Raw genomic sequence first — 72,089 nt, forward strand, 5'->3', positions numbered from 1 at the left:
ACAAAAAGCAACTCATTTTTAAAAACCAACAATTACACCTTATACATTACGGGGAAGCATAATTATCTCGAAGGTACTCCCATATCATTTCTCTCACCTCAGGTGTTGAACATGTCGAACGTACTGGGAATTAAGTAGTGAAGGTTGTTTAGCATGCTCTAACATGAGATGTGCAGTGTCTTTCCACCAAGAAATCTCTCTTTCCTTTTCACGAAGCTCTTTCTTTGCCCTTTCCAAAGCATCTTCTAGCTCTTTTATCTGTTGTTCCTGTCTTGTTTCCAGCAATTCATGCAACTTCCTCTGCAGTTCATACGGAGGAACCCCACAATGCGAATCACGACGGTCTTCTTCCTCAACATCATCCATTGCTTCCCCATGGCTTAGACTGCAGCTTTTACATTCCTACAGTTGCAAACAACACAATTTAACATCTTTGGGTTTTCAATTTCAGGCATAAATGTTCCACATAAACTGCTAAAATGACCATCATCTGAACCTGTTTTTTTTTGTCTTTATTTGAATCAAAATTAGACATGGGAAATTAAGGATTTCCAAGTTTTATTTGTACCTCGATGGTCTCTTCGGGTGGGTTGGTGGGGAATTTTCCAGAATCCAAAAGGAGTTGTAAACGTTCCAACTCGACTTCAAGCTCTGCTTCGAGTCTGTCCATTCCCTCTAAATCTCCTTTTGGCGCATCCTCACGTTTCAAAGACTGGTCAAGCAATGCTTTGTTTGATATAAGATTACTGTTAAAGCCCAAACTTTCCTTGACCCCATCCCCTTCATTTGATTCCATAGCCAATAAATCTTTATTCAGCACCCCCTCTTTGACAGTTTGAAGAACACTCTCCATTTGGATCCTCAATCCCGTCAGCTTTTGGAGTTCGTTCTTACTTTCAGCAATCAGATGGAGCAAACAGCACCCTATTCCCACATTAAATTTAGATTCACACCCACATATTTCTGCTTTGAAAACTAATAAACAACATTAAGATGTGAAGTTTCAAAAGCCGGTATATAATATATAAACAGGAAAATGATGTTCTTAATCTTACCCGGTGATAAAACAGGACCGAGGGTTACATGACCAGGCGACGCAACATCATCGTCTCCTTTCTTTTGGTCACCGTGAATCTTATTCTTCAGCTTCCCGCGGGCAAAGCAAAAGAACAAGCGAGCAGCGATACGGCGGGGCTTGGAGCAGTTGGATGATCCTGTGCAACCATCAGCGTGGAGGAGGCGATCTTCTTCATGGTCTTGGAGTAAAAGTACGTCGGCGATGCGCAAAGGAGGTGGAGATTTGGATTTAGAGAAGGGAGATAGAAGTAGGGGCTTGAACTTCAAAACTATTCTCATCGGCATGGAGTTTGACCCAATATTTTTCTGCGTGACAGAGAAGAAGCAGGGCAAAGTACAATGAGTGAACAGTGAAGCGTTTTCAATTGTAGACACACTTGGAGGGAACGGAATTTTTTATATTTAAAACTTATTTTATGTGATTTTTGCATTTTAAAAGCTGTATTTTTCTAATAAAAGATATTTAAACCTTATATTAAAAAAACTTTATATTTAATTACTTTTATATATTTATTGTAATAATTAGGGCTGTAAATGAGACGAGACAGATCGCGAGCTATTCGATATCGACTCGATCAAGGCTCGATAAATACTCGGATCGAATGGACTCGACTTGAGCTCGAGCTCGACTCGAGTTCTTAACGAGCTGAAACGAATTACTCGATATTCTACTCGAAAACCTCGTGAGCAGCTCGAAAATATAATATATTAAGATTTTATTTAAAAAAATAAATTAATAATAATATTAATATTTATGTATTGATTTTTTTAAAATACAGTAAGATTTCATATATTTAAAGTTTATGTTCGAGTTTGAGTTTGAGGCTTTGATCGAGTTAAGTTTAAGAATATTTTTTTCATTTCGAGCCTTTTCGAGCTGCTCACGAGCTTCAGTTCAGGATTTCGAGTTCGAGTTGAGCTTGAAAATTTTAAACTCGTAAATTTTCGAGTCGAGTCGAGTTCCATTTCAGAGTTTTTGAATCGAGTCGAGTTCAACAATAATCGAACTCGACTCGGCTCGTTTACACCCCTAATAATAATCCCCAATTCAGTGGATTTCGAGGTATTTAGTAAATTCTGATATTGCTAATGACGTTGTTTGTTTGCGTCTATTTTTAATAGGGTTTGGGCTAGACGTTAGGTTAGAGTTGAAGCTATTACAGGTTTCCTTAAAAGCAAACGTAAATTAAGGGTGTATTATTAGTATTTATTTGTGATGCTTGAGTCAATATAAATATATAGTAATTGAGGTCAGCAGTGATGTTTTAACAAAGCATTAGTATGATGTTAGAAAAAATATTCAATTTTTATTAGATACTATGTATTTTTTGTTATCAAATGTATTTTATTATTTATCAAATTAATAATTATCATAAAAAATAATATTATATAAGATAATACATTACACTAATTTAATATATTACTTTGAAAATATAACAAAATTTAACATAAAAATTACAAATTATGTGAGAGGATATCAAATTAAAGAACTTTAAAGTGTTTACGGGAACAATAGTAAATTATCACATTTTAAGTATTAGTTATAAGGGTTAAAATAAATTTGAGAAAACTCTCAGGAGGTGTTTGGTTCAAGGATTGTGGGACATTCCCATGTTTGGTTGGTCGGGAATCTCATTCCCGATAATGTTTTATTACCAATAGTAGATTTTTTTGTGTATATTACTGGGAATGTCATTACCTCCCTTCACTTATGTATTGTAACATTACCGGCGTTTTGGACTAAAATGCCCTTAAATTATTATTTTTTTCAAAAATATCCTTCTTCTGTCATTGAATAATAAAAATTCTACGAAGATTAAATTATAAATTTATCCTTAAATTATTTTAGATTTACAAAAAAAATCTATAATTAAAATTTTATATGAAGTTAAGGGGTTAAAAAAAATTTTACCCTTTCATTAAACCTTTTTTATATTTTTAATTTTGTAAAAAAATTATATAAATATTATGAATTTAATTTTTTAAAGAAAATATATAAATATTTTACAATTTGTAATATTATACAAATATATAATAAGGACAATTTGGTCAAATATACATTCTAATAATCTTTTATTCCTTTAATCAAACACGGTAATCTTACATTCCTGCTAAACTAACCAAACACAAAATACAACATTCTCAGTAATCCTATTCCCTGGTAATCTTTTATTCCCACTGGTAATCTTACATTCCGTGAACCAAACGCACCCTCAGGGAATTAAGGTAGTTTTCACCAAGTTTAAGGGGTAGGAATTCTACCAATTCTCACCAAGATTCGACCATAGGCAGGAACGAACGTAAGATTTTATGTTATGGGTGAATATAAATTTATAAAATTTTAAGGATTGAACTTGAACTCATAAAATTTTAGGAGATAAAATTAAATTTTTAATAAAAAAATAATATTTAAGGAGATGAGTACCCATCCCTGACCATATGTGATATGCTATTCCCAATTGATAGCCCATGCCACGGTGGATGTAATTGGAGACGGATGCGTAAAAAATGGTCAAAGGGTAGCATGTAAAATTGTAAGATACACCTGAGAAACCCACACTTTAATCTGAATCCACGTGGGACTTTCCTTGTGCCACAACGCCAAAATCATTTTCATGATTCTTAGTCGTTTCTATCGAAAAATCACCTTATAGTCAATAATTACTTATAAGATATTATATTTCCTAATATTATCGATTTAACACACTTTCTGACATGTGATAATAAAGTGCAGACGTCAGTCGCATCTTCGCGGAGTTTAGTCTGAGCTAACGCCATATAAGGAAAGGCGCGTATGGTTGAACGTCTGACACGTATGGAAGGCGCGGATCATGATCTGCTATGCACATTAAATTATTGGGTACTCCACTATTACCCAAACCTGAAAACTCAGTTTTTAACGATCTATCCCCCTATAAATAACATCTCTGAATGCAAATATAATCACACCAAAATTACTTGTTTATTCTCAGTTCTATCAATTCCTTCTATCAAACTAAGTAGATTTTGTTATTGTTTTTATAAGGTAAAACTATTTTTTATTATATTATATTATATTTATTTTATATTTACTTATTTGAACAATTTTTATTGTACTAATTATTTTGTATTATTTTTTACGGTTGTAAAATTGGATGGCGGGATAATATCTCGAGACATTTTATCGATACAGTAACAATATGAAATTGTGTCATTTAAATTATTGTGAAAATTTTAAAATTTTGTGGATTAGTTTATATTTTAATTCATATATTATTTATTTAATTAGACGTATTTCAACTATTGTTTTTGCAGATATAAGACTCTCAATCTTTCAAACACTCAAAATAACGCTTATTTCAGATATTGTTTACTATGATAGAGAAATTCGGGAAGATGAAATTGACGTTCTTTTCGTATCAAATCATTCTGTTAGAATATCCTTCAAGAAAAACATCACTCTTGAGGAGTTGATCACTAAAATTTCAAGGAATATTTATATTGGAAATACTAGAAGATTGTCCTAACTTTAGTATAGATTTCTAACCACAATATTTCCGTTAACTTATACAGTGTTTGAACTCTCTAACGATGATGATGTTGCTATGATGGTTGATTATCAAAATCAAATTCAGACGCCGATACACATATGTATCTGATATTTGTTGAAGTGTATGTGGTTTGTGGTATGCCATTATGCTCCCACTATGGGTTGGCTCAACAAGTTGATCAAGTTGACAGTTTAACTTAAGTAATGTGTAATGATTTTAACTCGTTAATGTGAAATCCACATCATGGTGTCATCCCATCAAGTTCAATGGGGAGACATTCATTAGCAACTTGTTACTATCTGTACGAGGTGGCTTCACAAACAATTTGTATGGCAATATCGCTTTCAAATCAAGGGGAAGACATTCATCTACCAATTTCTTTAACTTGAATATGGAGATACACTCGATGCAACAATATGTACAGTATCCATTTGACACGATGCCTTCAAGTTCTAAGGGGAGGTATTCAACTGCGAGCTTCTTCGACTTCAATGTTGAGATGCCTTTAAGTTCAAGGGGAAGATATTTAACTACCAGGTTATTCGACCTAAATGTCAGCATCGTGGATGAACCCTTATCTCCACCAATAGAACCTCTTCGTGAGCCAGGTGCGAATGGTGCTGAGATTGGATTATTCGTTCAGTCAGAATCACTACAGTTCAACATTGACTCCGATGATGATGATGATGATATAGATGAAGTTCCCACAAATACGGTACACACCGAACCTCTAGCACACATGTATGAAGTTGAATATGGTGTAATTTACATACCAGAATTTGCAGATATGCCTAATGTTGGTGACTACGGATTTAACTCATTAGTCAACGATGATGAGTTATATAAAGAAATGAAGTTTCCATCCAAAGAAGAAGCGATGATGGCAATTAAGAATTACAACATTCGTAATTATATTCAGTCCAGAGTCGACCGTTCCATCACCGATAAGTATGATTGTCACTATGTCCAACGTGATAATAGATGCAATTGGATGGTTCATGTATCAAAGAGGAAGAGGAAAAATAATAGATGGAAACTAACAGTATACAACAGTCCTCATACATGTTGTGTTGAAGAGATCAACCAGGATCATCCCAATTTGGACTCCAATATTATCTGCCAAGCCATCATGTTCATGGTCAAAGAAAACTCCTATATAGTTATTGCGGTATTGATTTTAGCTATGCAGTCACAATATGTGTACACTATCTCATACAAGAAAACATGGAAGACAAAGCATAATGCCAATAAAAAACTTCACGGCAAGTGTGATGCATCTTATAACGAACTACCAAGTTGGTTTAGGGTAGTGCGCATATTGAATCCTAGGACAATTTTCGACTTCAAAACTTACCATACATACCACAATGATCGAGTGTTTCGCGATCGATGCCTATTCTACTGGGCATTAATGTTGTGAAATGAAAGTGTTAAGATTTTTAAAGGAAAACCCGATTGTCAATCCAAGTTTGCAGATAATTAAGAATTATATCCGAAGATATTAAGTGATTTTCAATTCTCACAATATGAATTGGATCATCGCTAAGCCATCAGCTAAATGAGAAAATTAGCTAAGCATGATAGAAATCATACTTAGCTTATTTTTAAGGAAATTTAAGTAAAAACTTAAGGTAAAAACGAAAAGTGAAAAAAATAAAACTTTATAAAAAAAACAAAGAAAACAAATTAAAATTCAAGTTCATCTCAAGTTTTACCATAACAGAGAATTTATAGCTATCAAATAACCTAAATAAAATAAAATAAAATAAGTAAGGATAATCCTAAAAACATTCAATAAATAAAATCCTAAATAACAAAATGATAATTCCCAAATATATGTTTTGAATACAAATGTAAACTTAAATCCTAAGAAATTCATGTCAGTCCGTCCTTCTAGAGATTACTGACTGGATCGTCATCTAGAAGGTACTACTGACTGGACCGCCAAAATCTACCATGTCGGGGATCGTCATGCCGTAAGTAATACCCATGAGCCCAATCTTGATTCCAGAAAATAAAAAAACTACATAACTTGTTCTTTAAATAATGTTTCTTGAAAATTTAAGTTCTACACAAAATCAAATAAAATAACTCAAATCAACAATATGGAATAATCAACAAAGATTAATTAACGATAAAATAATAACAAAATAAATCACTCATTGAATTTCCCTTCACTTATCTCATGCTTGTCCTCAAGTATGCTTCAATCAAACAAGTTTAAAACTCCATTTACTTTTCTTCGTCTCGTCTCATATCCTAAGAAACCATGCAAATCAAGTTCACAACAATCATCCAAATCAAGATATCAATCAATTGGAAAGCACAACTAGGATCAAAACAAGTAAAATCATAACATCTATTCATCCATCAATCTCAATGCCACCTAACTCAACACATCACAAAGATTCACTCAATGTGTTTTGGGTGTAAAAACTCTCAAAGTCAGAACCGAACATGATATTATTATAAGCCTGTAAGAAAATCAAATTTCCACTACTGATTAGAACAATATGTAATAATCAAAGGGAATTGAATAGGTTGTAACAGGCTTAGGTAAAGGTGGGGAGAAAAACAAAAATATGGCTAAAGATCAAGACAAGAGACTCACAAATAATTAGATCAAATTTCCAAAAAATAGACAAAATAAATAAAAGGGATTCAAAAATATGAAACAAAACATCAAACAACCATTTCTTTTTCTATTTTATTTCTTTTTTTTTTGCTTTTTTTTTCTTGTTTTTTTTCTTCGTGTGGACCATGATCACACATCGACTAACTCATTCTCTTGTTATGACAAGGGTAGAAAAGAGAGAGAAACAAAAAGGCTCGAGTTTTAAAATATGGTAAAAACAAAGAAGGCGAATAGGCTTAAACATGGTTAACTATGGGAAATTGATGAGCAGACAATTTTTTAGGGATAAAAAGTGGATGAAGCCTAAGTGCCCTAATCACCTTAAAGCATCATGTTCATATGTAATATTGATATGTATTTAAGTACATGTTTTAGAATATCTATGTTAAGTTAGACATACTAAATCAAACAAGAATAAGAGCATGAATGTAAAGAATATGCTCGCAAAGGCTCAAATCTTACCTAAGTTTGTACATGCATTGAGTTAAGCACTTTTCAACTAACAAATTCATGGAATATCACAAAAAAGTTTAACTAAATCTCTACTCATGTTATCTGCTATCATGTATATCCAAATTCAAACAATAGTGTGTTCTCAAGCAAGCATGGCATACCAAAACATTCAACAAAAATGAAGGATTTCGTCATAAATTTCTACAAATTCAACCGAGGCATACTAGAGTCAAAGTATAAAGATAAGCAAGTGAAAATTCAATAAATATTGTCAGCTTTATTGATCAACTGAATAGCCAATTGGGGGTGAATTGGCCTTTAAAAAATTTTGTAATGGAAGCAACTGAAAAATAAACTTTTGCACAAAGAATTTAAAGTGGTTCGAATTTCTAAACCAAAGTTACATTCACTAAGTTAACATCCACTCTAAGGATTTCTCAAATCTAATAGATTTGCTAACCTTTGAGGACAAGGTGTAATCTTACAATAACATACAAGGTTTATACCCCAAAACCTTACTTACACTCTCTCAATAAGAGGGAATACAAATTTAGCAAATAAAAGAAAACCTCATAAAGGTAAATGTATTTTTAGGTAATTATGCACACACCCAAATTACACTTGAGTAAAGAATAAACAATAAGCTCACAAATATATTACAAAGAAATATGACAATTTAGCTCTGAAACTCTTTTAATTTTGCAATTGACTTTCTTGTTGTTCTCCATTTGAATCTTGGTCCCTTTAATGTTTTCTAACATCAATCTAGCCGTTTGGAGTCGTTGGGGGATTGAATAGAGCCTTGGATTCATTAATTTTGAGCATTTAATGCTCACTTGCACATTTGGTATCGATAATAAGTAATGAGTATTGAGATCGAGCATTCCAATGGTAAAAAAATATAGCCGTTGAATCCTTGGTATCGATACTGTTTAAATGAGTATTCATACTCACCCATCATTATCAATACCAACACCATGGTCGAGACCAAATTGCCCATTGAAATATTGATATCGAGACTAGAATGTTGGTCTCGAGACTGACAAGGGTTTTTGGCTTTGAGCTTTAAAACAATATTTGTAAAATATAAAATCACTCAATAACACTTGTGATTATATTTCACACTTAAAAACGTTTTCAAATAGTTTATGACAAATTATTTGTAAAATCGTAAAATACAAATTTTAACAACTTAAAACATTTAAAAAATCATGTTATATCAAAAATCAAATGTTGGTTCAATAAATACTGTCACACCCCAAATTAGGGGATAGATTTTATTAATTTAAAGTATCGAATTAAAGTCGTAACAAGGGAAACGTTGAGGACCAAATTGTAAAGTTTTAAAAGTTATAGCTCAATTTTAGAACTTATGGGAAGTTCAGGGACTTAGCATTAAATCTTCCCAATTTATCCTGGTAAATTAAAACTCGGGTAAATCCTAAATTTCCCCCCAAAATTATCCTTAATTTTTCACAACCCCAAACCCTAACCCCATCAACCCTTTATTTCTCGATTGTCCACTGTCCGACCATCGTCTTCACCTCCACCGCCTCCGTTCGGATCATTATCGACCAACGATCAAAACCCAATCCTTCCCGTACCGAACAACACCGCGAATCGTCGTGAATCGCTGTTTGAAGCATAATCGGGAAAGATAAACCTCGTCGTTATTTTCTATCAAATTCGGCCAATCCGGTGTCCGTCTCACCTCACCGTCGTCACCAGCGTGTTCCCCGACCTGTTCCGCTCAAAACTCGACCTGTAGGTCGCCATATCATCATCATTTCCTCGGCAGACCGTCATTGGGTAAGTTCAATCTTATTTCTGATTATTTTGGTATGGTTGATGGTTTTTTTTGTGATATGTTGGTTGCAAATGATGTGTAGATGCTCCCGGAAGAATCGGTCGACCGAATCACCCCTTACCGGTGTTTCAAGTACTGCACGCATCCTCGGGTGCGCGTGAGGCTTGTCCCTAGCTCTGCTTTCTTTTAGAACGGGTCCAGCCAGTCTGGACTGGTCCAAACCTACCCAACCCAACACGTTGACTTTGACCTGACCCTTTGATCGGTCTGATTGTTTACTTTGATCGGTCTGACCGTTGACTTTGATCGGTTTGACTGTTGACCGTTGACTTTGAATTTGACCAAAAAAGTTAAAATTCCCAAAAAAAATCTTTTTTTTTTTCGATGTCCTGAATCCAAATCCGAAGTCCGATTTGCCAATTCACACCCGGTAAGTCGTTTTCAGTGTTTTATCTTCGGATTCAATTTGGTTTATCGATTAAGCTCAGTTTATGACGTAAAATCGTTTCCTATGTATACGAGAAATTATTGGACATTGAATTCAAGTTTGATGGTGATCGAATGGAGTTTAAATGTTCAATCGATGGAGCACAAAAATCGAGATAATACTCTACTACCTTTTGTATGCGTTCCGAAACACATTGATAATTGGTAAATGCATGAATGAAAATAATTGTTTCATGAGGTGTATTTAATTATCATTGGACTTAAACTGAATATGGAATAATGGGAACACTGTAGAAGACTCAGACTGCACGCAAAAGAAATTGGTAGACTGATCAGAAATAATTTTAAGCCCATGAATTATGTAATAATAAATTGATCTCAGAATCTAAAATTCTGATTTATTTCTTTAAAGGTTAAATGTGGGGAATACGTTATTAAGAAATTACAAAAATACCATTGTAATATATGTTCGTCTTCCTAAGATCCATTCAACGATAATTCTGAACATGATCAGTTTGACAAGAGTTGTTAATATTAAAGTGTGAATACCCCTGGAGTGCAACGATTTAATCGGTTGATATGTATCACAGTGTTATTATTTGTTCAGTTTGAGTTAACTCGATATCCTGATAAATCGACACGAATATTAAATACCATGAATTCTCCAAGAACCTAATGTCCAAAATGCCCTTGATTTTCTTAATAATGGAATCACTCTTGTCATATCTGAAATCACAAGTAACTCTGATGCAAATGATTTTGAATATCTTTTTGATTACGTAGTGCCTCCAAAAAAATACCCGAATACTTTATGATCTTGATAAATCATATCTCTAATAACTGATGAATTCGTCAGCTATCAAACCCTTTTATAGAGATCTTATTTATGAATTGAATTAGTTTACTGAAGTTTCATGGCTCCTTACCTGATAAATACCAGTACCTTCAGAAAATAACTAGATCCTATAATGTGTTCCCTATGTGTTATATGATTGTTTTATCTGTTCTGAAATGCATTTTACCTAGATTTATGAGTTACTAAAGTTTTAAGTCTTTGTGTTTGATTAATGATCTCTGGATACCGTTTCTACTGAATTATATGTTTGAACTCTAATTTCCTGCTACCATTGGTTATTGTCTGAAAAATGTTTTTCTTCAGGGTACTCTGGGATCTGGTATGAAGTCTCTTCAAGTTCAGTTCGATTAAACTGGTAACTCCTTATATAGGTTCAGACCGATCGAACTGACAATTCCTTACGATAGGTTTAGCTCGATCAAACTGGTAATTCCTTATATAGGTTCAGACCGATCAAACTGATAATTCTTTATGGATCTAAAGTGACCATTAGGTGGGCTCCTAGGCCTAATGGGCCTAGTGGTAAGACCTTATGGACCCTAAAGAACTCCCTTAGGTAGGCTCTTAGGCCTAATAGGCCTAGTGGTAAGACCTTATGGACCCTAAGGAACTCCCTTAGGGTGGCACCTCTGTTATGTGCTTTGGGAAAGTCCTTATGGACCTGAGGGTACTCCCCTCAAGTGGGCACTTAAGCTTCTACTAAGGTAAGACCTTATGGACCCAAGGTGTTCCCTCAGATTGACACTTAAATCTATGGGCCTAGGGTAAGTCCTTATGAATGTAGTTCTAGGGAACTATATATTGGTGTTCGGTTAGAGGGTTTTGCCATGGTTTTAAAAATATGCTTTAAATTGTTACTGTTTTAAAAAGATATGTACATTTTCACTAGTTTTGTGGGAACATACTAGACACCCTATTTTGATCTCCTAAACCTGGTTCTCTGAATGTTCTCTCTGAACTGTAAGCTTCATGTCTTTTACTACCTGAAATATCAATGAGACCTCAGCTTATCAAAAAAATATGTAATGTCTAATCAATAAGTAAAATTATGCTTGTCTATTATCTGCATGCCCTTAAGCATCACTTGGTAGTTTTGTATTAATGAGCTTCCCAAAGCTCACTCTGTTACTCATTATTTCAGGTTAAAATAACTGATCTAGTGCAACTATCGACATCAATTGGAGTTCCGACGTTTTTGTGGAGTACGGTGCATGTGTTTAGGGACATGTAGGTTGTATTCTATTTTTTTATTTGATTCTGAAATATGTATGATTTTAACTTCTGTTTGTAGTATATGAATGGTTTTTCTAAACTTGTTTTTTAATTATAATTTATTTTATGATTTTACATGTTTTAACAAAAATTTAAATTTTTGGGGATTTTTACTGTGGGTCGCTCCAGTGGCCCTAATGTGACACTTCGGATCGGATTGAGTCACCCACATCAGCCTGTGGGTGTTACAAATACCCTACCTAAAAAAAATCATGTTATATCAAAATTAAATGTCAGTTCAACAAATACCCTACCCCTCACTTAAAGCGTATTATCCCGATACATAAAATTAAAGTACAAGAGAATGATTAGGAATATTCCCTATATTTTAATGTCAACCCCAACCACGACCAATATTAAATGATAACGATGAGGGTAGTTTGGTAAAGAAATTGATGGAGTACGGATCAATGTCGAAGTTTCTTTCAGAGCCAAAGGGAAATACCATTAGTAATGGAGTAATAAAACTAAGCTCGTTATTTACCTCAAAATTTTTTGATTCGACAATGGGCATCGGATATGACAGATAACGATGTTCGCGGTTAACTGGAGGAACCGAATCACTGGCTCCTTGGTTTATTATGTGAACCATGTTATTGACTTGCGAAAGTGAAGCGCGAAGAAGAGAGGAGTGGCGACATGGGATCGATCGACGCACAACAAGGATGAGCAACAACACTAGTTTGGAAAAACAAAAGAAAAGAAATAGAAGAAGGGGAAGAAATGATGTCGAATGGTTGAAAGGTACAAAGAAAAAGGTTCTAGTTTTTATTTATTAATGGTTGTGGGGGTTAAGATTAAAATAGAAAAAGAATTTTAATTAATATGAGATTTGTTTGGTTGAAAGAAAATAGAGTGGGGCCCAAAAAATTGAAAAGGAAAAAATATGATGATGATGGATTTAAGGAGAAAAAATGGGTATTGGTTTAAATTAATGGGCGTGGGGTCCAAAATGAAAAAAAAGTGGAGTGTGTGAATAGGAGTAGAATTGTTGTGATAAGAAAATGTAGGGATCAAAGATTTAAAATTTAAAAGAATGAGTGAAAAATTGGCTAAAATGGTGGACGACAAACACAATAGAGTTGGTTGCGGGCTTTTTAAACATACATGGGTTGAGGATGAGGTTTGGTAACGCACATTGTTTCATTAAATGATGCATATGGTAAAGGGGCTTAATTTTTGCAGTTTTTCTCTACATACTCTGCTCTAGGACGAAAAGATTTACATTACTCAACTAAAAAATATTTGATCCGACCCCATTTAATTTTGATAAAAATATCGAGGTACTTGAAAATTTCAAAAATAAAAATAAAAATAAAATAAATACTCGACAAAAAAAACAAAAATCAAAGTAAATTAAAGAAACGAAATTAAAAAATAAGTTGCCTCTCAATAAAGCATTTTGTTTAACATCGTTAAGCTCGACGATCTAATTCATACTATAGGTTCCACGAGAGACATTTACACCTCATTCGCTTTTTCCAACTAAGAAATTCCTTATGATAAATTATACAATTAGAATTTTTTCTTTTCAACCTTGTAGATATTCTCATAGGCTTTTCTTTGGATCTTTTTTAGATTGGGAAGCTTGTCTGAAATAGTGACTGATAATTCACCATCTTCGTAAAAAATGAGTTCTTCAAACGTTTTGAAAACGGTTTCAACTCTAATTTTGGTCCCTTCAAAATGGAAGGTAACAATTTAGTTTTTGAAGGAGTTAAGTGCAAATCTAAATGAACAAACGGAATATTTTTCAACTTTCTGGATTCGTTGTCTTTATCCTCCAATTTCCTACACAAATCATCGGATAATTTAGTTTCCACAAATTCATCTACTAAAGGCTCATAAATATCGATGAAACTAATATTAGCAACGGTATCTAGACACTTCATCAGTCATCACCTTGTAAACTTCAAATTTAACAACCTTACCATCGAATAACATAGTAAGAATTCCACTATTCGCATCAATTTTGGTATGCGCCATGCTTAGAAAGGGACGGCCAAGAAAAAATTCAGAGGAAGTATTGATTTAGTCATTTTCCATGTCGATCACCTAGACATTCACCAAAAAGATTAAACCATTCACCTTAATTAGTACGTTCTCAAGGAGTCATTCGAGATAAATAATAAATCTATTGGTGACTTGGATTGTTACTCTTGTTTCCTTCAAAGGCTTGACAATAAGTAAGTTGTAAATAGAAAGCAACATAAAATTTATAGAAGCACCAAGGTCACACATAGTACACATAATTCTTACCTTAATGATAGTACGAGGTATCACGAACATATCTAGATCCTTATGCTTAGGTGGAAATTTACGTTGAAAAAAGATGAGATGTTTTCACATAAGTTAACTATAACACCCTCAACCCATACCCGACCCGGATACGAGTCCAGGATGTCACATTAACTAAACAAAACAATACTCTAAAAAAACCGATAAAACATTTGAACTTATATTATTAAAATACAATAATATACATATGTTAATACAAGTTTATCAAAATAATCAGAGCATACACCACTTGACACTTTGATTACATGCCAACATTCATTTACATAGCAAAAGGACCTACTGCTCAAGTTCCCTCTGATCTGGTAGTTACAGGAGTAATGTTGTCCAGCTGCTTAACCCTAATCGTCTACTATATCGGATCCTACGTGTGAAACACTCACACGCTAAGTCATCGACTTAGCGAGGTAATATAATAATAATAATAACAAAGAAATGTAATGAAAATGCCATAATTAAATGGAATGAGATGAAAATCAAATGCTTAACCATGCAGTTTATATCACCATGTTCTTTACCTGTCAACATAATATATTGACATTCATGAATTCATATTAATAAGATTATTGGCCCATGATACCATACTGAGAACCTAAGGTAAGTGAGTACTGTGAGGTTGTGCACTATGTTGTCACCACAGCTCGTATAAACGCACCGAAGTGCCACGTAGAATTGCACCGAAGTGCCGCGTAGAATTGCACCGTAGTGCCATATAAGATTGTCCCTTAGGATCACGTAGATAATTCCTTAAGAATCATATACATATGCCAAGTATCAAGTATGTGTCTTAAAACACCTCACACATGTTCCAAAGAATACATATATGTCCCGAAGGACAGCGTAGACCCTCTACTCTTAGCATGCCAACTATACCTATAGTTCTCATCTACATAACATGAGCTTCCACCATTTCCATAATTTATATTGTATAGACATATAATTTCCATATTTTTATCACATAAATATATCATGTTCCATCACCTTATCACATAGCTTATATAACATTTCCTGCATATTCATGTCACTTAATGCATATAATATGAATTTATATTATGTATCATAATATGAAATGCGATCATGTATCAAAATATTGAATCTAGACTTATCACAAGTCTAGAACTGAATAAAATACATATTCATGCTATGCATATGCACTCACCTATATTTCCTTGCTTTTTCCTCGATCGATCTTATGATGCAATTGTTCTGGAACTTGTTTAGGCTCGGTATCTACAGAGTAATTCATTGATGCTAATCAGTATACTAATGAATGTATTCTAACTATCATTTCTTGGGCTAAAAGAAAAGCCATTTTCATCTTTTAATGAAGGTATGCATCGATGCACCACACCATGCATCGATGCATAAATCCTATTCGATGTTTATGATGCACTCCTTATGCATCGATGGCATTCGATGTTTGTATTTAAAAAAGAGTGCATCAATGCACTTCATGTGCATCGATACACCTTGAACAATTTCTGGGATTTATCCTTGATGCATCGGTGCACATTGAATGTGCACATTGAATGTGCATCGATGCACATAGCCCAGAAATGTCATTTTAAGCACGAAAATCTCTTTATAATCTTCTCTACGCTTTATATTTCACCTCCTTTTATATCCCTAACTTGTATACTCTTATTTAAACTAATTATTAGTCATTTCATACTTCTAAAACTTAGAAATCCAATCTTCTATATGGAATCTAAGAATCTCACTCAAATTCTAACATGTTCAAATTTTAATTCTAACACTTCATGTTCCTTAATTAGCTTGATGACAAGTCAAATCCCACTTCTAATTCTTATTATGAACTCTATTACAAGATTTCACTTTTCTACTTCCTTTCTTTAATCCTTCATATACTAATCATCTTATTGTTTTAAGATAATCTAAGCTTTCCTTAAGCTTAGTTATCATCCAATGATCAATAAGCAACCTTAAATTCATCAAGAATTTGATTAACAAGAAAACTCACCTTTAGCTTGGTCTCACGAGGAAGAAGAAATAAAGAAGAAGAAGATAAATATGGAAACTTTTGCCTTCTCTTCTAACTTCCACGTGGTTTATTAAATAACCTTAAGTAATATTTAATTATTTCTCTTGCTAAAAGACTCATTTGCCCTCTTAATTTCCCTTCTTTGCTTATCCATCCTACATAAACATTCCCATTAAATCTTTCAACTATTCCATTTATCTACTTTGATCACTAAATTTTTTAAATTTCATAATTTGATCACTAACCCGGTATGGAGGATGTTACAAATCTCCCTCCCTTAAGAAAATTTGTCCTCGAATTTTCATTGCACGAACATATGAGGATATTGAAATCGCATATCTTCTTCACGTTCCCATGTAGCTTATTCTACTTTATGATTCCTCCAGAGAATTTTAACCAATGGAACAATTTTATTCCTCAACTGTTTTACTTCATAATCCAATATTCTCATTGGCTCTTCTTCATATGTCAGATTCGATTGGACTTCTACTTGTTCTGGTGCAATGATGTGAGAGGGATCAGACATATACCTCCGCAACATAGACACATGGAAAACATTATGAATTTTCTCCATTTCTGGTGGCAAAGATAACTGATATGACACTGGTCCTATCCTCTTAACAACTTCATATGGCCCAATGAATCTCGGACTTAACTTTCATTTTCGACCAAATCGTAATACTTTCTTCCAGGGGGATACTTTAAGGAAAACTTTATCTCCAACCTCAAATTCAATCTCTTTTTTTTAAGATCATAATAGGACTTTTGCCGATCATAGGCTACTTTGAGGTTATGCTGAATTTCTCAAACTTTTTTTTTTACATCTTGAATTAAATCCGGACCAAGAACACTTCGATCTCTGAGTTCATACCAATTTAATGGAGTACGATATTTCCTCTCATATAATGATTCGTATGGGGCCATCTTTATACTGGATTGATAACTATTGTTGTAAGCGAACTCTGCCAGTGGTAAATACTTTTCCCATGATCCTTTGAATTCCATTACGCAGGCTCTCAACATATCTTCCAATATTTGAATAGTTCTCTCTGATTGCCCTTCAGTTTGAGGATGAAAAGCCGTACTAAAGTTTAAACGAGTTCCCAACGCTCCGTGCAAAGATTTCCAGAATCTCGAAGTGAATCGAGGGTCTCGATCAGAGACTATAGAAACAGGCACCCCATGCAATCTAATAATTCCGCTAATATACAGCTCTGCGTACTTTTCCATAGAGAAATATGTTCTAACCGGAAGTAAATACGCTGACTTAGTCAATCGATCAACAATTACCTAGATTGAATCTCTTTTGTTCGGAGTCAAGGGTAACCCCAAAATAAAATCCATCGTCATATTTTCCCAATTCCATTGTGGAATGGAAAGTGGTTGCAACAATCCAGACGGAACTTCATATTCAGCTTTGACCTGTTGACATGTCAAACACCTAGACACAAATTCGGTGATGCTTCGTTTCATCCATGGCCACCAATACCGATATTTTAAATCCATATACATCTTAGTTCCACCCGGGTGCATCGTCAATGGACTACAATGAGCCTCTGTCAATAAATCTTTCTTCAAATCCTCATTGTCGGGTATCACAATTCTTCCTTTATAATACAAATTTCTATCCGACTTAACCTCAAAGTCTTTAATCTCTTTGCTCTTTACTTGATCAATTCTTTTCAAACACTTTTCATCTTTACTTTGCAATTCTCCTATTCGGTCTAACCATTCTGTTTTAAGTTTTAACTCTGCACATAGACCACCGTCTCCAGTCAAAGATAACCTTGCATCCATAGCTCGTAAAGCTGCAAACGTCTTCCTACTCAAAGCATCTGCTACCACGTTAGCCTTTCCGGGATGATAGTCAATTATTATATCATAATCTCTTAAAATCTCCTTTGTCTCAAATTAAGTTCTTTTTGAGTCATCAGATATTTCAAGCTCTCATGATCCGTATACAAGTAACATCGTTTTCCATACAGATAATGACGCCAAATCTTAAGAGCGAATACCACTGCAGCCATTTCTAAATCATGGGTGGGGTAATTCTTTTCATATGGTTTCAACTGCCTCGATGCATACGCTACCACCTTCCCTTCTTACATTAATACACACCCCAACCCGTTATGGGATGCGCCATTGTATACGACAAAATTCTTGCCAGATTCCTGTTGAACCAATACAGGAGTTTCCGTCAGAATTCTCTTTAAAGCTTCAAAACTTTCTTGACATTCAGAAGTCCAAACAAACGGTACATTCTTTCTCATCATCTTCGTTAAAGGCAATACTATCATCGAAAAATTCTTAATAAATCTTCGATAATAACTAGCAAGTCCAAGGAAACTCCGAACTTTAGATACATTTTTGGGAACTTCCCAGTCTATTATAGCTTTAACCTTTTAAGGGTCCACCTGAATCCCATCTGCAGAGATCATATGCCCCAAGAAAATTACTTTATTTAACCAAAATTCACATTTGGACAATTTGGCATAAAGCTTCTTATCCCTGAGAATTTGCAAAACGATCATCAGATGTACGTTGTGCTCTTCAATGGATTTTGAGTACACCAGTATGTCATCAATAAAGACAACAACAAACTGGTCCAAATAGGGCTGAAAAATCCTGTTCATGAGATCCATGAAAGCAACAGGTGCATTCGTTACTCCGAAGGGCATTACAATGAATTCATAGTGACAGTATCTCATTCTGAAAGCTGTATTTGGAATGTCCTTCTCCTGAATCTTTAATTGGTGATACCCCGAACGTAGATCGATCTTTGAAAATATCGAAGCTCCTTTTAATTTCAAACAAGTCATCAATGCGCGGGAGAGGATACTTATTCTTGATGGTCACCTTATTAAGCTGTCGATAATCAATGCAGAGACCCATTGATCCATCTTTCTTCTTAACAAATAACACTGGAGCTCCCCAAGGTGACACACTTGGTCGAATAAATCCCTTTTCTAACAACTCTTGCAATTGATTCTTTAACTCTTGCAATTCTTTCGGAGCCATCCGATAAGGTGCCATTGCAATCGGAGTTGTTCCTGGCATTACTTCAATTTGAAATTCTACCTCTCTATCTAGAGGTAATCCTGGCAACTCAACATGGAAAATATCAGGGAATTCCCGAACTATTAAAATCTCATTTAATCCTTTCTCTTTAGCTCTGGTATCTATCACATTTGCAAGAAAACTCTGACATCCTTGTAGGAATAGTTTCTTAGCAGACATTACTGATATTACATTTGCTAAAGGATTAAATCTTTCACTGATCACACTTATTTTTGTTCCTCCTGGACTCTTCAGGGTTACCTTTTTCGATCTGCAATTAACATCTTCGTCGTAACAGAACAACCAATCCATTCCCAGAATCACTTTAAACTCGTCAAAGGGTAATTCCATTAGATTAGCAGGGAATTCAATTCCCTGAATCTTTATGGGACACCCCTTACAGACTTTGTTCACCCGATCACTATGGCCTAAAGGATTAGTTACTATAATCTCATTACTCGTAGCTTCTAAAGGAATCCTTAATTCCTTTACTAACTTACTTGTAATGTAAGAATAATTAGACCCCGGATCAATCAGTACCAATACTAATTTATCATACAGCTGAAAAGTACATGTTATAATATCAGGGTCATCACGGTTTTCACCTGTCTTTAGATTGTATACCCGTGCGATTGACCGAACTTCAGGTTGAGCAGAGGATTCAGACTGATTCATTCCTCTGCCTCTTCCTCGTCCTCTCTGTGAGGCAGAACCAACTCTTTCAGATGGTGCAGGCTCATCAACCATCAAGGGACAATCCCGGATAAAATGTCCAATATCTTCGTATCGGAAACAAGTCCCAGCAGCCATCCGACAAGCCCCAAAATGGTTTTTCCTACAGTACTGACACGGTCTTGCTTGACCCTGATTAGATCTCCCAGCACCAGATCCCACTGACTGTGTCTGTCTAGGTCTTGCCTGACTTGCTCCCCTAGCAGATGATGCAACTGATTCTGATCTAGCTTGTGAATGAAATACTGAGTCTCTTCCTCTTTTTGGTGGTGTTGAGCTAGAAGAAGCACCCTTCCTCTTTGATGTATAAACTCTAAAATCCCCAAATCTTTCATTCTGAGCTCTTTCAAGAGCCTTGGCACGATTGATTACCTCTTGGAACGAGGACAAATTCAATACTATCAGCATCTTTTTCAATCTAGGGCGTAAGCCCTCGACAAACCATTCACAAGCCTCTTTTTCAGTAGGCACAAACTCAGATGCAAACCTACTCAGCTTGTTGAACTCACATTCATACTCATATACAGAGCGGTTCATCTATTTCAAGTTCATAAACTCCTGCTTCATCTGCCGAATAAATTGATCTCCAATGTACTTGTTTTTAAATTCATCTAAGAATAAAGACCAAGTCAATTGGTCATTTGGCATCCTCATGGTGACGTTCGTCCACCATATTCTCACCTGACTCCTCAGTAAAGAGATAGCTCCATCTAACTTCTCCATTTCAGAGCAGTAGAGACCATTCAACATGATTTTCAAGTCATTTAGCCAAAGATCCGCCGCCACCGGCCCTTCCTCGACTTCTCCCTTAAATTCGGGAGCTCCTAAACCTCTCAATTATTTTGCTACATTCATTCTTTGAGTTGGTGGAGCAGGAGGTTGAAGACACGTTAGAATAGCGTCTAACGTTCTAAAGAACGTATCCTGATCTTGAACAGGAACTCTTTGAGATGCATGTTATTCACCTTACCTGGCCAGGGCAGGTGAATTACTGCTTTCAATAGGCCTATATTCTCCCGTCACTTCGGGAGCTATTATGTCCGGACATCTAATAAGAATAAACACATTGTTCTATTAGCAAAACAACATACTCATACTATACCAGATCAGAAGTTCTCACTATTTGTTGGCATGTATTCCATTTAAAGACTCTATAGACTCTGGTTTATGCCTAGAATCGGCTAAACCATAGCTCTGATACCATTAAATGCAACACCCTTAACCCATACCCAACTCGGATACGAGTCCAGGATGTCACATTAACTAAACAAAACAATACTCTAAAAAACTGATAAAACATTTGAACTTATATTATTAAAATACATTAATATATATATGTTAATACAAGTTTATCAAAATAATCAGAGCATACACCACTTGACACTTTGATTACATGCCAACATTCATTTACATAGCAAAAAGACCTACTGCTCAAGTTCCCTCTAATCTGGTAGTTGCATGAGTAATGTTGTCCAGCTGCTTAACCTTGATCGTCTACTATCTCAGATCCTACGTGTGAAACACTCACACGCTAAGTCATCGACTTAGTGAGGTAATATAATAATAATGATAACAAAGAAATGTAATGGCAATGCCATAATTAAATGGAATGAGATGAAAATCAAATGCTTAACCATGCAGTTTATATCACCATGTTCTTTACCTGTCAGCATAATATATTGACATTCATGAATTCATATTAATAAGATTATTGGCCCATGATACCATACTGAGAACCTAAGGTATGTGAGTACTGTGAGGTTGTGTACTATGCTGTCACCACAGCTCGTATAAACGCACCGAAGTGCCACGTAGAATTGCACTGAAGTTCCGTGTAGAATTGCACCGTAGTGCCATATAAGATTGTCCCTAAGGATCAAGTAGATAATTCCTTAATAATCATATACATATGCCAAGGATCAAGTATTTGTCTTAAAAGACCTCACACATGTTCCAAAGAATACATATATATATCCCGAATGACCGCGTAGACCCTCTACTCTTGGCATGCAAACTATACATATAGTTCTCATCTACATAACATGGGCTTCCACCATTTCCATAATTTATATTGTATAGACATATAATTTCCATATCTTTATCACATAAACATATCATGTTCCATCACCTTATCACATAGCTTATATAACATTTCCTGTATATTCATGTCACTTAATGCATATAATATGAATTTATATCATGTATCATAATATGAAATGCGATCATGTATCAAAATATTGAATCTAGACTTATCACAAGTCTAGAACTGAATAAAATACATATTCATGCTATGCATATGCACTCACCTATATTTCCTTGCTTTTTCCTCGATCGATCTTACGAAGCAATTGTTCTGGAACTTGTTTAGGCTCGGTATCTATAGAGTAATTCATTGATGCTAATCAGTATACTAATGAATGTATTCTAACTATCATTTCTTTGGCTAAAAGAAAAGCCATTTTCATCTTTTAATGAAGCTATGCATCGATGCACCACACCATGCATCGATGCATAAATCCTATTTGATGTTTATATTTAAGGGGATGCATCAATGCACTCCTTATGCATCGATGGCATTCAATGTTTGTATTTAAAAAGAGTGCATCGATACACCTTGAACAATTTCTGGGATTTATCCTTGATGCATCGGTGCACATTGAATGTGCATCGATGCACATAGCCCAGAAATGTCATTTTAAGCACAAAATTCTATTTATAATCTTCTCTACACTTTATATTTCACCTCCTTTTATATCCCTAACTTGCATACTCTTATTTAAACTAATTATTAGTCATTCCATACTTCTAAAACTTAGAAATCCAATCTTCTATATGGAATCTAAGAATCTCACTCAAATTCTAACATGTTCAAATTTTAATTCTAACACTTCATGTTCCTTAATTAGCTTGATGACAAGTCAAATCCCACTTCTAATTCTTATTATGAACTCTATTACAAGATTTCACTTTTCTACTTCCTTTCTTTAATCCTTCATATACTCCTCATCTTGTTGTTTTAAGATAATCTAAGCTTTCCTTAAGCTTAGTTATCATCCAATGATCAATAAGCAACCTTAAATTCATCAAGAATTTGATTAACAAGAAAACTCACCTTTAGCTTGGTCTCACGGGGAAGAAGAAAGAAGAAGAAGAGAAATCTGGAAACTTTTGCCTTCTCTTCTAACATCCACATGGTTTATTAAATAACCTTAAGTAATATTTAATTATTTCTCTTGTTAAAAGACTCATTTGCCCTCTTAATTTCCCTTTTTTGCTTATCCAACCTACATAAAACATTCCTATTAAATCTTTCAACTATTCCATTTATCTACTTTGGTCACTAAATTTTTAAAATTTCACAATTTGATCACTAACCCGGTATGGAGGATGTTACATTAATCTTCTCATTGTTGATAAGTCTTTTTTTTTGTTTATACAGAGATATTTAGAGAATCTAGCATACATCAGTACCTTTTAGACTACCTCGAGGAGTGATATATTTATCTCAATTTTCTCGAAAAAAAATCTAAAATTTCTTTCTCTTTTGTTTGCTTATCGCGTTTAACCAAACTCAACGGAAATGAATGTGGAAAGATATAGGGAGATGGCATGGAAAGAGTTTACGATTGATCTTCCTTCTTTTTTAAGGACCTAGCTACATCTTTCTCTAGGACTTCTAGTGCGACAATAATGTCACTTAGAAGGGTGATGTCACTAACGTTTTTTCGTGGATTCAGCTCAGTTTGAGACACTAACTTCCCCTATAATTCCAATCGACTCACAGCTTGTGCTAGTTTACTCATTTTTTTTTCAAGCTCTTAAAATTGAAATTTGATATTGATTTGAAATTTCTTTTTGGATAACGTCAAACATTTCATAATCATCTCCAAATATGATTTTTACGGTTGATACTATTGAGGTGGAGATGGCCCTGATTAATATGCTTGATTCGGTCTCGGATTCTGTCTATAGCTAAAATTTGAATGATCTCTCCACCTATTTTATAGGAGTTGGCATGAGGATTGTAAGGTCTCTAGGGAGGTCCTAGAAAATTTTCCACTGCATTTACCTATGCGACAATATATTCTTGTAATATCATATTACAATTCATTGGATGGTTCAGTGTTGTGCAAATTATGCATAGTCTAGTTGTACCTATTTTACTTGTAACATGATAATTAACCACATCAGTCAACTTATAGATTTTAATTTCTTAAGAAAATGTTCTTATCTCGTGAGCCCATCAAGTGGGTTCACTAGAAGGGTGATACTGTTAAGAGTTGGCGACCACTATAGAAATTATATTTCTAACCACATTTGGAGTCATGTTCACAAGAACCCCTCCACTAACTGCGTCGACCATTTTGATCTCTAAAGGAAGAAAGCCTAAATAGAAGTACTAAAGATGAGTTTGTTCAGTTAATCAGTGTTGTGGATAACTAGCATAAAGTTTCTTAAATCATTCAAAATAGTCATATAACGATTGTCTGTCTTTTTGCAAGACTCCTAGGATGCTTCTTCTTTTAGCCACTCGCCTTCGCCATAGTGAAGAACCTATAAAGAAAAAGTCGAGTAATATCAGCCCATGTTGTAACATAATTATGTGGTAAATAAATTAGACATTCCTTAGCCAAATTGGCCAGGAAAAAAGATAAAGAACAAAGATTAATCTGAACCTTAGATACTCCTTGTGGTTTCATGCTTGAACAAACCATGTGAAATTCTGTGAGATTTTTGTGCAGATTTTCACTTGACAATCCGTGAAAGGTAGGAAGAAGGTGGATAAAACCCATTTTATGTTGGAATGGAGTTTCTCTATGAGGAAATGTGATGCATAACGATTGTTGAATGACAGGTGCCACAACCGATTCTCGGATTGTTTGATCAACCATCAGAACTGGTTCTTCATATGTGAAGTGTGTATCGACATCAGAAGTTCGTGAATTCTACGAGCTAATACTTTGATATATGGTTCACAATCTACTAGCCCTTTCGGGTTCTGCCTGGTCATAAATCAAAACAAAACTATATCAGTAATTTGACGAAGTCTACGGTAACGACGTCAATTTGGAAAACATTGTGACTATCAAATAAATATTTTTTCTCAAATGAAACAAATTAAAATGTAGAATAGAGAATAAAGGGTTAATCCACAGAAACTTAAAAATTTCCAATGTTGAGTTGTGTTGATTCTAACGCATGGAAACTGTAGTAAAAAGAAAATAAGGATTTAGTGATAAAAACTAAGTAAAATTAAATAAAATAAAGAGATAACAAAGAGTGAAAATAATAGTTGAAAAACAGTAATGATGGGAAATAGCCTCAAACTTCGCTTTGCCTCAATTCATTTTTTATCATCGAAAAATATTTTACTTCGGGATTCATATCGGTTATAGTCTACAAAGCCTAACCCTTATAACTTACTTTTCTCTCTGGTAAACTGATATTCCCAAGTCAATTTTGAAATTCAGTACTTATTTAGACTAACTACAGTTATCTTCGTTAGCACCAAGACAACTTTAAGCGTTGGAAAAGCCCGACTCGGATTATGTTGTCTCAATGAATATCAAATATGATCTCAATTTCCCTTAGCGAACCGCCGCTAAGTGTGTTCATAGAAAGTCGAATTGCTACCAGTCGATTCTTCCTCCAAAATTTAAATCAAAACAACATCCAGACCAACGTCGACTTTTTAAAATGAAAGGGTTAAGATTTTTAAAGGAAAGACCGATTGTCAATCCAAGTTTATAGAAAATTAATAATAATGATATCTGAAGATACGAAGTGTTTTTTAATTCTCACAATATGAATTGAGTCATCGTTAAGACATCGACTAAATGAGAAAAATAGATAAGCATGATAGAAATCATACTCAACTTGTTTTTAAAGAAAATTAAGTAAAGAGTTAAAGTAAAAACCAAAAAGTGAAAAGAGAAAACTTTATAAAATAAAAACAAATAAAGCAAATTAAAATCCAAGTTCATCTCAATCTTTACCCTAAGGGGTATTTATAGCTTTCAAATAAACTTAAAGAAAATAAAATAAAATTACTATGGATAATCCTAAAAACATTCAAATAATAAATCTTAAATAACAAAATGATAATTACCAATTTTTTTATGAATTCAAATGTAAACTCAAATCCTAAGAAATTGTTGTCCGTCCGTCCTTTTAGAGAATGTTGATTGGATTGCATTCTGAAAGCTATTACTGACTAGAAATAAAACATTGCAGAACTTACTCTTTAAACGCTATTTCCTAAAAATTTATGTTCTGCACAGAATCGAATAAAAACAACCCAAATAAGCAATATCAAATAATCAACATCAAATAATCAACAAGGAGTAATTAACGATAAAATAATGAAAACAATAAATCACTCATCAATAGTCAAAATCAAAATATAAGACTACATTCACAATTTATGCATTGTATAAAGTACTGAGAGATAAATTTAGCCTAATAGACTAATGTGCCCAGCATTGTTCCATTTTTGTATTTCTGTTTACGGATAAAGTCATCCATTGTTTAAGGGTTAGATTTAGTGGGCCATTTTCCCTTTTTCTTGTTAATTTCCAATCAAATAACTTTGTGTTTTATTAGTATTCCAATCAACGATTTAACAACCTAACTCATATTGATTTGATTTTGAGAGCCGGATTAGGCCCTGTAAAGAAAACAATCGTTAAATGCATGAATAAAAAAGTACGTTTCCCCTAAGAAAACGACGTTGTTTTCTTGAAAGAAAAATTAATATAGAACTTTTGGTATCATTATCAACTTAAAAGCTACCAACTGAAGGTGAAGTTTCCTTAGATCCTATGATGAGTGTAATATAGAAATTAAGTTCTCTTCCAATCACCATTACCCGTAATTAAAACTAACTGATACGATTACTGCCAAAAAAAAACAGAAAAAACGTAGGATAAGGTGAAACAGGTGTGCTGTTGAGTATAACTAAATGGTAGAAGATGATTATATTTTGAAGGAGAATATACAAAACCAAAACAAAAAAACCAGAGAGGGGAAGCACATTGAAACAGGGACCACTCGTTGATGGCTTTCGTTATTCATTAACAATTAACAAACAAAAAGGATTAAACAGTGGAAGGACAGAGAGAATGCTTGGATTCTCTTTTAGTTTTTATTTATTCGTAGCAATAAATTTATCCCACACCAAATCTTTGTCTGTCCAGACGTCCAGACATCAAACATTGTCGCAATATTCTCTCCTAAATCTAAAAACGACCCTCGAATCTTGATTGAAAGCTAAGTTTCTGGGACACTTCCCTAACAACTCGTTGCTTCAAAACCCAGCAATCTTCTCGTTGCTCCGCCAAGTGCTAGTGTAATCATTTGGACCCTTCTTCTCCTTCTTCTTCACCTTCCTCTTCCTCTCTCTATATTAGCTAAAGAATGTGGGTATCTTTTCTTCAGGAATGGTTTGATTGTTGACAGATCTTGGGACGACAATGGCGTTGTTTAGGAAGCTGTTTAACAAAAAGCCGCCGGATGGGCTTTTGGAGATCTCTGAAAGGGTTTATGGTACGCTTTTCGTTTCTATTTCTGTTACCTGCTATGAATGTTAAACTATAATGGGATTAAACTGCCATTTTTGTGTATTCTTAATGCATATTTATGTAATTTGTACTTGATATTAGTAATGCGACTTGGGATTCTTTCTTCATTGTTGACTATTTTAATTGGAGACTTGCAATGGCGTAGAACAGCTAGCCAATGCTTTCCATTCGTTTGTGAAAAAGGGCAAAAAGGGAAAGTACTTAGCAGTTGGGGTCTTGATGTAAACTCTGCTGGGTGCCATGGTTGCAAGGATTCTTCCTTTTTAGCCATTAGCATGTGTGCAAAAATAAGCTAATGGCTTAGGTTCGACATTAGCTTATTACTTGTTTTTTTCTCTTGCACTTAATTATGGTCCTAATTTCAGTATGATGTATCATGTCATAATTTATTCCTTTTTGCCCTCTCTAAACAATAGATGTTGCTTCCTTATAACACCATTTTTTTTATGTTAATTATGGTCCTAGTTTCGGTATATGTGAATATGTGGTTGTCGTTTCAATCATTGGAAAGTATTGTTGTATTATCACTTATTAACATCCATTGCGCTATCGTTTGCATATGCAGCTTTCGACTGCTGCTTTTCCACGGAAATTTGGGAAGAAAAGGAATATAAATTCTACATTGAAGGCATAGTGCATAAACTACGTGATCATTTTCCTGATGCTTCATTCATGGCGTTCAACTTCCAACAAGGAGAGCACCAAAGCCAAATTGCTAGCACATTGTCTGAGTATGATATGACTGTAATGGACTATCCTCGTCAATATGAAGGTTGCCCGTTACTCACCACTGAGATGATCCATCATTTCTTGAAAATATGTGAAAACTGGCTATCACTTGGTCAACAAAACATGATCTTAATACATAGTGAACGAGGTGGGTTGCCGGTTTTGGCATTTATGCTTGCTGCTCTCTTACTATACCAGAAGCAGTTATGCGGGGAGAAGAAAACATTAGAAATGATCTATAAGCTAGCGCCTCGTGAGCTTTTGCATTTGACGTCTCCCCTGAATCCATTACCCTCTCAACTAAGGTATCTCCAGTATGTCTCTGGGAGAAATATGGGCTCAGAATGGCCTCCATCAGATAAGGCACTTACGCTGGACTGTATTATTCTAAGATTCATCCCTAATATGGATGGTGAGGGGGGCTGCCGTCCGATATTTAGGGTATATGGACGGGATCCTATTATGGGTGCTGACAAGGCCCCCAAAGTTCTGTTCTCTACACCGAAGAATAGTAAACTTATTCGGTATTACAAGCAAGTGAGTCCGATCCTCATTTATATCTGTAATAACTATTTACTTTTTATTTTTGAACAAAAGCTTCTTCTTCCTCGTCATGATTCACATTGAGAATTCTTTTGTTTTCAACTTCAAAGATGAATTTAATCTTATATTCTTCATTTATTCTTGCAGGTGGACTCTGAAGTTGTTAAAATCAATACCTATTGCCACGTTGTGGGTGATGTTGTGCTTGAATGTATTAGTTTGGACGGTGTTCAGGAGCGGGAATTAATGATGTTCAGGATCATGTTCAATACAGCCTATATAAGATCAAATATTCTGATGCTTAACCGTGAAGAAATTGACACCTTATGGAATGGTAAGGATCAATTTTCGAAGGACTTCAGAGCAGAGGTATGTGATTATATATCTACTTCTGTCCTTTGTTTCCTGTCATGTTTTTGTTTATTCTGTTCTTGTATATAATCATTTTACGTATGGGTGAAGGTTATTTTCTCCGATGTGGATGTTGCAACTTCTGCTGTATCAATTGATTTACCAGGTCTTGAGGATAAAGGTGACCTTCCCATCGATGATTTTGCCAAAGGTCAAGATGTTTTCAGCAAAGCTGACTATACAAATGCAGCAAATATACTACAAGAAAATTTGGAGACAGGTTGTCCCCAGGGTGTGGAAAGAGCCGGTGTCTTGCAAGATGATAAAGTGAAGGAGAAATCAAATTTACCGACATCAGAGCACATCATCACAAGTCCAACATCCAATGCTTTGGAGAAACAATCTAATTTCTCCTGTCAACCATCAGATGACCCATCAATAAAGAAGTTTGAACCACAAGAAATACAGGCTGCTCCTCAAAAGGCTGCACAACATACACCCTCTGCTGGATCTCCTTCAGATTCAAGCTCAATAAAGGGGAAAACTGAATCACAAGAACTTCATGTTGCTCCCCATGAAGCAGAACATTCTAAGAAGTACATTAAATCATCTCCAGAAGCCAATTCAAAAACAAGGAATGTCGAAATTCAAAAACATGAAGTTCTTGAACAACTTGGGCAATCTACATCGTCTCTTAGTCCAGTCGTGGATGTAAATTCAATTAGAAAGAAAACTGAACCCCAAGAACTTCAGGCTGCTTTGCAACGGCCTGCACAACCTAAGATTATATCCCAGCGATCTCCTCAGTCTTCAATCTCTTCTCCCGTGTCATGTAGCAATTCCTTGCAAGGTTCACCTGCACCAATATCAGAGTCGTGGATGTAAATTCAATTAGAAAGAAAACTGAACCCCAAGAACTTCAGGCTGCTTTGCAACGGCCTGCACAACCTAAGATTATATCCCAGCGATCTCCTCAGTCTTCAATCTCTTCTCCCGTGTCATGTAGCAATTCCTTGCAAGGTTCACCTGCACCAATATCAAGATACTGCAGTGCAGCTTCAGCTCTTGGCATTACAGCTCTATTGCATGATCATGATGCATCTGAAAGCGAGGATCGCAGTCATGCTGTGGAGGACTCTGATACAATCACATCTTCTGCTTATCAACCACCTTTTATGGAGGCATCTCCTCCTGCAGTGAAGAGTACATTCAAGTCTCCCCCACACCCACACCCTCCCCCTCCTCTACATTCTTTTTCTAGGGCATCTCCATCTCCCTTGGTTAAGAACTCACTTCAATCTCTTCCTGCCTCTTCTCGTGCTTCTCTAGCTCCCAAAGGCAACAACTTATCCCAGTCTCCCCCACCTCCACCACAACACCCCTCATTCTCGGTAATTACTCCATCTTCTACAGTAAAGAATTCATTTTCAGCTCCCCTTCTTCCTCCGCCACTCCCTACTAAATCCTCTGTGCCACAGCCACCACCACCTCCTCCTCCTACTGTTGCTGTGAAGGGTCTTTCATCAAATTGCTCTGCACATGCTCCATCCGTACCACCTCCTCCAGCCCCTTGTGCCAAAGGATTATCTAAAGCAAGTGGCAGTATACCTTCAATTCCTGGACCACCTGCTGCTCCCTTGAATTTCAAGGGATTCAGTATATCACGTATAGGTACTAAAAAACTGGCTCAAGAGAAAAAATCCAACTTGAAGCCATACCATTGGTTGAAGTTGACGAGGGCGGTGCAAGGAAGTTTATGGGCTGAGGCTCAAAAACCAGAGGAAGCTTCCAAGTACGTATTTTTCACTAAACATTGTAGTACATATTACTCTGTAGAGATGTAATATGTTTTTTATCTGTGCCAGGGCTCCAGAAATTGACATGTCTGAACTTGAGAGTCTTTTCTCTACTGTTGCAGCGAATTCAAATGATAGTATCAAATCGAGGTGCCTCAAATCGTAAACCTGAGAAAGTCCAGCTGGTAATTAGCATGTTTTTTCTTTTGGGAATAGGTTGAAGCCCCTCATTAGTTATGTTGATTGCCTCAACCACGGCTGTAAATCCAGTTTATATATATATATATACAAAACTGGATCTTTTGGTGTCTTTTAACCTGCTGGATCTTTTGGTGTCTTTTAACCTGCTGGATCTTTTGGTGTCTTTTAACCTGTCTACATTTCCATACATGGAACATCTTATCTGTGTTTGCTATCTCACAAGAAATTCATTAATTTGCAGATTGAACTTAGGCGAGCATATAACTGTGAAATCATGCTTACTAAAGTCAAAATTCCTTTGCCTGAATTGACGGTAAGATAAACCATATAGTATTTCTCTTGATAACTGTAGCTTAGATTCTGAGTTATAGTTCGATTTACAAGAGACCGATATCATGCTTTTTCACTGCTAATAAATGCCAAATTGATCTTTTACATTTTTGTGCATTGCTGACACTATCTTGCAGAGTTCGATCCTTACCTTAGATGATACAGCATTAGATTGTGATCAGCTTGAGAACCTTATTAAGTTTTGTCCTACAAAAGAAGAGGAGGAATTACTTAAGGTGCTGAAAATATGTTTTTATCTTTTCCTTGTCTGTGATCTTAAAGTAATAGTTTCATGATTTTAAGATTTTTAATGTTCATAATCATGTCTCAGTTGATGACATTGTTTGGTATATTATGCAAATAATCATGTTGTAAGTGATGGTCATATTTTTATTTTCAGGGTTATAATAGAGATAAGGACAAGTTGGGAAAATGTGAACAAGTTAGTGTCGCATTCTTTTTTTCTTTTCTTTTTTTGCGTTTATACACGTTCTTTAACAAGTATTATATCTGATTATCTGCCTCATATTTGGTTACAGTTTTTCCTAGAACTGATAAAAGTGCCACGGGTAGAGTCAAAGCTTAGAGTTTTCTTATTCAAGATACAATTCTTTTCCCAGGTATGAGAAGAAACTCTAATCAGATTGGTAGGCAATGCTTTTTCTTGTTGTCACTTAATTGGTACTTTTTGTGCCTTTCCAGATTTATGACCTTAGAAATTGTTTGAATATTGTAAACTCTGCAGCTGAAGAGGTAATTAATTTCTCTTTCTTTTTCTTCGTATTCCATTGAATTGTTTTTTGTACTGAACAAATTTTCTCTTGTACCATTTGACAAATGCATACATCAGGTGAGGAATTCAGTCAAATTGAAAAGGATCATGCAAACTATTCTTTGTCTGGGAAATGCATTGAACCGTGGAACTGCAAGGGGTGAGTGATTTTGTTGATGAGGTAGTTTTTAGGACAATCTTATTGAAATCATATATTTTTGTTCCAGTCTGGTGAGATAGATTTTCCGATAAGTAACATGGTCAATCAACTCACTGCTGATTTGCCTTAGAATAGAAACTAGAAACATGTAACAAGTATCTATGTCACTATTTCTTTACAGTTGATTGATTTCTGAATGTCTAACATGGAACCTATATGAGTTTCATGTTGCTCTAATTTGGCAACTTTACTCTCCAAGTGCTACTGTCAGTACTGTAAATTCTTCTCCCTGATGGCAGTTCTGTTCAATCTTTTGAAGAAACATCAATTTACTCCAACAATTTTAGTACTTTATGGTTTCTTTCTCTCCCACAGGTTCTGCTGTTGGTTTTCGATTGGATAGTCTCCTTAAACTCAGTGAGACTCGATCTCGGGATAACAAGATGACTCTCATGCATTATCTTTGCAAGGTAAAAGATGATTTACCTTTCTTACTTTCCCTGATACTGATCTTTACTATTGAGATTGCCTGAAAAACTTGAGTATACTTGCACTTATACTCCTATGGTTCAAGGGGAATGCGTCTCTGTTTGTTTTTAAGACCGCAGCACACTTGGTAAAGAATGTCTGCAGACATTTACTTCATCGTTTAATTTGGTTGACGACTAACTTTAAAATGCGAGAGTCATGAAGATTGTGAACAATTCTTGCAGAAAAGTGCATGACCTGTTCCTTTGTTTTTACATTTGGAATGATGGGGGTTTAATTATACAATTATAAAACACAATAGCAAGTTAGTCTGCAGTATCTTTTCCTGCCGAGCAAGCTTCTTTACAAGTGGTTTCTAGTTCTACAAAAGCTACATGCTTCGAAGGAGCGTGCTTCTCTTTTGATTAAAAGATGTTTTCTATTTCTTTATGCTCGCTGAAGTTCATTATCATTTATTTTGAGTGCATGTTTATAATTTACTAGAGATTCTATTGTATTCATTTCTATTCTCAAAAGCAAAAGTATTTGGGTTGAGAAGCTGCTTAATTGAACAATAACATATTCTATATGAAAATATTAATTATACTTGCCAATGGCATCAAATATTCAGGTCCTGGAGGATAAGTTGCCAGAATTACTAGAGTTTCCAAAAGACCTTGTAAGTTTGGAAGCTTCAACAAAGGTAAACTATTATGTCCTTTTGATGTCAAAGTGGATTCGCTTAGCCTTTGGCATATGATGCTAAGTAGAATTGTTGATTGACATGCAGATACAACTGAAATATTTGGCCGAGGAAATGCAAGCCATCAGTAAAGGGTTGGAGAAAGTTGTACAAGAACTGGCTGCCTCAGAAAATGATGGTCCAGTGTCTGAAACTTTTTGCTTGGTAATTCCTATACATTATCTACTTATAAACCGTATTTATTCTACTTATTTTTCTTACTCCATAATACTTGGCTATCAGCTAATGCTTTTTTTATTTGTTTTTACATGTAGAGCTTAAAGGAGTTTTTTGGTTTTGCTGAAAGTGAAGTCAAGTCTTTGGCTTTGCTTTATTCTACCGTGGTATGTATTATTTTGAGTTTTTGTTCTGACCTCCTCAGTGTGCTTACAATCTAACAAAAACATTGACACTAAATTGGATGTCTTCAGGGTAGAAATGCGGATGCCTTGTCTCTTTATTTCGGAGAAGATCCGGCACGGTGCACATTTGAGCAAGGTTGTTAGTGTTGACAAATTTGTTGAATGCACCTTTGTGAATCTCAGCTGCCGAGCTGTTTTCTGCTCTCTGTGTTGCTATTTTAATTATTTTTTCTTTGTTTTTGTCCTATAGTTGTGTCGATTCTGCTCAACTTTGTGCGGATGTTTGTCCGAGCGCACGTCGAAAACCACAAGCAGCTCGAATTGGAAAAGAAGAAAGCAGAGGAGGCAGAAAATGAGAAGATGAAAGTAAGTACTCCGGAAATGCAGCCCGAACAACCGATTACAGCGGTGTATCACTGTTATCATGTGGTGGAGGAGAGTATTGTTTATAATTAGAGGGCGAGAAAAAGAAGTTGTAATTAGTTTAGAAGGTGGCGGGGCCAGGCCAAATGGTAAAGCTATTCAAGGTTTGGACATGGTTATGCCGTTACCTGTCAGCCCATTCGTTGACTTGCTTTCTGGTTTTGAAGCGGGGCTTAATTAGGTCCTCTCGCGCCCCTTTTAGGATGCCTAGAAATTTTTGAGGCAAAATATATGCATACATCTAATTAATTTGCATAAACTTTTAGCTACAGGCATGTAAATGTCATTATGATCTCAAGATGATTAGCCGTTCCAATGTTTTCTCATCCTCAATTCTACTGCTTCTCTTGGGTCCATCGAATACATACACATAATGTTTTAAACTAGACGAAATGAATTTAAGTCACTATCTAGAGGGAAAAAAAAGGGTGACATCCTCTAGAAGAGGATGAATGAAAAAGTTCAAAACGCGTACGTCTCTTATAATGGGAATAATTCACATTTCAATGACGCTATGGATAATGCTATATTAGGAAAAGAATGTCTGAATTGCCTTCGCTGGTAGCTGCAACAAGTCGAGCACTTCAAATTGGTTTATTCCACAGCATCCAATTCGTTGCATTGACAAAAATAAATATAACATCCATCCTAATTAAAATTAAACTTCCAATCAATCCTGTTCTTTTTTGTTTTAATGGACGATAATGGTCCAATTAACCTAGACTCGGTACACAAAAATATATTTGTTAAATGTATTATGATCACATTGAGTATTTTTCTGATTCAATTATGCTCTGGACAAGGACATTTAGTTGACTAAGCTCGGGAACAATATATGGAGTCATCGGCTGCAAAGTTTGAATTTAAAAGGAATCGTTATAGAAAATCAGAGGCAATGAGAAGACAAATTGTCAGTACAATAAAGGAAAAGCTCATGATTCATTTAAAACGTTCGACAGTGTATCTTTTTATATTCGATATTATTTAAAATTATGTTGAAAAGCGTACGTTCTCCTCATTGAGCATGCAAACGGATTGCCCTTCTGTATTGGCGTTTCCACTTATCAGACAACAAAAGCAAGAACGGACTGCAAATCACTTCGGCAAAGAATTACCTTGTGTTTTTTTCCTTTTTTTAATATTAGATTCAATATTCTATTTACATCAGTTCAATTCTAACTCTCTCAACCAATTTCAACAAAAAGAAAAAAACTAGACAACTATGGATATCTCCCCAAGTTGGTTGAATTTCACCACTTCTGCTCTACTACTTTTCCAGACATGGCTGCAGCTAGTGCTGCTGTGAACTTTGGGTCTTTAGTCAAAGAAGCCGCCATTTGTTGAAATAAAATCTGCTGAATTGCCGGTTGATCGACTTGTTGTGTAGGTTTCTTGGTATCATTATCCCATCCATCTGGTTTCATCAAGTCCAGAGTTACAACGGGAGCCGAAGATTTGGCGGGGGCAGAAGAAGAAGAAGAAACAGCAGCTGAACGAGTGTTGTTGGCGGCTCCACCATTAATGGGGTTTAATGACGATAATGCAGCCGGAGAATGGTTGTGCTCTCCTTGATAAGTAGCAACCAAGATCGATGGATCTTCAGCACTTCTTTGCACCGTCTTCTTCACCGGGCAACTCGGGGCGAAGGAGCACTTGAAGTATGCCCTGGGTGAGGGGTTATCTCTTGTGACCTTCTGACCATATTTTCTCCATTGATATCCATCTCTCACAATCTGTAACACAGATCCATAACAACAATTTTCAGATACCCGGAGGCTAATTAACTTTGTCTGGCAAGATGAATTAAAAGTCTAGGGACTTACCAGGCTGTTATCAGAAGGATCTGTGCGTATGCAAGATCTTGAAATTTTGGTCTTACTGCACTCCTTAGGCTTTTTGCATGAGTTTTCATCACTACAGCTGCTCTCGGCGTTTGCGGTGAATCCAATCATGGTGCTACTGTAATCCTCAAACTCGGCTGCTTTCCTCTTCTTTGAAGATATTGCAGCAGCTTCACTTTCCGAGTTCTTGCTCACCAATTCCTTGTATTTGTTTTCCAAAGAGGTGTAGTGTTCGCATAGAACTGTTAGCATCTCGGTTAGCTTCTTGTTCTCGGCGCTAACCCGGTTCAATTCCTCCACCAAAACTCCAGCCTGTTACAACCAAAATAAACAATCAGTACCGAAATAATCTAGTCAAGACGTCCGATCCGATTTTAACCAACTTATCCAGAAACTGACCTCTTGTTTAACTGGTACTCTGACATCAGAGTCGACCATTTTCCCATCAGATTCTCTCTTCTGTTTAAAAAAAAAAAAACCTTTTATAAGCCCAATGATTTAAAACAACAAAAACCAATTTATTTCCTCAACTGATGAAAAACCGAACTCACCAGAGCTTTGGTGGTACGATGAAAAGAGTTGATGTTGATGTTGGTCAAAATGCAAAGCAGCCGGCGGCTTAATTAAACAAGTGGGGGGCTGCTAAATTGTTTAATTAAAATGTAATAGGATTAATTACATTTTTTAGTCATTGAACTTTAGGGTATTTACAAAGATTAGTCCCTAAGTTTCAACTATAAATACCCTGGCTCATTTAGCTTCAAAATCATCCCAAAATCTTCTAGTTCTCTCTCAAGTGTGTTGTGTAAACACCTGTAAATTTTCTCTTAGTAAAAGATCTGCAGCAGTCCGGAGACGTAAGCATAAATTGGCTGAACTCCGTTATCAAATTTCGGGTATTATTTTTCCGCTTTTATTTCGCATTCTCACTAATCTGGTTATAGGAAAATTACTTGTACTTGGTTTATTTCCTAACAACTGGTAATCAGAGCTTTTGGTTGTGGATTTTGTCAATTTTCTGCGAGATTACTATTCATTACTATTCACGTGAATAGTGAATTTCGTGAATAGTAAAATTCGGTCGGCGATACTAGTTTGTCGACGGAGGTGTTCTAATACACGGCGGTTCGCAGAAATTGTCAGAAACGATCCAAACGAAGCCAGATTCGAGTGGGAGCGATGGCTGCAGACGAAGGGAAGGTGAAAATTGAAAAGTTCGATGGTGCGGACTTTGGCTTTTGGAAGATGCAGATTGAAGATTTTCTGTATCAGAAAAATCTATATCAACCTCTTTCAGGAAAGCAACCAGAGGGCATGAAGAATGAAGACTGGGCTCTTCTCGACAGACAAGCCCTCGGAGTTATCCGACTGACGTTGTCCCGAAATGTTGCTTTCAACATAGCAAAGGAAAAGACCACGGCAGGTCTTATGGCAGCTCTCTCCAGTATGTATGAGAAGCCATCGGCCTCAAACAAAGTTCACTTGATGAGGCGATTATTCAATTTGCGGATGACGGAAGGGGCATCAGTGGCTCAACACCTGAATGAACTCAACACAATCACAACCCAGTTGAGTTCTGTGGAAATTGAATTCGATGATGAAGTTCGAGCTTTAATTCTCTTATCATCTCTACCAGACAGTTGGAATGCTACTGTTACAGCAGTTAGCAGCTCGTCGGGAAATAGTAAATTGAAATTCGACGATGTTCGGGATCTGGTACTGAGCGAAGAAATTCGACGGAGAGAATCGGGTGAAGCATCAACCTCCTCAGCCTTGCACACGGAGTCCAGAGGGAGAACTTCAGAAAGAAATTCAAATCGTGGCAGATCCAAATCCAGACGGGAAAAATCCAGAACGGGAAAGAAATTTACCTGTTATAATTGTGGCAAGAAAGGTCACTTTAAAAGAGATTGCCGAGCACTGAAGAAAGATACCGGTGCACAGGAATCTGCCAACGTGACAGAGGAGACAGGTGATGCCATGATTCTAAGCGTCAACAGTCCGATTGAATCATGGATCTTGGATTCAGGGGCATCTTTCCACTCCACGTCATGCCAAGAAATCATGGAGAACTATGTCAGTGGTGATTTTGGGAAGGTTCATCTTGCTGATGATGAAACCTTGAAGATCGTCGGAAAAGGAGATATCCGACTAAAGCTGCCAAACCAGACCACCTGGAAGCTGACAGGAGTGAGACATATTCCTGGCCTCAAAAGAAATCTGATTTCTGTTGGACAGCTGATGGAGAAGGATATAGTACAACCTTTTCAGGTTGTGAATGGAAGATTACCAAAGGAGCACTCGTCATTGCTCGTGGTAAGAAGACTGGTACTCTCTATGTAACCTCAAATTTAGAGAATATCATTGCAGTAGCAGATGCTGATGGAAAATCAAACCTATGGCACCAAAGGCTTGGCCATATGAGCGAGAAAGGAATGAAGATACTTCTGTCAAAAGGGAAGCTGCCGGATCTAAAGAATGTGGATGTCGGACTATGCGAGGATTGCATCTTTGGAAAACAAAAGAAAGTCAGTTTTGCAAAGATTGGCAAGGCACCCAAGGCAGAAAGGTTAGAATTGATTCATACTGATGTATGGGGACCATCCCCAGTTCCATCTCTTGCAGGCTCACTATATTATGTCACCTTCATCGATGATTCAACAAGGAAGGTGTGGGTTTATTTTCTGAAGAAGAAATCAGAAGTCTTTGATACCTTCAGAAAATGGAAGGCCATGGTGGAAAATGAGACTGGTTTGAAAGTCAAGCGGTTGAGGTCTGACAATGGAGGAGAATACAGAGACAATAGATTCAGAGATTTCTGCGCAAACAATGGGATCAAGATGGAGACAACAGTTCCCATAACACCGCAGCAGAATGGCGTAGCTGAGCGCATGAACAGAACTCTGAATGAACGTGCTAGAAGTATGAGAATACATGCCGGATTGCCCAAATTTCTATGGGCTGAAGCTATCAACACTGCAGCTTACCTGATCAACCGTGGGCCCTCAGTTCCTTGGATGGCGGAATACCAGAGGAAGCTTGGAGCAAGAAAGAAATAAACCTTTCACACTTAAGAGTGTTTGGTTGTATTTCTTACATACACATAGACTCTGAAAGAAGTAAACTTGATGCTAAGTCCAACAAATGTGCCTTGTTGGTTATGGCGGTGATGAGTTCGGTTATCGGTTTGGGACTACGAAAATCGAAAGATCATCAGAAGCAGAGACGTCATTTTCAATGAGAATGTGATGTACAAAGACAGGTCAACTGTAGAATCAAGCAGTTCAAATACCAAAGCTGAAACAAAGGAATTTGCTGAGTTTGAGGAGATTTCTGGAAATGATGTTCAGATCAATCCTGAAGCAGTTCAAGAAGACCAAGCACACCAGAACTGAGACGCTCCTCCAGAATTCCTAAACCAACCCAACGGTATTCTCCTTCTTTGCACTACTTGTTGCTAACTGACAATGGTGAACCAGAGTGCTATGATGAAGCAATGCAAGTGGAGGATTCAGTCAAGTGGGAGTCTTCCATGAAAGATGAGATGGACTCGCTTATGTCAAATCAGACATGGGAATTAGCTGAATTACCACCAGGCAAGAAAGCGCTCCATAACAAGTGGATTTACAGGATCAAAGAAGAGCACGATGGGAGAAAACGCTACAAAGCAAGATTGGTTGTCAAAGGCTTTCAGCAAAAAGAAGGTATTGACTACAATGAAATTTTCTCTCCAGTCGTAAAACTGTCTACAATCAGACTGGTGTTGAAAATTGTAGCTGCAGAGAATTTACATCTTGAGCAGTTAGATGTAAAGACAGCTTTCCTTCATGGTGATTTGGAGGAAGAAATCTATATGAGGCAACAAGGCTTCATAAAAGCAGACAAGAAAAACCTGGTATGCAGGTTAAAGAAGAGCTTGTATGGTTTAAAACAAGCTCCAAGACAGTGGTACAAGAAGTTCGATAGTTTCATGAGTAGCAGTGGTTTTACCAGATGCCAAGCAGATCATTGTTGCTACATCAAGAGGTTCGACAACAGCTTCATTATTTTATTATTGTACGTTGATGACATGCTCGTTGCAGGCTCAGATATGCAAGAGATTATAAACTTGAAGCAAAAATTGTCGAAGCAGTTTGCTATGAAGGATCTCGGCGCTGCAAAGCAGATTCTTGGGATGAGGATCAAAAGAGACACAAAGTCGGGGACTTTGATGTTATCACAGGCTGAGTACATCAACAAAGTACTCTCCAGGTTCAACATGCAAGATGCTAAACCAGTAAGTACACCTTTAGGTGTTCATTCAGACTCTCCAAAGACCAATCACCAAAGACGGAGGAAGAACGTGCACACATGGTGAAGGTGCCGTATGCCTCAGCAATTGGAAGTCTGATGTATGCCATGGTTTGTACCAGACCAGATATTGCTCATGCAGTGGGAGCTGTTAGCAGGTACATGAATATCCCCGGTACACTGGGAAGCAGTCAAATGGATCCTCAGATATCTGCGGGGTACCACAAACAAAGCACTTTGTTTCAAAAGTGGAGATACGATACTGACAGGCTATGTAGATGCTGACTTAGCCGGAAATATTGACATCAGAAGGAGCATACAGGGTATGTCTACACTCTAGGAGGTACTGCAGTGAGTTGGGTTTCTCAACTACAGAAGATAGTTGCTCTCTCCACAACTGAAGCAGAATATGTCGCTGTTACGGAAGCCAGCAAGGAGATGGTTTGGCTCCAAAGTTTCTTGGACGAGTTAGGTAAGAAACAAGAAAACAATGTCTTGTATTGCGACAGTCAAAGTGCTATCCATCTAGCGAAGAATCCGTCTTTTCATTCCAGGACGAAGCACATACAATTGAGATATCATTTTATCCGGTCTTTTCTGGAAGATGGGATTTTGAAACTTGAAAAGATTAGTGGAGCTCAAAATCCGGCAGACATGTTAACAAAGACGGTGACCACGGACAAACTGAAGTTGTGTTCAACTTCAGTTGGCATGCTAGAATAAAAGACCAGAAATACTGCTGCATCGATCGAGGTGTGAAGACAGATTGAAATTAGTCTTCAAGTGGGAGATTGTTGGTCAAAATGCAAAGCAGCCGGCGGCTTAATTAAACAAGTGGGGGGCTGCTAAATTGTTTAATTAAAATGTAATAGGATTAATTACATTTTTTAGTCATTGAACTTTAGGGTATTTACAAAGATTAGTCCCTAAGTTTCAACTATAAATACCCTGGCTCATTTAGCTTCAAAATCATCCCAAAATCTTCTAGTTCTCTCTCAAGTGTGTTGTGTAAACACCTGTAAATTTTCTCTTAGTAAAAGATCTGCAGCAGTCCGGAGACGTAAGCATAAATTGGCTGAACTCCGTTATCAAATTTCGGGTATTATTTTTCCGCTTTTATTTCGCATTCTCACTAATCTGGTTATAGGAAAATTACTTGTACTTGGTTTATTTCCTAACAGTTGAGATCCAGGGTCGTATCCACCCAAGCTGATTCCATCACTGATTACACTATACCACAAGAGAAAACTAGAAGCAAAGAGCGGGTGAGCTGAAGAAGAAGAAGAAGATCAAGAAGAGTGAGTATGAAGGATTTGTGAAGGGAATAAGAGATTAGTACCCAGAAGCCAGGAATATGGGGAATTATATATGGAGGGATTTGGATTATCCAGGAAAGTGAGTGGAAATGAGGCGATATCCCACTTGGAAATAGCCCACTCACGTTGGCAACATGTCTACATTCATACAAACAAACAAACAATATTAATAATTTAAAAAAAAACAATAGAATTTGGTTTTGTGTATGGTGGCGAGTAATGAAATATTGAAATTCCAAAGGCGATGTCAAGGTCAAGAGTCAAAAGGTGAAGCCGAGGACATTGATTTTGAACTCGCAATGACTAGAACTACTTGAGAAGCTTCCTCATGTTGACACTTTCCCGCTCAACCCCCAGCCCCTCCCCTTCCGACCTCTTTCATTTTCCCCCCCTTCTAAACCACCGTAAAAATAATACATTTGATATTGACACGTTTTGTCGATTGTTCTTTGTCGATAATATTTTGATTTCACTTTTATATACACTCCATCTTATCAGACTTATGATGTAGATATATAAAAATAAAGTTTAATAAATAATTAATATGAGAATTGTTAAAAGATTTATATTCAATCTTTAATATGTTTTATAATTTTTTATGTAGATATTATATAAATAGATAAAAATATTTTTATAGTACTAGTAATTAAGATGTGATGAAATCAAAATAAAGATACATATTTGATATATATTTTTTCATATAGGAGTTAGAACAATAGAAAAATTATATTGGTTTCTCTTTAATAACAATGTGGCTTACTGTTAACCATCACGTGTAAACAAGATAAGATAGCCTTGGTTGGTGAGACCCACTCTATTTTATCCGATTCGAATGGTATAATTAATTAATTCACATAGTTGTAATCATTGTGTTTAGATAGTCGTAGTGCATTTAAAAATTAAAAAAATTATTTGATTAATTCAGAAAACAATAAATATAAATATCAACTAAGAAACGTGGTAAGAAAGAAAAGGTATAGTTTAATTTAGCTTTCAATTTCTTTGGTCTTCGTCCCATTGACTCATGAAATGGCAAAAAGATGCATGGATGGAGAAAAAGCTGAAGAATTGCCCACACGTTTTGAAAAAGTTGCGCTAATCCCTTTGTTTTTCCTTCACTCAAACTATTTCTTTTTATAATCTAGAAAGTATTAATAAAATAATAATAATAATATGAGTTTGAAAAAAAAAGACAATATAACATGAATTTTTTTAATTTAGAATGATTATAATATAATATTTTTTCAATTTTTTTAATTAATTGACAATAAAAATGCATACAAGCAATTGCTTAGATAAGGAACATTTAAAAAGAACAATACTCATTTTTACATCTAAAGTCGCTTAATAAATCCTAACATAATTTAATATTGAAACTCAAATAAAAATAATAACATGATTGATAAAATCTAAGTTTCTTCTTGCACACATGCAACTGTTTAGATCGGGATTGATCTAGACGTGTAGGGAGAGATTTTATTGCAAAGAAGCTTGAGGGCCTTATTAACTCTAGTTGGTGTTCAAAATTTCTACTCTTTTGGTCAAGTTTGTCCCCATAAATCTTAGATCATTGCTCAGCATTATTATTTTAAACAAGTTACAACTTCCAGACCCAAAGCCTTTTTTTTTAAATTAATCACTGGTATACGATCTATTGACCGACTAATCCAGTTCGGGTACTGAAGAGGCGAGGGCGACCCTCCCAACCTAGTTTGCTCCATTCACAAACGTCAAGATTTGAACCCCTAACTTTGCTTAAAAAACATAGTGTCTCATCCCACTAGATCAACTGGTTGTTGGTTCCAGACCCAAAGCCTTTAATGCTAGTTTGATTATTTATCGCAATGTTTGATTTATATTTCAACTGTTAGTTTAATTATGCATTATAATGCTTGATTATTGATTTTTTTTTAAATAATTACTGCACATTTATATTTTTTTAATCAATTATAAGTCTGAGTTTAATTTACTTCATTCACAATGTCAAAAATCGAACTCTAATCTTATTTAAATAACTTAATGTCTTGTTCAATCTTAAGATTATATTTTTAATCATACCCTTAAAAATAAAAAAAAATAAACAAATTTAAATATGAAAGAATTATCCAAAGATTGATTCCAATACACAATTTATTGTATATTATTTTGATGATGACCAAATGACAACATTTTCACGACACAATGATTATATATTCACAAATTTGAATTTTGATCTGCTTTCATACTTGAAAACCCTCCATTTTGATGAGTAAGCCTTTTCCAAGAGAAGGCATGACTCATTTTACACAAAAGTAATTCAAAGGTTCATACTGGGTGGCAGTTGGCAACCGAGTTTTCTTTGGTAAATATCACTCTAGTCAATCCACAGTCTAAACTTGAAAACCAAACCTGGACTTCCAGGTAACCCTAAATTCAAAACACGAAAACCAAGCATGGAAGTTTATTTACGAGCATCGGAGATGTCGGCAACGCCAAACATCAATGTGAACAACTTGGTTGATTAGGCGGCTGGGATGGGAAAAGAAACGAGAGAGAGAAGCTGCTACAACCCCCGGATGTGTGGCAAAAGATTAATCGCCGTCGATACAATTACACCAAGTTGCGTGTAGGAATATAATAGCTTCCTCATCCATTTTGTTTATCAAAGGTTGTTAGGAAAATAAATGACCAAATCTGGGTTCTATTTAGACTCACTGAAATATTTGCACTGTATTTTCAATTTAAACATTCTAAACCTATTTTATATATTCATAAAAATTGGCAATATCTTTTATATTAACATAACTTCTATATTAAACTTAACAACCAACTTGTTGACATTGCCTACAATATAATATGAAAAAAAAACTGAGTCAAATTGTTTTTAATAACACAAAGAAAACTTGTTAGTTGAAGTGAAGAGGTAAAAATCCAAATACCCAATTGCCAGTTGGTATTATTATTATTATGATTTTAAATCAGTATACGTGAAATTTTCCTCTCTCAAAGACAATTCCTCTATTAAATTCTTTCACTTGTAAGCTCCGCTAATTGTAAAGAATAATTGGTTCACATTGGAACCTGAATATAATAAACTTCGTTACCAAGTGGAGCAATAAAATTTTTATTCCATTAACTCAATCCCCTCGATGTAATCAGCAACATGATGTGTATTGGCTGATGCCCTACAATCTTACGTGAAAATCCACTACCAGATGGAGTTGAATTCACAACAACAAAGTTGTAGCGGAAGTCCCTTTTTTTTGTTGGGGGGTTTCATAGTTTTGTCTGAGTTGAACATGATGATTTACAACCCCCATTACGACCTTTTTTTATTATTAATGTTTTATGGTGGTGGGATACACTAAATTTGTAATGAGAAAATGTTCGAAGTGTTGGGTTTGATCCGGGCAAAAACATATTGGTTTTATGTATCTTTCTCGTTGTTTATGTTAGGAGAATCTGGTAAAGCATCTAACCTTAAAAAAAGTTCAACTAACCAGACAAACAGAAAGGATTAGCTAAACAATATGTTTAATACAACAACACCCACATGTTACTTTCATTTGTATCATCGTCATTTTTTAAGTCTAAAACTTTGTATTTATTTAATTTAAGCAATTCAAAGTCACTTTTTTTGGTACACTTGATAAAAGCAGTAAACTAGTGTCTCAACACGCTCGCTTCGTTCCTGTCAGTTCCTAACATCGCAAGAATTTCAGTTGAAGACGACTGCAGAATGGAGATATCTTCTTCTTGAAGAAGTGCAAGATTCGCCAACTTATCAACACATTTATTTCCTTCTCGCCAGATGTGCCGAACTTCAACCACTCATCCTTCCTTTAGGATGTCTAAATAGTCATTAACCAAATCGATTTCTAAGAGGTCTTTCATCCTATCTCCATTAAAGAGATCCACAATCCATTTTGCATCCATCTCTAGGATCAAATTCCTTAACCCAAGACTTTTAGCTAAAATGAGACCCTGTCGAGCCCCTCAAATTTCAGCGATCGAACTATTAACCCTCCCAAATCTCAACATGAATCCAACTTTTCGGTCACCATTGCTATCTTGTATCAATCTACCTGCAGCAGCTAGACCTGAATTCATTTTATACACACCATCAGTATTTAAAATCCATCCTCCCTCAGGAGGTTTTTTCCATTTAACCCAACATGGATCATTTACCATCCTTCTATACGAGTTTAACAGGGCATTCTCTATATCCTTGGCAAACTGTTTAGCATAGTTTATCACTTTAAAGGGATCAATTATCGTTTCTTTAAAAATCCTTTCATTTATGCTCTTCCACAATCCCCATATGGTAACCATAAACAATGGATCCCATTCTAAGCCATCGAACCTGACCTTTTTTGAGAGACAGTTTCCCTTCAGCCAATTCTTGAACTCCATCGAAGTAAATTGACTATCTTGCTCCCTAGCTTTTAATTATTCCCAAATGATTTTTGCTACTTGACACGTCCGGAATATGTGATCTATTGATTCTATTTCGTTTCGGCAATCTTTGTAGTTTGCGTCTTGTGTCATGTTTTTCCTGCATTTAACTTCATTTGTGTTGAGTTTGTCAAGGTAGGACAACCAAATAAAAAATCATGATTCTCTCGCTGGTTTTATTTCTCCATATCCACTTTAGATTTTCCCCATATTGACCACATATCTCCATATTAGAGATGGTTTGGTATGCCGAAGTAACCGTAAACTGCCATCCTTAGAGAAGCCCCAAGTATTTTTATCTTGTTCCTGAAGATCAGTTAAGGCTGGAATCGAAACTCTTTGGATTTCCATCATTGTTTTTTCAGAGATTATGTGTTGAATTTCTCGAATATTCCAAGATATATTTTCATCAATGTATCTGACAACCTCTTCATTTCTGCTCGGGTTATCTATTGAAGGATATAAGTTCTTCAATGGTTCTTTTCCTACCCACCAGTCTTGCCAGAATTTTGCTTGAGCACCTGATTTAATCTACTATTTGTGTCTTTGTTTAATCAAATTGCGAGTACCTAACATGCCTCTCAAGGTGGAATAGTTGTTTCCTCTTGACTCTGACTCCAAGAACTCCTTCTGCTTTAGATACTTTCCTGCAAACACTTTACACCAAAGATTTTCTTGTCTGGTAAGGAGTTTTCAACTGTTCTTCTCCATAAGAGTGATGTTCATTAATCTTGCTTTATGAATACCTAAACCTCCCATCTTTTTGGATCGATAAACTTTATCCCAGCTGACCAGGTGATTATGGGCATACTCTATGTCTACTCCCTACAAAAAGTTACAATTAAGTATGTCCAGCTTTTTACAGACTAAAACTGGAAGCAAGGATGTTTGCATCGTCTGTATTGGAACAACATTGGAGACGGTTTGGATGAGTGTTCTTCTTTCTGCCATGGATAAGACTCGTCCTTTCCACCCCGCTAATCTTCTCATGACTTTCTCAATAAGAAGATCATAAGTTCCTGAATTTACCCTTTTATGGATTATAGAAACTCCCAAGTAGGTTCTCAAGTTATCCGTAAGTGGAATACCACACAAATCACTTAAGTATTGAGCTGTATTAGAATTAATATTTGAGGAGATAAATATTTTTGATTTTAGGAGATTTACCTCAACTCCAGCTGCTCGGCTAAATTCATTTAAGCAATTTCTCATGTTCTGCATTTGATCTGAATCTGCTTCTACAAACAGTAGAAGGTCATCCGCAAAAAATAAGTGGCTTAATTTAGTTCCACCCCTCGAGCTCTTAAACGGTTTCCATGTTCCCCTTTCTTCTTTCTCAATGATAATGTGGGAAAGTCTTTCCATAACAAAAAATAAACAAGTAAGACGAGAGCGGGTCTCCTTGACGTAGACCTTGCTTAGGATTCAAGCTCTCTGTGGTTTCCCCATTCCATAACGGCTCGATTGTACTTGATGTAATGAAAAACATTATAGTCTCTATCAACCTTTCAAGAAAGTTAAAATCTTTAAGGGTTTTCTTAAGAAATTCCCAGCTAACATTGTCATAGGCTTTCTGGAGATCTATTTTAGTAATAATTGTACCCTTTTGTCCTTTGAGGTTCATCATGGAATGAACTGCCTCCTAAACGATCAAAATATTGTTCGATGTACTTCTACCTTTAAGGAAGTTGTTCTGGTAGGGTCCAATCATCCTTTGCAGAATAGGACACAAACAATGAACAATAATTTTGGAGAAGATTTTGTAAGACGTGTTGAGTAAGCTAATAGGCTGAAATTGAGTAATATTGTCAGCTGCAGCAATTTTCGGTATAAGCACCAAGAAGTTTCTTAAGATTTTTGTCTCCATATTTTCCAACTCCAAGGTCTTATTCACAAAATCATGTAGGGTGTTCTTAACAGTGTCCCAATTCTGTTTATAAAAAATGGGTTGAATGTTGTCCGGACCCGGAGCTTTCAGACCCTTCATGGAGAACAAAGCTTCTTTGACTTCCTCCATTGTGACTTGATTCATTAGCTCGATTTTTTCTTCTTCATTTAATCTGGGCATGAAACTATCGTAATCCCTTGACAACTGTACGTACTCCTTCCTAGCGAACAACCCCTTATAATAATTACAGACATGTTGACAAAGAGCTTGTTTTCCTGTAATCTAATCAATCCCAATGTACAGACCAACTATTTTATTAAATTTGCTCCTTGCCATAGTGGTTAGATAAAAGAACTTCGTGTTATTTTCGCCTTTCAAAATCCAGTTTAGTCTAGACTTCTGAAGCCAAAAGATTTCCTCCAGCTCCAACACTTGTTGATAATCAGCATCCATGGTCTTTTTCAATCCCTGAATGTATGTAGAATGGAAGTAATTAGTAGATTTCTGAATGTCTTGCATTCGTTTCATCAAATTTTCTTGCGTTTGAAGATGTTCCCAAAAGTATTCTCCTTCCATTCTATGATCGCATTCTTTGTTTCTTTCACCGCATCAACAAGAGAGTCTTTTTTTTATCCCATGCTAAACTAAAAATCATGTTAAACTCTTCATGAGTAAGGCAAGCTTCTTCAAATCTAAACGGATGTTTTTCTTTGTCGACAGGAATTTCCAAATTCGTGTTTACTAGAATCAGGTTATGATCAGAATAAATTTAGATGTTTTTCTTTGTCGACAGGAATTTCCAAATTCGTGTTTACTAGAATCAGGTTATGATCAGAATAAACTCTTGTTAAGGTAACCACTCTAAGGTTTGGAAAGCAATCGGCCATCTCAATATTATGAAGCAACCTATCGAGTCTTTCCTGAAGAGTAACTCTTCTATGGAGGTGTCTAGTCCATGTAAACTTACTACCAACATAACCAGCATCCATCAGATTACACCTATTCCAGCGTTCGCGAAACTTGATGATTCGGTCCATGCAATCAGAGTTACTGCCTATGCGTTCATCCAATGTAGAAAAGTCATTAAAATCGCCCACAATCATCCAAGGCTGATCAACACTTGTACAGTAGGCGTAGATATTCTCCCATACTTCTTCTTTTTTAGTAGAATGAGGTTGGACATAGACAGTGGAAAACAACCACCTATTACCATTTTCTTGAATATCACAGTGGATAACCTGGTCTGTATAATGCTGAATGGTAAGCTCTTGCAAGTTAGAATTCCAAAAAAGAATCAAACCTCCCTAGAGACCCTGTATGAGGACCTCAAAGTGATTATCAAACTTCAATTTTTTCTGAAGCAAAGTACCAGTACCTGTCTTAACTTTTGTTTCAAGGAGACAAATAATGGTTGGGTTTTCATCCTTTATTAACTCTCTACAGTTCCTGATTGAATCTTTATTACCTACTCCACGACAATTCCAAAAAATAAACCTCATTGAGGGAGATTGTTATTAGTATATGCCTCTATGGCCATCGTCTCATTTGTAATAACTACTTGTTCTGGTCCAACTGGTTCAACTTCCATTTCCCAAGCATCCTGATTATCTGGTTGACTGGTAGCATTTTCAACATCCATTGAGGGTTTCTCCTGATTTTCCATAATTTTCTCACCTCTATTTCTGATTCCATAACAACACTTTGACTATTTCTCCATCTATTCTTACTTCCTTTAGTTCTACCATGTTCGTCTCTCTTAGCAAAGAATTTAGGAGACTGAATTTTATCATTTCTTTTCCTAGAGATCCCATCACCTGAGCTCTCTGTCGGGTTACTGTCTTTAACTCTGCTGCTACATTCTTCACTTCGGGTAAATCGCATGTCCTTCGTTAACATTCTAGTCTTATTAGTGATTTCATTTACCTCTTGATTTCGGCTTTGTTCCTCCTTTCCCTTGCTAATCTCTTATTCATCAATATTATTCAACCCATCAAATTTGTTATTCTGTCGTGGTTCTTGGTTTCTACTACTTTGATTCTTCAGGTTACTTCTAATTCCACGTATTCTCCTTTGAACTAGCATCTAGGGTCTATATCTGTCCTTAGCTAATTCTTTCTCTTCTTGTTGAATTTTATCATGTTCCTCTATTTCATGTATTTCTTGATATTCTTGAACTTGTGGTTCTCTGTTGACCTCCATGATAATTGGAGTTTGCTTTTGGTTAACAAGGCAATCGGTGACTCTGTGACCCACAACACCACAATTGAAGTAGATAGAGTTCTAGCCCTCATATTCAATATTATATACCCTATTTCTTATACATACTTTAGACAATAGGGGAGAATTTAGATCAATTTTCACACATATTCTTGCAAATCTTCCTCTTGTTGACCAAGCTGTATGGTAATCAATCTTAAGGGGTTTTCCAACCAGCTTTCCTAGATTACACAGGACACTCTCCTCAAAGTACTCAATAGGGAGACCTGGGATGTGAATCGAAACTACCGTAGAAGGAATACTTGCGTTCGCTGCCACAAAATTGGGACGTCATCTCTGCACCGTGATATAATGATCCATAATCTTCCAAGGTCTTTTCATAAGAACCTTTGCTCTATCCAACATATTTTGAAATTTAATTGCATAAAACCCATACCCAAGGTCAATACATTCAAACTCACCTTCTAATTTCCACATATTTGTTACCCTACTGATTAGGGTTTTGTAGGCCACTGTTTTGCCCAAAATCTTGATAATGAGCGCCTTTCTCCATAGTTTCCTCAATTTTTCTTTTAATTCTTGGGGGATCTTGATTGTCGGGATATTATCCCCTTTAGGAGCTTCTTCTTCATCTGAATCTTCATCTTCAACTTCAGTCGAGATTTGAAAATTTTCAGGAAGAAATGTAAGACTTATCACAGTATCTCTCCATGATCTTCTTGACACCTCCTCTTCGAAAATGCCCTCACCTTCAGTTGAACGAATTCTTTTATTTTTTCTTTCTGCTTTACCTTCCCCTTCCACTGCCTGGGTCACCTTGGTGACCGGCGGAGACTCTTCTTGCATGGGAACAAAACGGTGAAACCTCTAAAGAAAGAAAACTTCCCAGCAATTCAAAGTCACTTTAATAATTCATAAAAATATTTAGTATTTCATTCAAGTCTAATCGAAATTTTAAAATACTCTAAAATAATAATAAATTTTTAAGAAAAACATAAAAATTATGCCTTAAAAAATTACAAAAAAATAATTATAAAAAGGAAATTATTTTTGGACTTTTACTCTTTAAAATTAAATCATGACAATTTCGCACTACAATCATAGTTGATGAACATCTCCAAACCTCATTAGTAAGAGCATCAACCGATGTTTTCCAAATGAGTAATTTTCATCGAATTTACTTAATATTATATTATATCCCAGGGTGCTTAATCAGCAGCTTATGAGTAGTTCGAACTCGATTAGGTCAAAACTCGATAAGAACTTGACTCGATTTGAAATCGAGCCCAACTCGAAACCTTAATAAATTGAGTCGACCAAATTCCAGCTCGACTCAATAAATCCGTGAGTAACTCGCCAACTTTTTTTTATAAATTTTTAGTAGTTCTCTTAAAAAATTATTTCATTAAAAAGTATTAACTAACCTTAATAAATTGAGTCGACCAAATTCCAGCTCGACTCAATAAATCCGTGAGTAACTCGCCAACTTTTTTTTATAAATTTTTAGTAGTTCTCTTAAAAAATTATTTCATTAAAAAAGTATTAACTTACTAATAGATAATAAATGATTCATCTATTAATTTTTTAATAAAAACTAAAAAAATACTACATTATTAATTAATAGTTATTATTTTACTACATTCAAAAATCAAACATTAATTATTAATTTATTTTAATGTATTTGTGGATCGTTATTTTAGAGTTTAGACTTTCAATTTTTTTGCATACACTCTTTTGATAATTTTTTGGGTTAAATTTAGTAATTTATGTTTATATTTAACTCTATATAATATTATTAGATTTTACCTACATCTGAAAAAGTAAGATACAAATTTTGGTGAGCTTAACGAGCAACGAGCTTAACGGGCAGGAGTTAAGCTACAAGTTTTTTTTAACGAGCATGAGTCAAAAAAAATTTTAACGACCATAACGAGCAACGAGTCGAATTGAGCAACAAATTTTTTAACGAACATGAATTAAGCATTGCTCAACTCGCGATTAACTGGTCGATAAGCACCCCATATAATATCATTAAAATTCGATATGTTTATATAAATAAGAATTATTGGTGATTAAATTCACTATTAGTATCAATGAAACAACTGATAATAACTATTTTGAATGCCAGTTCGTGATGAGAGATGTTGAATTAGGTGGTTCAGTTAATCAATTGAATCAAATTACCCAAAATTCATTAATCAATTTTTTTCTTTTAACCATTTATCAAATCAATTTTTCCCATAATTTTTTAACTAAACTGAACAAAGTTCAGTTATTTTAATATGTTAATCGAATTAACTGAAATATAAAATAATATATATAATATATTAACTATTTAATATTTTTGATTAATTCAGTCAATTAGTTTAATTAAAATCGAAGTTTAAACACTCTTAAGAATAAGTAATATATAAATAATATATTAAATATATAATAATTTTGATTAATTTAGTTAATTAACCGATTTTCAATCGAATTGACCAATAACTGAAAGTTTGAAAAAATTATTACTCCTTAATCGTATGAACATAAAATTAACCAAAAAAACTTTGTTTTGATCAATAAATACTAGGGGTGTGCAAAATTACCCGACCCGGTTGACCCGACCCATCGACCCGCCGACCCGGATCTAAAAAAACCGGGTAATTCTCTAAAAAAAATTACCCGGCCGGGTCGGGTACCTGGCCCGACATTTCCCGGGTCGGGCCCGGGTCACAAAATCTAGTTTTTCCGGGTACCCGGTTACCTGAGTATCCGGTTAGTTTTTATTTTTTTTTTAATTTTTATATATAATTATATAAAATATAATGAATTATTTATATTATGAATTATTATATTTTGTATTTTGAACTTTTAAATTTTATGTTCGGATATTAGAGTATGTAATTCGAAGTTTCGAACATTTAAATTTGTGTATATATTTTTTTAAATTAATAATTTGAAAATAAAAAATTAAAAACCGGGTATCGGGTACCCGATTACCGGGTACCCGTAACATCCGGGTCGGGACACGGGCCGAGAAATCGTCGACCCAGAAGTTTCGGGTACCGGAAATCGGGTACCCGAAAATCCGGGTACCCGAATTTGCACATCCCTAATAAATACGATTAAAACCGAACTTTGGACCCCCTATATGTGATTCAATCTATTACTTTGGGCTCATAAAACTATTAGTAGTGAGCCCATGAAATAGTAAAAAGGATCCAAATAGTTATGGACTTAACAAAGATCCGAACCCAGATATAAAAATCCCTACTTAATCATAGTTCAGGGGAACAAGCGAAGCATAGAAGAAAAAATTGGGAAGACGAAAGCGTATGTTTGGTTTTACTCGATAAGTTTTTGGGTTGTGGAAGAGAAAAAGCAACAATGGAAAATATGCAAGCAGTGAATAACTTCGTAGCGGCTTATTTGAAGAAGAAAGGATTCAAAGAAGCGGAGCAATTGTTAGAGGATCTTCAGAACAAGGACTCCGCTCCTATCAATTTCCACGACGACCCTGAACTCGCTAAGTTCATTCACCGCTTCTCCCAGTAAGTTCAAATGCAAACCCTAACTCTCAAATTCCACCAATTTCCTAATCTCCTCCGTTTTGGTTAACTGCTATTGTTAGCAGCTAGCATTCTATAGTGCGGATTCAGTGTTTGGTGTTCATATTCGGTTTTACTTTAGTTCTGGCTAGGGGAAGAGTTCAGAATTGAAACTTCGTTTAGATTATGTGGAACAGTGGTAATTGGTAGAAGTTGGGTTCGATAACATTCCAAACAAATGCAAACGTTGACTCCTAACTAAGCAATTTCCAACGTAATGACCTAAATTACATGTCGGATTAAGATAAGTCTCATGTTTGCTAAACATGAATGCCTGTTTCAATGGTGCAGTAAAAAATGCTAAATAGAGAGATAGTTTTTGTGTAGAAGAAGAATGCTTTCCTTTTTTGGTTGAATTTCACTGTTTATTGTAGGTTTCTTTTCCTTGTTTCTTATCACTCTGCTTTTTTACAGGTCGGAGGATGATGTGGCACGTTATCAGGATGGGTATAGTAAACTGAGGTCATGGACTTATAGTTCGCTAGATTTATATAAGGTAATCGATTTGATATCTAGTGTATGAGTGTTTGAATCAGTGACATAACATTGTCTTTGAATGCATGCAGCATGAATTGCTTCGTGTGCTTTATCCTGTTTTTATACATTCGTTCATGGATATGGTGGCAAAAGGACATCTGCAAGAGGGTATTTATTAAAACATTCTAGACTTTGATTTTTTTTCTTGTATCCTGTGCTGTTATTGACCTCCTGAAGAGGGCTCTACTGGGCAAACCTTTGATAAGTTTGTCTCATATAATTTTGATTTGTATTGCAGCTAGAACTTTCTTCAATACCTTTCGTGAAGACCATGAATTGATGCACTCACGAGACCTTCAAAAGTTGGAAGGGGTTCTTTCTCAGTCTCATTTGGAGGTGGAACATAGTCCTCTTTCTTCCTTTTTTTTACTTACATACCACTGACTAGAGTCTGCCATTTTTTGTACTCACCATCAGTTGTTGTTTCCTTAATCAGGAGATGGAATTTTCTCGTTCTCTTAGGCAGAGTAAAGTTAACATCAAGATATGTCAGGTAAAAGCTGTAAATTCTTTCTTTGGTAACTGCTAATAAGATAAGAAAAGTATCTATTCATTTCCTCTTTAACTGCTGAATTTGTTGTCAATCACTTCGGCAGTATTCCTATGATCTTCTGTTGCAATATTTGCATAAAACACAATCCACTGCAATGCTTGGGGTCATCAATGAACACATCAACTTCCAAGGTGATGCCATTTTCATTAATCATATTCTGCCTGCTACATTTGCAAAAGAGGTGCTGTCTGATTATGGTTTTCTTTGTTTCCTTCCAGTTTCTTCTGGACAGCCCAGTTCCACTTCTGATGATGCAGAGGTTGTAACACTTATTGGAAGCTGCCAGGACGCAGCTAATCAGATAAACCAGAAAGAAATACATTGGGGAGTGAGTTGCTGAATTGGTCTTATAATTATCTATGGATTTTGCAGATATAATTCTCCTTCCATTAGTGAAAGTAAAAGGATTCCTGCTGCCTTCAGCTCTATACTGAATCCTATTTGTACTCCACTTAAATACACATTTGCATACTTATTCTCATATTTATAATTGTCTTTTTTTAACTTTGAGCTTCTTATACATTTCATAGTTGCTTGAAGACTCCCTAGAAGAACGCTTGGAGAAAGCAGGAGGTTTGCTTTCTGATTCTGAAAAGACAGAAGAAGAGAACAAAGAGGGGGATGTAGATGAGACTAAGGTACTTTTTTCTATAAAAGGTCCTGTAACAATTCATTATATTCCTTCAGCACTTGAATGAATATATTTTACTTTTGTTAGTTTTTAGATGATGTTCAAGTATACTGTAGTAGGATTATGAAATTGTTTGATTAATGGCAGAATCAGGTTTTTGTTCTTTAATTTGTTTTATCTGTTTCTTGTTCAGAAAAGATCAGTTGAAAGTGGAAAGCAAGGTGCTTCAACGAAAAAGTTGAAAAAGGAGAAATCTCTTAATGCAACAGCAAAAAGTGCTCGTCCTGAGGCTAGCACAACTCCTGCTGCACCACGAGTCAAATCAAAGCTCCCTTTGCCCTTAATGTACATTCAGTAATTCCCTCTTGATCTTTCTTATAAGATGTAAGATTGATTCTTAACAGAGTGTGCTAAACTTTCACTGAATTAAACCGCCATAGAATTATCAATTTCCTTTTCTTTACTCTGTGAAATGAGAAAAATGGAGAGAGAGATGGAGAAAAGAGCTTGAATGTACATCGCTTCTATTAGCATGCTTGTTATAATAAGTTCTTAATGGGTTCTATATATGGTTGGAAATAAGTTTTGAATAGACATCTCTATATTATTCTTAATTCGAGTCTTGTTTTGCTATGCTGTGCGTATGTTGTTTCTTTAAATTATTTTTTTAATGCTTGCCTCAGGTCAACAGAAGTAGAGCAGTCTATTCTTGAGGATTTAAGAAATCGTGTACAATTGAGCAGTGTTTTATTGCCATCTGTCAGCTTTTATACTTTCCTAAACGCACATAATGGGTAATGTCCATAAATAATAGTCTTCTTCGTTTTTAAATGCTTTCAGATGCTTAACGTGCATTATACTTGTGTCAGTTTGAATTGTTCATCAATATCCCAGGATGGATCTTTGGTTGCTGGAGGTTTCTCAGACTCATCACTGAAGGTTGCATCTTAAATCATAGCTTGCCTGATATATGATTTCTTCTTTATTGGTGTCCTTTTCCTTTTAAGGAAACATATTGGTTGCTGATTTGATTTCTGCCCACAGGTTTGGGATATGGCAAAACTGGGCCAACAAGGTGGCAGTTGTAAGTCAGAAAGTTAATTAACTCCCCCCCCCTGCGCGCGGCAACTGCAGAGTCTTTGTTGAATTTTTATCCCAAAAATCCGGATATCTCTTTCAATATTACTCTACAATTCTAATATACCTGTTTATATTTCTGTTTGACAGAAAGTATGGTGTCAGCTATTTTGCAGGCTGAAAATGATTCTATTTCAAGTGAACATGTTGTGGGGCCAAATGGTGGGAAAAGGTCATATACATTGTTTCAAGGTCATTCAGGACCAGTTCATTCTGCCACCTTTAGTCCTCTTGGTGATTTTATTCTTTCTTCTTCAGCAGATACCACAAGTATGTCATACAATATTGCATTCTCATAGAGCTTGTCTTCCCTCACATCTCGGTTTCTTCACCTCCCTTCAATAGTTTGCTCTTGTTCCTATATTGAAACTTCTTGCAACCTTAAAAACATGGACTTACAGTTCGCTTATGGAGCACAAAACTAAATGCAAATCTTGTTTGCTACAAGGGTCATAATTATCCTGTCTGGGATGTTCAGGTACATCTGATCTTCCATGGGTGTTTGACAATAAATACCACTTCTGAAGTTCTCCACTCCCTTTCATTCTTTAGAACAAGACATTTTTTCCTTTTTGTTTTTACCTCTAATATGTTTGATGTCCTTGCCTCCCTGCAGTTTAGTCCTGCGGGTCACTATTTTGCCAGTGCTTCTCATGATCGAACGGCAAGGATATGGTCGATGGACAGAATACAACCTTTGAGAATAATGGCAGGGCACTTGTCTGATGTTGATGTAAGTAGGCTTCTATCTTTATCTTTCTTTCTCTGACATGCTGTTCTAAATTTTATAATCAAATGTGTGGCCAATCTTTTCTGTTAGATCTGACCCCATAAAAAAGTTGCACCATTTTCCCTGTCAGATAAAAGCTTATATCTTGCAGAGTTTTCTGGTTGTTATTTTTTAAAGCAAGGTACATGCTCTTGTTTGAGGTTGTATTATATTTCAACTGATCAAAAATTGTTCAACCTCTGTTTCAGTGTGTGCAATGGCATGCAAACTGCAACTATATTGCCACTGGCTCTAGTGACAAAACAGTCAGGTTGTGGGATGTACAAAATGGAGAATGCGTTCGAATTTTCATTGGTCATAGAAGTATGATATTGTCATTAGCGATTTCGCCTGATGGTCGATATGTGGCATCTGGTGATGAAGATGGCATGATCATGATGTGGGACATTTCAAGCGGAAGGTGCATTACACCTTTGATGGGTCACACCTCGTGTGTGTGGACACTAGCTTTCAGGTGAAAAACCTACCTTCTAGTCTAGATAATCCAAATCATGTCTTGAAAATTCTTACGTAAAGCAGGTTTCAGACGATTGCACATTTGAATTTCTTAACATTTTCTTCCCTGTTCTTGAACATTCAGTTGCGAAGGTTCACTTCTGGCATCTGGATCTGCTGATTGCACTGTAAAATTGTGGGATGTAACAACAAGCGCAAAGGTCCCCAGGAATGAAGAAAAGTAGGTTTTCAGCAGTGGAGAACAAATTTGGTTGTGATATATTTATAGTCTCGTGTCATATATTCTTATAATTATTAATTATGTGATAAAATTGGTTTGAATCAACAGGAGTGGGAATACAAACAGGCTGAGATTGTTGAAAACCCTTGCAACCAAGTCCACTCCGGTGTATAGTTTGCAGGTAAAATTTTTCATTGGAATCTGATGCTTCTATTTCCATTTGGTGTGTGTGCGCCTTCTTAATATTGTCTGTATAATCGCGTGTGTATATGATAAATACGGTGAACTTTATGTTTGGGTCAGTTTTCTAGAAGGAATCTGCTATTTGCTGCTGGGGCGCTGTCAAAGAACATGTAAAAAAATCAAACACTCCCATGATCTCTCAATCAAATTTGATGTTGTGGGCTTGTGGCGCAGTTAGGACAGTCTACCTTCTCTGTACTTGCACAGTAACAATATGGTCTGCTATTAAGGTTTTTTTTTTGCATGCTAATAAATGTCATCTTGGTTATTGTTATTGTTATTGTTATTGTAATGACATGGAATCATTAATTAGACAGGCGTCCTGTTTCGTTATTGTATATGCAATTATCTCACAATTTGGATTGCGGGGGTGGCATCAAAAATAGTTGGAAAGGACGCATGCTGTCAAATCTCAACTAGTTTGGCGATGCTTCCCATAAAAGCATATAATATAGGGCTAAATTACATAACTGACACCGTTTGTTTTTAATTTTATCTTTCTAATACCGTTTGACCAATATTTCCAAAACTAGCACCTTTTCTGCTGAGTTGGCAAAGGCACGTCCCCGGGGACGCGCTTTACCCATGTTTTCGCTGAGTTGGATGCCACGTGTGAAAGGCGCGTCCCCGGGGACGCGCCTTTGTCATATCAGCAGACACGTGTGGAAAGCGCATCCCCGGGGACGCACCTTCCATTAAATGTCATAAATGCCCCCATCCGTTTTTTCTAACTATCCCTCCTCCTCCCATATATAGACCCTCTCAACCTTCCTTCATTCTTCACACCAAAATCATCTTCTCCTCTCTTATATAACTCAAATTCTTCAATTATTTGAGTTTTAAATTTGTTATTAGTGGTAAGAAATTTATTTTTATGTTAGTATTTTTTAAATAGTTATTATTTTTATATTAATATTTATGTAAATATTATTTTTTATTAAAATAATATTTATAATTATTATTTATTTAAAATTATTAATTTTTTTTGTTAATTATATTGTTTTGTCTACAGTTATAATGGAAAACGAAATGCTGTTGCGATTGGATATTGATCATATCTCCAGACATTTTAGCGATATGGTAATATTTTTTATAATTAATGTAATATTTAAATTTATTTTTATTTAAAGTTATTATGAATTTATATTAATTTTTATTTTTTATAATATATTATTAGGATGCTGATCGTATTTTAGAAACTTTTATTAAAAATTCACGTATACCGACACCGGAATGTATTTTGCCATATTTGGCTTCTGCTGGGTTCGGGTATATGCAACAATTATAGGCGGTTGCAAACTCGAACCTGTCCTAATTTCTGCACTGATTGAGAGGTGGAGGCCCGAGACACACACTTTTCACCTTCCATGTGGAGAGGTAACAATTACATTGGAGGATGTCTCTATGCATCTGGGGCTTCCCGTCGACAGAAATATGATGTGTGGTATGGCGGATGGTGATTGGCAATCAATGTGCATTGATTATCTTGGAGCTGCTCCGCCAGAGTTTAATGGAGGTAAATAGCTTTATCTTGGTTGAAAGCTAATTTTGAGGTTTTAATGAAAATGCTTCAGAGGATCAAGCAAGGCATGTGCTCGGGCATATATTCTACGAATAATTGGAGGAATATTGATGCCCGACAAATCTCGCAACCAGGTGCTTGTATGTGGTTGCGGCATCTGATCGATTTTGATGAAGCTGGAAGATATAGTTGGGGTGCTGCAGTTTTGACATTTCTCTTTAGAGAAATGTGTCGGGCGACGAATTATAAGAAAACTGCTATCGGTGGATGTCTTCTGCTTCTATATCATGGGCGTGGTTCCGCATGCCTTTCTTATGCCCGATCGTGAATGAACCATACGTATTCCTCTTATTGTTGAGGTAATTTTCGAACTAAATTTGATTTAAATATTTTCAATTAATAGGGTGATATTTAGTTTATATTATATTCATAGGTGGTCGATGAAAAGAAAGACCATAAAAGTATACCTACTGGGTTAGAGGAAATTCGTTTACTTATTGATACGAAAGCTGGGTCTGAGGTATGTTTTTAAATTGTTTAATTATTAATATTTTAATTTAAAATGTTAGATATATTAGAATATTTTTTTATTTGAATTGTATATTATATTTCAGTTTCAGTGGATACCTTATGCGAGCGATGAAGTGAAACCTTGCATCCCACCCCACCTTAGTGGGTCATTAGAGGTATGGATATCGGTTATACCTCTTATATGTTATGCTATTATTGAGTGGCATCCAGTTGATCGCGTGCTCCGTCAGTATGGTTGTACTCAATATATTCCTGGAGCTCCTAGAAATTTAGACGACGTGCATAACATAGATAGACGGGAAAGAAAGATGTTAACTGGGTGGTGAGACACAGAGTTGGATTGCGCTTTGGGAGAACCGATATACACTGTTTGGCCCCTCGACAATATTACGCTGAAACGGTCATATGGTTACAGATAACTAATGGACAGGTTTAATGAAAATGGGAAGCCGTTTCTACTTTCGGCGGAAGCACGAGGGTTAATATTCCTAGGCGCGAGAAGACGTTCAACCGTCTCAATATCATCGTCCCCCGATACGTGGACGGAGAGAAGGCGCTACCGTTTCTGCATCAGTCCCACCCATCCTTATTCGTCGAGCCGCAGGGGTACATGCCCAGCCCTCCACTTCATATGCCAAGCCCACCAGTTTATATGCCATCTCCGCAGGTTACATTCCGAGCCCGTAGGTTACATTCCTAGCCCGCCAGGTTACATGCCTAGCCCGCAGGGTTTTATACCATATGGAGGTGCATATACGACTATGTGTAATGATCCAGCATATGGTTCATATGCATCTTATTTGGCTGGTGGTGCTTCTCCGCAGACACCTCAATCTTCATCTGGATCACATACATCGATGCCAATGTTTTCACAATTCCACATTCCCGGGGAGCGGTGGGATTGTTACTAGCACTCCTCCAGGGTCGTTATTTTATATAGGCCCTTCAGCCCCTTCAAGACGACATCGGTGATCATTATTTTAATGTTATTTAAATAATTAAATTTCAGAATTTTATGTAATTTGGTTATGTTATTTAAATGTTTCATGGTTGTTACATACACGCATCGGTGATCCAGTTATATTTAATGTTATTTAAATAATTAAATTTCAGAATTTTATGTAATTTGGTTATTATTTAAATGTTTCATGGTTGTTACATACATATTTTTTAATGTTATTTTTTATTCACATTTAACATTAAATGTTTGATAAATGTTTTTAAAATACAAATTATATTATTCGAAATTTAAAATAAAAATAAAAATAATATTATTCAAATTTAAATTTAAAATATAAATTATAGTATTCGAAATTTAACATTAAATTTCAACTTAATATTCCAATTGTATTCGAAATTAAAAGTTATATTCCAATTATAGTTCACAATACTTAAATTGAAATTAAATTATCCATACATATGATTTATCATTAACATATATTAAAACGTATACATTAAAATCAACTTATGTTGAGTTCATCGATCGACGGAATCAGCCAAGAGGGGTGAATTGGCAATTTATTCAATGTCACATTTCAATGCTCATTCCATACAGTTTCAATGTCACAATCAACTTATCACTTCACATTTATTCAATTTATCCATAACATTTTATCTAATTTATTCAAACTTCACATAACGTTTTAATTTAAGTTATTCTTAACTTGTTGAACTTTCAAAAGAAGTTAAATTTAAGTTATTCAAACTGATATATCTAGTGTCCCCGAGGGACATGAGTGACATAATAAAGCAATGATAACATATTCTCTGACGAAATAATGGAAGGCGCGCCCCCGGGAACGCGCCTTCATGTAAATAGTGAAATAATAGGTGATATATCTAGTGTCCCCGAGGGACATGAGTGACATAATAGGGCAATGATAACATATTCTCTGACGAAATAATGGAAGGCGCGCCCCTGGGAACGCGCCTTCATGTGAATAGTGAAATAATAGGTACTGATATATCTAGTGTCCCCGAGGGACATGAGTGACATAATAGGGCAATGATAACATATTCTCTGACGAAATAATGGAAGGCGCGCCCCCGGGAACGCGCCTTCATGTGAATAGTGAAAAATAGGTACTGATATATCTGTCCGAGGGACATGAGTGACATAATAGGGCAATGATAACATATTCTCTGACGAAATAATGGAAGACGCGCCCCCGGGAACGCGCCTTCATGTCCCCTGAGAAATAATAGGTAATGATATATCTAGTGTCCCCGAGGGACATGAATGACATATAGGGCAATGAAATATTCTCTGACGAAATAATGGAAGCGCGCCCCTGGGAACGCGCCTTCATGTGAATAGTGAACCGATTATAGACACTATTATATGCAACGTATTATAAACTTTCAAAACAAACTTCAGTTCACAATCTTTCAAATTCTCAAATTCCCAAACTCTAAATTCTCAAATTCTCTGAAAATGAGTCGTCTTTGCTGCTGTTGTTTTGTATGATGGAGAAATTAAGGAAGCTGAAGAGGGGGTTGTTTTTGAGTCAGATCATTATCCCCTTAACCTTGAAGAGAAACATCACAATTGAGGAGTTAATCACAAATTTCGTTAAAGATTCGTGTAGCAGGCCAGAGAAGACTATCTTCACTTCAGTACAGATTTCCTACTGAACTTTTTCCGCTCACGTATACATCATTTCAGCTTTCAAACGATGATGATGTTTCTATGATGGTTGATGCTCATATGGGGAGTTCACAATCTCTTATTGAAATGTATGCCACTTTTATTGAGGTTCGTGCAACTCGTAGTCTCTCATATTCCTCTCACTTTGGCATTGCATATCAAACTGATCAAGTTGATAGCCCGACACAACTGATCTGTAATGATTTCACATCATTAATGGCGGATCCAACGCCATATACCATGCCATCAAGTTCAATAGGAAGGCATTCATCTGCAACTGCTTATGATCTCAACCCAAGTGGCTTCACCAATAATCCATATGGCAACATCTCTTCTACTTCAAGGGGCAGACATTCATCTGCCAATATTTTCGACTTACATATGGAAATGCCAACGAGACGACAGTCTATTTACATCCCACATGATACAATGGCCTCAAGTTCAAGGGGAGGACACGCAAGCGGGAACTTATTTGACCTCAATATTGGATTATCGGAGGAACCCTCATCTCCACCAGAAGAACCTCTTCGGGAGCCAGGTGTAGATGGTGCTGAAACGGGATTATTCGTTGAACCTGACTCACCACAGTTTAACGTACATTCTGATGATGACGAGGATGACGTTCCGATAAATACAACACCAGTCGAACTTCCTGCACATATGTATGAGGCTGATTATGATGCAATGTATGAGCCTGAATTTCCAGATCTTCCTGATGTTGGCAACTATGGACTTCAATCATCAGTCAATGACGGTAATTTACATATTGGAATGGAGTTCGCATCGAAGGAGAAAGCAATGATGGCAATAAAGAGTTACAATATTCGTAACTCAGTTCAGTCCCGAGTTGATCGATCTAACACGGAGAAATATGTCTGCTACTGCGTCCAACGTCACAACGGATGTCAATGGATGGTCCGTGTATCAAAGAGGAAGAGGAAGAACAACTTATGGGAACTAACCAGATACAACGGTCCTCATACATGTTGTGCAACAGGTATAAACCAAGATCATCCCAACTTGGACTCCAACATTATTTGTCAAGCAATCATGCCCATTGTGAAGCAAAGCTCTCATATCGCTATGGTCATATGACAACAAACTTGGCTGAAGCAATAAATTCAACCTTAAAGGGGGCGCGTCATTTACCAGTCACGGTGTTGGTCAAAACGACTTATTTTCGTTTGGGTCAACTCTTTGCAAAACTCGGTGGACAAGCTCTTACTTGGATGCAAAACGGACATATTTACCACCCAAGACTAGTAGCCGATTTACAGAAAAAAGTGGCTGCATCAAATGGGATGTTAGTTACAAATTTTTCTCGCACCCGTGAATTGTTTCGTGTAACCGAAATACCACGTCCGCTGCAAGGGATTGAAGCTAACTCTTTCAGAGTTAATCTGCAAGAGAGGTGGTGCGATTGTGGTTTCTTTCAAGCACTCAAATATCCATGCTCTCATGTCATTGCTGCTTGCTAACATTCGCATTCGGACTACAAAAATTATGTTGATCCCGTATACCAACTTTCACAAGTATTCAAGGTATATGAATTTGAGTTTCCGCCCATAGGAAACGAAAGAGACCCAAATGAGATTCAAACTTGGCTTACAATTGTACCAGATCCATTGCTATTGAGGGACTCAGGTCGTCCAAAATCTACTAGAATACATTGTGATATGGATATTCGGGAGAAGTCAACAGAACAAAAACGATGTGGGCATTGTAGAAACATCGGGCACAATAGAAAAAAATGTCCAGCTCTATTATCATCATATAACCGTTAACTCTTATGTAATTAATATTGTATTTAAATGAATGTTTTTATTTCTAATAATTTAATGTTATTGCATTTATATAATTTGTCAATGTATGTACACCTAAATAATTTTTTTTACTTTTAAATACATAAATATATTTAATATATTATTTAATATAATTAATATTATTAGTTATAATTTTTTTAAAATATAATAATAATTCCACCTTCTAAGTAGAGAAAAATATTAAATTAAAACAAATTAAAAGTTATTAAAAAATTATGTATACGATGACACATTTCATGTTCTGATTGGAGGATTAAATTTATTAAATTAAATTTTCAATAAGACTAATTTTATAAAATATGTAAGTCTTGAAGATTAAATATGTAATTATACTAATTTATTAACTTATGCATCAATATTTTCGTTAAATATTGATATGAGATGACTAGATTGATAATATTTAAATAATTAACTGATAAAATTAATAGATCGATAATCAAAATCAAAAACACTCGAAACTTGATAATTCTTACATTATAATCGAAACATTTTACATAATATATTATTAATTTATAATAATAATAAAAATAAACTATTTATTATAAAACAAAATACGTGTCTGCTGAGTTGGCAAAGGCGCGTCCTCGGGGACGCGCCTTCCACACGTGGCATCCAACTCAGCGAAAAACACGGGTAAAGCGCGCCCCCGGGGACGCGCCTTTGCCAACTCAGCAGAAAGGGTGCTACTTCTGGAAATATTGGTCAAACGGTGTCAGAAAAGTAAAATTAAAAGCAAACGGTAATTTAGCCTATAATATAGAGCATGATTGATTGGAGCTATGAAAGGTGTCGGTTTTTCTTTCTTTTTTAATGTTTTATATACTTTTTCGCGTTTAAAAAAATTAAGATGAATGTATAATCGTATCACACGGTGTTAAAACGTACGAAAATTCAGCAGTGATTAAATTAGTCATGGATCGGGATACCATGCCATTTAACATCTTTATTTACAAATGATCAGATGGCTCTAAAAGATCCCAATCTTGGTTGACATAAATGCGTGCGTTACGAAGGAAAGAGATGAGATCAAACCCAAAACAAAAAGAAAAACCCGAAGGGTTGCAAAACTAAAAATTCAGCTGGTACATTTATTAAAATCATATGGAAACTAAGAGGTGGTGCCTAATATTAGAAGCCAAGAGGAAGTTAAGACCGAATTGCAGAAAGCAGCATAGACATAACATGTCAAGTAAGAAGACAGTCCCACTGCCACTGGTCGTACAAATCATATGGCTATGCTTCCCCCACCCCCCCAGTCCCCCACATTCTTTGCATGTATCCTCTTTCCCATGGCATTCATGCACAAAACCCCTTTTCTTCACCACTTGCCACGGTGCTACTAGGTATCCACTTAAGACAGGCAAGCTTTCACTTCGAGTAGAGAGCTTCGCAGTAAATCTTCTCTCCTCATTCACAAAGTTACAGTCTAAATATGACCCACTAGCACCCTACTACAGGTTCATATTCAGTCTACTATTTTGTTTCATCTAAACAAAGATTTCCCCAAGCAGGTCTTGCCAGTTGTCCCTGAAAATAGAATTCAAAGCTTTTAGGAAAAAAGGTGCCCTATGTTAATAATCAAAGCCAAAGATGGTCTCAACTACCTACAATATGGAAAACATCCCAAATTGTACACAACATGACAGAAAACGAAGAAGAAAAGTGAGAAAAAAAAAGTTTGCACCTCTCCTGATAGATATATTTAAAATTCAGAACCCCCACAACCTAATAGTAAAAAGTCTAATCTCTAACCCACAGCTTGATTTTTCAAAAGTATATTTTCCATAGCTTATGAACACAGTGCAAAGGTTATGATTTGCCTAAAGCTTGCATATGGATCAATTTCTTTGAGAAACTACTGCTGTCCTCACTCAAGGGTAGCGTTTGATTTCACCTCGGGGGGTTTGCAAATAGGGATCAGCATATTATACGATTAAAAGATTAAAAAAATAGTCATAATTAAGGACAAATTATGTTACCTATCAAGTAATAAGATAATCTGAAACTAGAAAAACGGCTCCCCACATGCGCTTGCGATTTCAAAGGAAGCTGCAGGAGAGAATCCATCAAAAGTGCAGTGTTTTGAGCCTAATAGAAACAAGAAACCTAATGTGAACCAAAACACTAAAAGGGAAGCAACTTATAGCCTTGTATTAATGCTTTCCATTAACAAAACAAAAAGCACAGCAACTATAATCGCTAGATAAAATAAAGTAATGTGCACCAGTTGAAATTGTTTCACTGCATCAAAAAGAAAAGCATTCACTCTGCCATATAGCCCCAATATAGATTCCCAGGAAAGGTCGATGACAAACAAATGTTGCTTCATTTTCATGAATTAAAAAGACAGTATATGCAGACAGGCCGACATTGACGATCCCACAATTCGGTCATCGATACAAAGTCTATTAAGTCATCTGTGATTTTTCTAATAAGAAAAAATAACTCTCGTTGCACAAAGCAGAAAAGCAGTAAAGGCAAAAACCAACTCAAATAAAAGCAGCCAGCCAATTTAGCTTGTTCACTTATATAATAGGGATAGGGAAACGAGTCAATTATGATACCCACGTTTATTATTATTATTATGATCATTATTACTATCATAGAAAATACATGTTCTATTGCCCACTATACACCCAGTTAAACAACTATGATTGCATACAAATACCTTCTATTCAATGTTTTCTTCTTGAAACCATATCATTTGAGGATTTCAATGTTTGGTGTATCAATGTTAACCCCATAAAACCAGACTATACCTTTGATCCGACAACCCCATTTATTCCAGTCGTCTGCTGAAGCTACATAGTGGAGAAGAATGCAGCCAAAATGATGATGGCGCCAAAACTGATGAAGTAAATCAAAATAAGATGAAAGAACTCTCAACCATTGCTTTGTAGTGCAGACATATTATTCAAGGATTCAGCTGCTTCAAAAGGCAGATTAGTTGAAAATAGCAATGGTTTTTTCCCTCTTTTATTCTTCCCTCTTTTGTTATTTATTTCTAAATGAAGACTAATCATATTTTGCCTCCACGTGTTAATATAACATGCTGACGACTTATAGATAATCTTATACATGAACCAAAAGTTTTTTCTTTAAGCAAACCATTATAGGTATCCACCTCCCATATTATTAACTCTCATCTTTATCTGAAGGTACTTGCAAAGTCAGAAATATCGTTTCACAACAGAAGCCATAATCTTAAAGTTTGAAGATTGTTGATTTCATGGTACTATTTACCTCGATGCAGTCCAATAGAGAACTAAATGATTTTCGAAGATACAAGAAATAATAAAAACGTTACCATGCTGCAAGTACTGTATGTCCCCAAAAACTATTCCTAAAACAGACATATGCGAGTACTTCAAACGAAAGAAGATTTGGCTTTTAAAGATGATAAGAAAATTAGACCTGTTCTATAAGTTTTTCTTCTGCACATCTCCATCTAAAGTTACAAAACTCAAATCCTGCAAAAGGAACATGAGAAAAAAGCAAGAGAGAAGATATAGATGCAGAAAATTGTGGATGAAGAAGACTCGTCACCAGTCACCACACCCAAAACCTATTCCCCCAGGGTTTCTTCTTCTCTTCAACCCTCACAGCTACAAATCACCCATGGTACAACATAAAATCAGTAGAACCGAGTCTGCAAATGACTAAATTTTCACTAAATTAAAGCAAAAACAAGAACAACACCCATTAGTCAGAGACAGTAAAACAAGCAACGCATTAGTTTTACAAGAGTAGGGTTACAAATAGAAACCTTCGTTTGGGACTGAGAGTAGAAGCAACCAGCCAGGTTCTGCAAGATCCAGGTGAAAGCTAACTCCAATCCTGCGTATGAATATGATCGCATGCGCAGTAATAAAAAAGCAAGGAAAAACAAAGAGAAGATGGTTTTTTGATGGAGGACCATACAGGCCTAAGCTAGCTACTAATATGAAATTGATTAACGTGAATGGTCCCATGCTATTCATAGTTTTACCGTTAAACCCGCACAGTAATCAGGCGTACCTCAACAGTCAATAGCATCAAACGTCACGCTTTGAACCTATTAATTTTTATTTAAATCCATAAACTAAACATATCGAGCTTATTAAAAGAAAAAAGTAAAAAAAAAAAACAGCCATTCAGACATAGACCATAATCTCAGAGTAGAATATCTCCGGTGGCTTCGAAATCAACTAATCCCAGAGATGAAGGGAATATCATATGAGATAAATCAACAATGATAGATATAGAGAGAAGTGTGTTGAGAGGATGGAACAAAAACAGGCCGAGAAGTGACCAAAAGGAAATTAAGATCAAATTCCGGCACCGGAAGCTGACAGAAAGAGTCGTGAGCACGCAAAAGCAAAAGTATAGCCTTATGCAATTCCCTCTGTGTGCTCACTCTCTTCTGTCAATTTCTACGTCCCACAAATGAAGAATGACAGAAAAGGTAGATCATTTCCCATGGGAGACAAAGCAAACAACACAGAAATTTACCAAAACAAAGCAAACAAAACTGTTTCATAACACATGAACCCAAAGACCAAAAAATATATATATTAAAGGGAATGAGTCAGATCTGAAAACTAAACAAACTAAACCCGTTTAAGGAAAAGTGTCCCAAAAGTAAGACCAAGACCTTAAATCCAAGATCCTTGACGTCTTCAGTAATGTGTGGGCACGAAGGCTTCAAAACATTTTAGGGTTTTTTGTTCATACCAAAACAAAAACAAAAACAAACCCAGTAAATACCACTGAAAGAAAATTTCAAAGAAATCCCCCATCCCCGACCTTTTAGGAAAGGAAGGAAGAAGAGAAACGATAAGAAGATTGAGAAGAAGAAACCCTTGCATATTCTCCCTTTATAACTTCATCGTTACATAGGATGGATAACAAGTCCTCATTTAGAATATGGAGTATTATCAGATAGCGGAAAGTAAAGATATCGACGAGATGTGATTTGTGTCATTTTTAACAAGAAAATTAAAATTATTATGTTTCATCGTTATAATTGTTTAGTGTATATCTAACAATAATCGTTATAATTGTTTAGGTCATAATTAGCTGAATAATCCTGGAATCGAACCATGAATAAAGAAAGTGTGAATGCCGTTTAACTATTAGAATAGTGGGCTATCAAAAAAAATCTTATTTAGCTAATTAATCGTAATTTAGATTCAAATATTTTTGTAATTTGTTTAATATTATAATGGTTGATTTTAACCTATACAGCTTTATTCAAGTAGTAAGCAACTTGATATCGTTTAAGTAAGGTCTCGAGTTCAAGTCGTCGTGTATGTAGAAAATACTTGTTGGAAGACTCGCCCACACCAAAATCAGGTGTGCAATGTGAGTCGATCTGGATTAGTCAAGGCAAAGCTTTGGAACCAAAATGCAACAAAAAAATATTATAATGGTTAATTTTGATTATTATTTAAATTATAATATTAATTATAATTGTAATTATAAAATGTGAACACTCTAAAAGATGTCCATTTTAGTGTATATTATTATGATTGATCCAAATTTATAAATTTTGTTTGTTCTATATATATATAGCGCTAACAAAACACATATCATTTACAAGTTGGACAATATTTTTGTAGTAGTGAATAATAAATATGATTTATCTGAAAGTTGACTTAAACATTTCTTTTAAATTAGGGTAAATTATACAATTAGTCACTAAAATTTATTTATTTTATTAACTATGGTATTAAAGTTTGGTTATGGGTTTAATTAGAGCACTTCGTCGTTCGTCAATGATATGATAAGGTGATCTTTTTTTCTCATATTTTTTTTATAGAAAAATTGTCCATTCATTCAAGTACTACTATAAGTCAATCGTTATCTATCATTGATTATCGTTCATGATAACATCGATACAAAACACACTCGTAATTTAGGTTTTATTCTTGAATTATTTTTATGAAATTTAGTCAAACTCGATAAAAATATATCTAAATGTTTGATGTTCTAATACTTTGAGCTCCCCCAACAATTTTCCAATGATACTAGTTTCAAGATATGTCATACATCTTCTCAAAATGATACTTATCACCGTTCATATTTTTCAACAAACACTCTAAGTCTCTCAAATATGAGAAATCTTTCAAATCCCAAAGTTGGTGAATTTTTATTTTAGAATTAAAAGTTTTAAAGAGACTTTTAGAAAATGTAATTATTATACTGATAATGCAAGGTTTTTGTCTAAGTAGTAGACGTTAGATGATAATTTATGATTAAATTGAAAATCGTAAATTTGATAAAGAATATAATTAGTGAAATAAAAAAATATTTTTTAACTTCCATGTTAATCTCCAAACTATAATGTAATGGCATTATCTTATATTTAATGATTCATTACTTTAATCATATTTAATATTTACATCAAATTGTTTTAAAATTTGTTACTAAAATCGATATAAATCCCTAAATTGAGTGAGTAACTGTATAAGTTACCTTCTAAAACTATTATGTATGATATATCTTCAAAACATTTTTTTAATACATTAGGTTTAACAACATATTCACTAAAAAAAACACTATAATTTTGAGGATGGGACACATCCAAATATACGAAACAGATAAAGCTGTTTTCCCCGCATGAAAAAGGGCAGTAATTGTCTTATATTTGAATTTAATACTAATTTCAATTAACAATTTGATAATAATTTAAGAATCAACCATCAAATAATCTAAATTATTATTATTATTTGTTGATGGAGAGTAGAGGCAGAAGAAACTTTTAGACAGCGGAGAAAGCGACAAGAGAGTTATGTTATGCATTAGAGTCATCAGTTTCGTAA

General features: G+C 35.5%; 4 protein-coding genes and 1 long non-coding RNA gene across 7 annotated transcripts; 2 read left to right on the forward strand and 3 right to left on the reverse strand.

The window, feature by feature from the left end:
* Positions 1-44: 44 nt before the first annotated feature.
* LOC120149603 (protein POLAR LOCALIZATION DURING ASYMMETRIC DIVISION AND REDISTRIBUTION-like) lies at positions 45-1,362 on the reverse strand. The gene is made up of 3 exons (XM_039162334.1): positions 1,056-1,362; positions 569-975; positions 45-402 (listed from the first exon to the last, which is right to left on the reverse strand). Exons 1-3 carry the CDS (start codon positions 1,360-1,362, stop codon positions 94-96), a joined length of 1,023 nt encoding a protein of 340 aa, XP_039018265.1. The 3' UTR covers positions 45-93.
* A 26,050-nt stretch (positions 1,363-27,412) lies between these two features.
* LOC120149612 (formin-like protein 18) lies at positions 27,413-34,694 on the forward strand. The gene is given in 20 exon segments (XM_039162346.1): positions 27,413-27,511; positions 27,622-27,708; positions 28,309-29,009; positions 29,163-29,384; positions 29,478-30,247; positions 30,373-31,158; positions 31,232-31,301; positions 31,303-31,347; positions 31,605-31,676; positions 31,831-31,929; positions 32,094-32,135; positions 32,233-32,313; positions 32,396-32,446; positions 32,544-32,625; positions 33,001-33,095; positions 33,725-33,796; positions 33,884-34,000; positions 34,111-34,179; positions 34,267-34,333; positions 34,448-34,694. Coding segments are annotated over 19 exon segments (3,720 nt in total). The 5' UTR covers positions 27,413-27,511; positions 27,622-27,635; the 3' UTR covers positions 34,654-34,694.
* Positions 34,695-35,717: 1,023 nt separating this feature from the next.
* On the reverse strand, positions 35,718-37,051 carry LOC120150612 (probable WRKY transcription factor 40). Of its 2 annotated transcripts, none has more exons than XM_039163265.1 (4): positions 37,013-37,051; positions 36,881-36,920; positions 36,444-36,769; positions 35,718-36,353 (listed from the first exon to the last, which is right to left on the reverse strand). In XM_039163265.1, the coding sequence occupies exons 2-4, from the start codon at positions 36,897-36,899 to the stop codon at positions 35,871-35,873; spliced, it is 828 nt and encodes a 275-aa protein (XP_039019196.1). In that variant the 5' UTR covers positions 36,900-36,920; positions 37,013-37,051; the 3' UTR covers positions 35,718-35,870. The 2 variants fall into 2 exon arrangements, with proteins under 2 accessions (XP_039019196.1, XP_039019192.1); XM_039163261.1 differs by having other exon boundaries at positions 36,444-36,773; positions 36,861-36,920; positions 37,013-37,050.
* Positions 37,052-53,890: 16,839 nt separating this feature from the next.
* Positions 53,891-58,999, forward strand: LOC120150630 (transcription initiation factor TFIID subunit 5-like). Of its 2 annotated transcripts, XM_039163280.1 has the most exons (19): positions 53,891-54,139; positions 54,611-54,692; positions 54,763-54,841; positions 54,972-55,069; positions 55,170-55,226; positions 55,330-55,417; positions 55,505-55,614; positions 55,817-55,924; positions 56,111-56,262; positions 56,601-56,711; positions 56,787-56,856; positions 56,962-57,001; positions 57,160-57,324; positions 57,456-57,532; positions 57,671-57,787; positions 58,033-58,298; positions 58,425-58,520; positions 58,629-58,701; positions 58,824-58,991. In XM_039163280.1, the coding sequence occupies exons 1-19, from the start codon at positions 53,976-53,978 to the stop codon at positions 58,875-58,877; spliced, it is 2,007 nt and encodes a 668-aa protein (XP_039019211.1). In that variant the 5' UTR covers positions 53,891-53,975; the 3' UTR covers positions 58,878-58,991. The 2 variants fall into 2 exon arrangements, with proteins under 2 accessions (XP_039019211.1, XP_039019203.1); XM_039163272.1 differs by having other exon boundaries at positions 57,456-57,787; positions 58,824-58,999.
* Positions 59,000-66,569: 7,570 nt separating this feature from the next.
* LOC120150645 lies at positions 66,570-69,384 on the reverse strand. Its single transcript, XR_005518540.1, has 4 exons — positions 68,701-69,384; positions 68,046-68,133; positions 67,266-67,335; positions 66,570-66,813 (listed from the first exon to the last, which is right to left on the reverse strand). It is a non-coding gene; the product is annotated as an uncharacterized LOC120150645 (long non-coding RNA).
* Positions 69,385-72,089: the final 2,705 nt, after the last annotated feature.

Source organism: Hibiscus syriacus, unplaced genomic scaffold, assembly GCF_006381635.1.
Source record: "Hibiscus syriacus cultivar Baekdansim isolate YM2019G1 unplaced genomic scaffold, ASM638163v2 tig00002793_pilon, whole genome shotgun sequence".
NCBI lineage: Eukaryota > Viridiplantae > Streptophyta > Magnoliopsida > Malvales > Malvaceae > Hibiscus > Hibiscus syriacus.

Excerpts from the sequence above, each read along its gene's own strand:
- LOC120149603 (XM_039162334.1), bottom strand. The coding sequence starts at position 1,362 with ATGCCGATGAGAATAGTTTTGAAGTTCAAGCCCCTACTTCTATCTCCC. Across the intron at positions 976-1,055 it reads CGGTCCTGTTTTATCACCGG|TTTTCAAAGCAGAAATATGT; the intron begins GTAAGATTAAGA and ends GTTGTTTATTAG. Across the intron at positions 403-568 it reads CACCCGAAGAGACCATCGAG|GAATGTAAAAGCTGCAGTCT; the intron begins GTACAAATAAAA and ends TTGCAACTGTAG.
- LOC120150612 (XM_039163261.1), bottom strand. The coding sequence starts at position 36,899 with ATGGTCGACTCTGATGTCAGAGTACCAGTTAAACAAGAG. Across the intron at positions 36,774-36,860 it reads GAGTACCAGTTAAACAAGAG|GCTGGAGTTTTGGTGGAGGA; the intron begins GTCAGTTTCTGG and ends TGGTTGTAACAG. Across the intron at positions 36,354-36,443 it reads ATCCTTCTGATAACAGCCTG|ATTGTGAGAGATGGATATCA; the intron begins GTAAGTCCCTAG and ends TCTGTGTTACAG.
- LOC120150630 (XM_039163272.1), top strand. The coding sequence starts at position 53,976 with ATGGAAAATATGCAAGCAGTGAATAACTTCGTAGCGGCTTATTTGAAG. Across the intron at positions 54,842-54,971 it reads AAAAGGACATCTGCAAGAGG|CTAGAACTTTCTTCAATACC; the intron begins GTATTTATTAAA and ends TTTGTATTGCAG. Across the intron at positions 56,712-56,786 it reads TTCCTAAACGCACATAATGG|TTTGAATTGTTCATCAATAT; the intron begins GTAATGTCCATA and ends TACTTGTGTCAG.